Source organism: Vigna radiata, chromosome 11 (assembly GCF_000741045.1).
Source record: "Vigna radiata var. radiata cultivar VC1973A chromosome 11, Vradiata_ver6, whole genome shotgun sequence".
In the NCBI taxonomy this organism is placed as follows: Eukaryota; Viridiplantae; Streptophyta; class Magnoliopsida; order Fabales; family Fabaceae; genus Vigna; species Vigna radiata.
The window spans coordinates 218,317-284,711 of NC_028361.1; the positions used below are offsets into that span (position 1 = coordinate 218,317).

A 66,395-nucleotide genomic window follows, 5' to 3' on the forward strand; every position below is an offset into this window, starting at 1 on the left:
TGAAATATAAGGAAAGAAGTAATAGAATGATTTTTTCTTTTTAATAAAAGTTGAAGGAAGGTTATGTATGGAAAAGGATAACATCTATATTTGATTAGAGATACTTAAATACAAAATATAAACTTTATGTGAAAAAAATTGTCGATCAAAAAAAAGGATAACATCTATATATTTAGTTATTAATACTTAACTTGAGGATAATTTTGAAAAAGAAAAAGGATTGTTTGGTGATAAAGTTGGAAAAAAATGAAAAAGATAATGAATTCAACTCACAATACATAATATTAATAACTAATTTTGTCGATCAAAAAATAATCGAATAATAAAAAAAATATTAAAAAGGAAGAAAAGTATTAAAAACTAACTTGTTTGATTCTTAAAAGTTAGAATGGCAGCTTGATTCATTAGAGTGAGAATGAATAAAATCTAAGCGCGTAAAACTCATAACATTCTTGTGTTTAGAGAATTCATGTTTGAAAGGAAAACAAAACTGAACTGTAAATCGTGATTATTTTAGAGGGCAGAAAGGTAATAGCGTGTTTTGCCCATGGGACTTTGAGTGAGAAATAAAAACAAACACTTGGGTGGCATTGCATGGAAACATCAACTGCAGCATAACCCTTTTAGCTTATCCGCAACAGATTTATCAATGGAATACTGCCATGGAAATGAGTAGAGAAAATTAGATGCAGAATCAATGAAAACAGTATATATATTGCAGGAAAAGGGAATAAAGGAACCTTGTGAAGAACCCAGAGAGAGTGATCGTAGGTGCGTTGAAAGAGGTGAGAGACTTCAGAAGGATCGATTTCACGGTAATTGACAAAGTTCTCGCGGGCATACTTGGCGTAGTAAGCCCTGGTGTCCTTTGGCAAGAGCCTCACCAGCCTCAGAACCTCTGCGTACGCTCTCAAAGCTTTCTCCATCTTTTCACTCCTTTTCAACTACTCAGCTAATGTCTTATCTTATTGTATAAATACTTTTCACTTTATTATAAAATTAATTGTAAATGTAAGACGCAGAACAATACCTATATATAGGAAATGGAATTGCATTTATGTCTTTCTCTCACACACCGTTCTACTTTGCTTACTTTATCGGTGACTCTGGGTGGGAGTAACAGTTGAAGGGTGGCTGCGATGGAAGCGGAAGCGCGTAGAAGTTCGGACTTGAAGATTAGGTTCGGAGAAGAAGGTGGGAAGCACTGGACTGATGCGCTTCCCATTGGCAATGGACGCCTCGGAGCCATGATCTGCGGCCGCCTCCATTCCGAAACCATCCACCTCAACGGTAGTCTTCATCTTCATCCTCATCTTCACCGATTGCCATTCAGACTGCACAATCAATGCATGTTTGTATGCTTTATTGTTTTGCTTCAGAGGACACGCTCTGGACCGGAACACCCGCGGACTACACTAATTCTAAAGCTCCACAANCCCTTTCTCTGGTTAGAAACCTCGTTAACCGTCAACAATATCCACAAGCCACTGCTGCTGCTTCTGCCTTAACAGGATCAAATCCATCCGAGGTATGTAACACCCTTTTCTTTCCCATTTCCCTTTCAGATTCGCCCCTCATTCTCGTGTGAATTATGATGCCCAGGCCTACCAACTTCTCGCCGATATCAAATTGGACTTCGATTATTCACATCTCACCGGCGCTCAACAAACTTACCAGAGGGAGCTGGACTTGGATACTGCTACTGTCAAGGTCAGCTATTCCGTTGGAGATGTTCAGTTCAAAAGGGAGCATTTTGCCTCCTATCCAGATCAAGTCATTGTCACTAACATTTCCGCCACCCAAAAGGCCAGACTTTCATTCACACTTTCTCTGGACAGCAAAATGATTAATCAAACCTACGTAAATGGCACCAATCAGATTATAATGAAGGGAGCGTGTCGTGGTAAAAGGTTCCCACCTCAACTCCAACACAGCGCACAAGATACTCCGCAGGGAATTCAATTCTCGGCAATTCTTGACTTGAAGATTGGTGGTGCAAATGGCGTCATCAGTGTTTTGGATGACAACAAGTTGAAGGTTGAGGCTTCAGATTGGGCTGTTTTACTTCTGGTTGCTTCCTCCTCCTTCAGTGGCCCGTTCACATCACCTTCAGATTCTAAGAGGGATCCTACTTCTGAGTGTTTCAGTGTATTGAGCTCAATAAGCAATGTATCAAATTCTGACCTCTATGCACGCCATTTAAATGACTATCAAGAACTTTTTCACCGGGTATCGCTGAAGCTTATGAGAAGCACCCAGCCGAATATGCCAGAAGACAGCTCTTTGGAATTGAAGACGCTTGCGCCAACGGTAGCTAGTCTGTCTCTAGTGGACAGTCAAACTCAAGTTTCAACCTCTGACAGGGTGAAATCATTTCAGACGGACGAAGATCCATCGTTGGTGGAACTTCTATTTCAATATGGTCGGTATTTGCTTATTTCTTCTTCGCGCCCTGGAACTCAGGTGGCAAACCTACAGGGAATTTGGAACAAAGATCTTGAGCCTATTTGGGAGTACGTTCACATTCTGTTTAATTTCAATGGATATGGTTTTAAACAAGGCTTACTATCTGTCATTAGATGTCTGGATTAATCGGGTTTCTATTTTCACATTCTTTTTATTTACCACAGACATTTAGTTCCCTATTCACTTGCAAGGAAGCCTTGTATTAATTTTTTTAATCTGAGACTAATAATGGTTACTTTTCCTAGTGGAGCTCCCCACTTGAACATCAATCTTGAAATGAACTATTGGCATGCTCTTCCTTGCAATCTTAGCGAGTGTCAAGAACCCTTGTTTGATTATATTTCCTCTCTGTCTGTGAATGGCAGTAAAACAGCATATGTAAGTATTTGTATTCTCTTTACCTATTTTTGTTGAAGGCCATCTTAACTAAGCATGATGTTGACTTGTATATAGCTTAATTTTAAAATTCAGCAGCTAGTATTTTTATTAAACATGTGTACAAGTGTAGATCACGACGTAAAATTGGACCCATAGTAATGCTCTCAGGCTATGCTGATTGAAATACCTTACCACTTAGATTGACAAGACTGAACAACATAGAAGCATTTCTAAGTCTATTTAAGCCATTATAAGCTTTAGCATCAAACATTTCCAATATAGAACCAAGAATGTAATTCCTAGAAAGCCATTACCAAACATGTACCAAATTCATTTCCAATGATATAAGTCTCAATTTTATATATATGTTTCATAATTTAATGACATCGAACCAAAATAAAACTATTTGCTTATTTTAAATTTTACAAATATAATCATATTATTCAACAAAAATCCTTTACACAATAATTTTTCAGTGATTAAAATATAAAAGGTAATATAAAGGTTTGTTTCCATGAACAATGAATATTAGACAATGATATCATAACAAAATAACTGAAATAGTAATCATATGTTAAAACATAGTTACAACAATTGCAAGGGAGGTAGTAGCCCTAACACAAATTTATGGAGAAAGTAAAACAAGTACGTGAAAAAAATGAAGCAGAGAATTCTCAAATTAATTCTAGAAAAGCTAAACGGGTAATCATTTTGACTAATAATGATCTTGAAGATACTGAAAGTACTGCAAAATTGAATTGACTTTAAGATATTATTCCCGACAGTAGGATATTTTGGAGAGACATAATCTAAGGATCTATTCATGCTCAAAGACGTAAAAGAATTACCTGGAAATTTTAAGGCTTTAGAAGTATGTTTTAAGATAAAATGCTTAAATTTATATCAAGAGCTAAAATGCACCTTGAATACGAAAAAAAAAATAAAAAAAATGAAGAACTACTTTCTCAAGTTTTTGAGTTGTGGGCATCGTTCAAGAACCCTTGTTTACATCATATTTATAGCTATATATGTCACCTTATGAAAAATACAACCAGGGACAGAGGATTATGCTTCAGAACTGTATGCTGAGTCATTCAACTGATTAACATTTTGAACTAACAGAAAGAAACTAACTATAACTATTTTGTGTATTGGTTGGAGTGGTTAAATTAATTGTAGTTGCTACATTTTTTTCACGGCAAAGTGGAAGCCATGCCAAATTGCCTTGCACCACCTTGATGCCTGTTGTGTTTGCTTCCTTATTTGTGAATTTCTCACAAATTATTTCCCTTGAGTTTGACATACTTATGTTCTCAAGCTTGTCATTCAATTATTGAACTCTGAAGGTGAATTACCAAGCAAGTGGATGGGTAGCACATAGTAAATCAGATATATGGGCAAGAACATCAGCAGGTCATGGTGATGTTCTGTGGGCTTTATGGCCAATGGGTGGAGCATGGCTTTGTACCCATCTATGGGAGCACTATGCTTACACGATGGATAAGGTAACTGGTTTCTGAATTCTGAATCATTCAACGAAGCAAGCCAGAGCAGAACACAATAAATTATAACTAGAAAACATACAAAGCTAAGCTTTTAAGAAGTCAGTAGCCTTTGGAAGAGTCCTTCTAAATTTTAATCCATTTTAGAATGGTGTGCTTGTTTGGGTAATTAATGCATATAAACTTTTTAACAGTTATGGAAGGATTAATTTTGAAAGATACAAACACAGAAAAATGAGTTATATTTGAGAATGCTTATAAAACCTTTACGATTGAGATATATGATTGGATGGTGTTAAATAGAGTTGTTTTTTTTAATGAGAAAATATACAAATTTAATTTGAAATAATGTTTAAATACTGTAAGTGAGGAAAAAAATTGCAAAATCATGTGCAATGTGGTGGAATGCTTTTTGGCCAAACTAACATTCAGCTAGAACTAACAAAGGCAAATTTTGGTTGTTATTTCTACAGGGTTTCCTTGAATATAAAGCATATCCCATAATGGAAGGATGTGTCTCATTTCTGTTGAGCTGGCTGATAGAAGACAATGAAGGATATCTTGAAACTAATCCATCAACTTCCCCTGAACACAATTTTATTGCTCCAAACGGTGAGCCTGCATGTGTAAGCCAGTCATCCACAATGGATGTGGCAATCATACATGAAGTCTTCTCTACATTTCTTTCTGCTGCTGAGGTAAAATTGCTAACCTTTTAACTAACAAACTATAAGATGTTCTGTTTACTCAAATTTGTATGTATTTCCAAAACAGGTTATAGGGAGAACAAATGACAATATTGTCAGAAAAATTTGTAAAGCTCAACCACGGTTACGTCCACTCTATATTGCCCAAGATGGTTCCATTATGGAATGGGTATTTTCTTGAAAATAGAAAATGCATGCAACAATATTGAATAATTAACTTTGATATGATAAATTGCTAGATAAATAGTGGATTTTCTTGTGGAGGACAGGTGAAAGATTTCAAGGATCCAGAGGTACATCACCGGCACCTTTCACATCTATTTGGTCTATTTCCAGGGCATACAATTACTTTTGAGCAAACTCCAGCTCTGTTTGAAGCTGCTGAGAAAAGCCTCTATAAACGAGGTTTGCATAAGCTGAATAATTATAGTACTTATTTTTTTATCTTGCTAGAGTTCCAGCTAGAGTTTTCTTTATTGATTTCTACTAAACTGCATGGTTCACACCGCACTGTGTTCAATTTTGTGTACCCCTTTGACAATTAGAAATCTTATAATCTTATCCAATGTGAAGAGTAACATAGGGTCTGTTGGGGTAAACTTTTCTGAAAGTACTTTTAACAGAAAAAAATAAAAAGAGAAGATGATAAATATCTTTATAAATTAAAAGTAGTTTATGTACGAGTTAAAAATAACTTTTTAAAAAGGTAATATGAAAGAGTTTCAACAAATTAGTTTATGCATAAAGTAATATTAATTTTTTCAAAAAATCATTTAACCTTTTCTTCTTATTTTTCTTTTCTGGAAGTATTCATGCAGTAGGGATGACAATGGATCGGATACAGATAGTGCCTACCCACAATCCAATCTGACAAAAAAAATTCATTCGTTATCCGCACAAATATCTGCTTAAAAATTATCTGCGAGTATTTTAAAATCCGCGAATATCTATGGATTTCCGCAAATATTTAAAAAAAAAATATTTTTATAAATTATTAAAATAAAATTACAAAAAGTATAAAAAATATAATATAAATTAAAATTTATTTTTAATTAAATTTAACCTTATAAAATATAAATTAATATTAATTTTAATTAAATTTAACTTAATAAAATATAAATTAAATTTTTATTTTTATTTTTGGCAGATAGTGGATATATGTGAATACGGATAGTATTACCACCGCATCCGATCCATTTATAAGCGGGTATTAAAATATCCGCGGATAATAAATATTTACGGATACCAATTATCTATCACAGATTTTATCTGCAGATATCTGTGGGTGCGAATTCTTTTGTCATCCCTGTAGAAGTTTATCCAAACACATTCATAATCTAAATAAAACTTCATTCAACTGGAGTCTAATTTTTTTTGGGAGGGGTATCATGTAGAATTATACAAATGAAGGAAACACATTTACTTTATTTTAATACACAAGAGTTGTGGTACTGAAACTATTACAGCTGCCTGCTGCTGTTCTTAAACAATGGTTATCTGCCCTTAATCAAAACATTTATCTTTAACTTTGGAAACAGGAGAGGAAGGTCCTGGGTGGTCAACCACGTGGAAAACTGCTTGCTGGGCACGTCTACAGAACAGTTCGAATGCATATAAGATGATCAAGCGCTTGATAAACTTGGTGGATCCGGGTCACGAGATACCGTTTCAAGGTGGACTTTACAGCAACCTGTTTGCAGCGCATCCACCATTTCAGATCGATGCCAACTTCGGGTAACTTGCTTAGGTGTTTTCTAGTGTTGCATCCAGACTTAAATATCTTGCCCACGTAAGTGATACGTATGTGTCTTTATTTCACTCAAGTCATTGACGTTATCAATATCCGGCGAAAACAACTACTTGCAAGTGTAACAAGTTACTTTAGCAACCAAGCCTTTGTTTGTTTTACTTGGACTATAACTAATTACGCACCAAAACAAAGTACATGGAGTTGAATAGCTAATTTCAAATATACACTATTGTCTTTTCTTTACATAATTGTAAATGTGATTTGCTGAACCATTAGATTTCTGTTTTTGACCTCACATTTTTTTGTTATCCTCTCTCAGACTTGTTCAACTTGATTTTCTCTAATCCCAAAAAAAGGGTTTATATAGGCTTTGTAGCTCAACTGGAAGTGTCTGTGATAGATTGAGCATCAACTAAGGATTATTTTGTTGCCAGTTTTGCAGCGGCAGTTGCCGAAATGCTTGTGCAGAGTACATTGAGCGATCTTTTCTTACTTCCTGCTCTTCCATGGGAGAAATGGCCAAATGGCTCCTTGAAAGGCTTGAAGGCTCGTGGAGGAACAACAGTTAACATATGCTGGAGAGAAGGGGATCTTCAGGAGTTTAGTGTATGGTCCGAGGACCAAACAAGAACAACTCTGAGAAAAAGAATACACTATAAAGAAACTATGGTCACCGCAGACTTAATGACTGGCGTTTTTTACAGGTTCAACGGACAGTTGAAGTGTTTGAACTCATGCTCTCTTTCAGAAATGGCGTCTTCTTGAATTTGAGGATTTGAAATATCAATTCTCATGTTTCGTTGTCTTTTTTTCAATGGACAATAGGTATAGATTTCCATATGGAGTAATTCAAGAAAACTCCATATTAAAATATGCTTTTCTATGTAACAATTAGCGTGTAATTCACTTCGTATCAGTAGGAGACGGTGATTGTTTTGCCATGTTTCGGCAGTTTCCTCCTTGAGAGCTCATCTTTCTTAGAAAATTTTTACTTTATATAATTTAAAAATTATTTTTCTTTAAAATAGTTTTCAAGTAAAATGATTTTTGGATTATAAGATATGAAAGTCAAATAATAAACTGTTAAAAAATATACTTTTGAATTTATTTTCTTTCTAATAGCCAATTTTTTGTATCTATAACTATTAAGAGAAGAAATTCACTTTTTATCCATAATTATTGATAGAGAAAATATGCTTTTATAGCTGCCGTTTCATCGTGTACAATTATTTGCTAATTTTTTCCTTTACTAATATATCTTATTTAATTATTTTATCTTTTAAGTTTTATAAATATCTCTATTAAAAATTATGTGGTAAAATTATAAAATAATTTATTCTATAATTATTTTTAATAAATATTTTTCAGCTTTAATAATATTTTTAATGAAAGATTAATTTTAACAAATTAATATTTTATTTTATCACAAGACAAAAAGAAAAGGTTTAATACATCTTTTGGTCCCACCTTTTGGGGCTTTTGTTCAAAATGGTCCCACCTTTGGAAAAAATTCACTTTGGTCCCATATTTGATTAAATTTTGTTCAAAATGGTCCCTATGGCTGACGACGTTAAATTTCTAACTGTGCAGATGCTGGTGTGGCAAACTATTATCCATCTGTGTCCAATTTAAATGATGTGGCTGTTTGACAATATTTAAGGGTAATTAAAAAACTCCTAATTAAAAACAAATTAGGAAATTAGGGTAATTGAAAAACCCCAACCCTAATTGTTCGTCAATTGTCGCGATTGGAGAGAAGGCTCTGCTGTTCATTTGTCGCCATTGGAGATCACGTCAGTGGTGATTGCTTGAAGGTGGTAGTTCAACATTGCACGGGGATGAGGTAAGGGTTCACATTCTAAGGCAATTCTGTTGTTTATGTTTGTTTTTGGGGGTTAGGGTTTAATTTGATGTTCTGTTAGGGTAGTGCATTGATGTTCTAAGGTTACTCTGATTTTGGGTAGTATAAAAAGTTGTTTATTTGCTGTTGTAGTGCATTGTATTGTGTGTTAAATATCATTTTTTTGTTGTGGGGTTTTTGGTTGTGGAAGACAGGGGGCGAACAATTAGGGTTGGGGTTTTTCAATTAGTTTAAAATTTTTATGGAAACAGCGTACTCCTCCAAAGGTCTAAGCTTTTGTCTGAAAACCATTGCTGGACATAATCCTATCCCTTCAAAATTTTGGAAGCGAAACATCATTCAATAAGATGGAAAGGTTGTGTTACCAGGGAGAAAAACATCAAACATTTGTTCTTCGAATACTCCTTTGTATTTTGAAAGTGTGATATGATTGTCTTGGGTGGTGGGAGGTCAATCTGTGTTGCACAATGAGGTCGAAGCTCACTTTACATATAGTTGCTAATTACAAAATCAGTATGACTGTTTGAAACACCATTAATGGTTGTATTTTTGTAATCTGAGATTGTTTCAATGATGGATTATACAACACATTCTCAATTTTTCCAGTGATGGAAAGTTTGCCACGCCAATCGCGACAATTGACGAACAATTAGGGTTAGGGTTTTTCAATTACCCTAATTTCCTAATTTGTTTTTAATTAGGGGTTTTTTAATTATCCTTAAATATTGTCCACACATCCACATCATTTAAATTGGGCACAAATGGATAATAGTTTGTCACGCCAGCATCTGCACCTTTAGAAATTTAACGTTGTCTGCCATAGGGACCATTTTGAACAAAATTTAATCAAATATGGAACCAAAGTGAATTTTTTCTAAAGGTGAGACCATTTTGAACAAAAGCCCCAAAAGATGAGACCAAAAGATGTATTAAACCAAAAGAAAACACATACTTTGCTAGTTTATTAACAAAACCTTCAATATTTTTACCCTTCTTCCAACCGTTTTAATGTGTAATTAATGTTCAACTTTATCCTTATTAAAATATTCATTTTATTATTTCATTATTTAAGTTTCATAATTGTTTTCTTTTAACTCAATTAATCACCTATAATAAAAATTATAAAAATGAACAACACATTATAAAATTATAAAAAATATTTATTATGATTAGTTTTAACGAATACTTTTTTTATAACACTATTTTTATTTTAATAATTATAATAAGGATTTTTTTTTTTGGTGTTCGGTAAAAAATAATAGACACGCGTATATTTACACTAGCAATTAATTAAGGAGATTATTCTTAAATACTTTTTTTTAAATTCAAATAATTATTTTAAAATTTTAAAAAATAATTATTGAAAAGAGAAAATAATAAAATAATAATTTTAATTTATAAAAATAAATAATTTATATTAATGATTATTTAAAAAATAAAAATGAAAATATAATTATTTCTATTTAAAATAACAGTTAGTTAAAGATAAAATTATAAAAAATCAAGTACTGTTTTTATATATAGGTATAAATAAAAAAATATTTTAGTAAATTACTTTTTCTCATTTGAATAATTTTGATTTAATATTTATTTCTTATATTTGTTATTTTTGTTTAAAGTGGTCTTCGAGTTTTTTCAACATTCAAAATTATTATTTTTATTTTGTAAAATTTATTTAATTTAGTCATTTTCAGTGTCTAAATAGTTAACAACATAATTTCTACATCAGTAAATATTGGGTGAGCTGTCAGATTTTCATGTATGTGACAAATTAAACCAATACAACATGGAAACGGACCTATGTGAAAGTGGGAAAATTGACTTTACTTTCAAAGGGTGCGGCGGAAACCCTAGCAACCAAAATGGACCACCGATTGCAACAACTACGAGTCACCATTCTCGTTGCCAAAGCACCATGAATCTTTACGAAATCTACCAGGTTCGAAGCCACAACAAACCACCCCGAGCTTCCATCGTTGTCCACCGTTGAACCCAAACACCATTCACAAACTTTTATCTTCATGTCGCCATGACGAATCAACAACCACCATCATCTCTCTTAGGCCATCACCGCGAATTTAGTAGCGAGGGATAAACCCTTTGCTACAATCCCCAAGCTTCATTATACCTATAAATCAAAAATCCATAAACCTAAAAAACCTCAAATCTCTCGAGCAAACAAAACATCCTCTAAAAAAAGAATCCTAAATCCCAAAATCAACATTTTACACACCAAAAATAATATTTTACTTGTTTTCCCAAAACATATCACACAAAAATGGAAAACAAACAAAAGTCAAGACCTTGCAAAAAAAAAAACATCATGAAAAAAAAATGGAAACCGGAATAGTCCAAATTTTTTTTTCATAGAAACCACTTTCCTTTACCATGTACATTCAAAACTAACAACTCATTTAATATTAACTTAGGTGAACTTTATACCATTAGCGATTTAGATATCATTGAGAAAAATAATTAAATTACAATTTTTATAAAAAAGATGATTACTTTCAACGTTCAAATAAATCCAAAGATCACTTTGAATAAAAGTGATGAAGGATTACTTTGAATAAAAGTGATGAATATAAGACTGAAATAGATATTAAGCTAATAATTTTTTATTTTAATAATTATTATAATAATATCTTTTATTTTTTATTATTGAAAGAAAAGTAAACCCAAAGTATTTTCACTAGTATGTTATAAATAAGAAAAAATAATTATATATTTTTCTTTCTTTAGATGGTTTATTGCATAATTCTTAGATAATGTGTTATTGGGTTAAAAAAATATTCATTGGTTTTATATGGATTTTTTGTATTCAAAGCGGTTTTGATGGGTAAAAAATACCGACATGCATCAATTAACATAGTATTCGAATGAATACATTATTCTTTTTATCCATTATCAACTAAATAGTTTAATAATTTTTTGTTTTGTTTATGTCTTTAATTTTCTTTTCATTTGAGAAATGATATTCCTAATAATTCATTTTATTAGTTTTTGAAGAATATTTTTGAAAAATATTATGAAATACAACAAAGTTTTTCATTTTTTAATTCTTAATAACTATGCACCATTTTTTTTACAATATATAATCTTAGATAAAATGGTGATTAAAAGAAATGAGAGATTTATCAAGAAAAAAAGTATTATATTAAAGATAAAAATATAAAAAAATGTAGTTTTATTAAAAAGTAAAACGTAAGTATTTAATTGCTTCCAATCACAAAACATTGAATTAGAAAATATTCATTGGTTTTGTAACCTAAGGCTTTTTCTTTTTATTTAAAGTGTTGCTGAATTTGATAAAAAGAGCTTCATGCATGAACCAACATTAATAATATAATTCTAACATTAAATACATTAATTTTTTTATTTATGAATAATTTAATTAATTTATTCTATGTATGCATCTTCAATCCCCTCATCTTTAATGAAGGTGTTAAGATGATATACTTATTTGCACATTTATCACATAAGTATAGTTTTCTAAATCTTCTTTTACCCGTCTTTTAAGATTGTTTTAGAGAAATAAAAAAAAAAATACAATGAAAATGCTTGACTATAATAAAACAAATTTACAAATTTTTATGTCTTCATTTTCTCTCTTCACCTTCATAAGCGATAAATGTATAAATTACATAAAGATTTAAAAAAAAAATTAAAACATGATTGCTTATGAAAACAGTATTAAAACAATTTGTTCTTTTAAGAACACGAACAATCTTTTTATCCAAAAATTAATTATGTATATATAAAAATTAAAGACAATGATAATATAAGTTGAAAAAAATAGAAAAGACAAAATTATTAATTACATGATAAATTATATTGTAAAATCATGACAACAATTATATATATATATATATATATATATATATATATATATATATATATAATTGATATAGTTGAAGTGGTGTTCTGTGTTTTGTCTTCCTCTGTCCATAGTTGTGCATGGAGAAGTGTGTCAGTGCATCATCTTCTCCATATCCGTCACCACCACCACCACCACCGGAGATCAAACATGTGGTTGATTCAGCTGAGTCCACTCCAAAAGAGGGCTTCTTCTCCTCTTTGATTCAGAGTCACACCAATTTCGATTCTCTTTGGAAGAATTCCATTTCTGTTGATGCTCTCTCGTGTTCCATGGCCAGGCTCTGCTTCACCGCCACCCCTCCATCAATTCCACCCAATTGCTCCACTGCACTCTGCTGTCACTGTTCTGCACAATTCCTTCAGCATCACACTTCCTCTACGCTTCAAGATGTGAAGGCGCAGTTCATCTCAGTCGCACAAATGCCCCGTCAGCAGTTGGGGAAACCAGAGGTGATGGAGAAGATCTTCAGCCAACTCAAGGATCACATCTGTGACCTAATGATGGACCAACATTGCGATCTTTCCATTCTAGTTATTTTTCAAGCTAGCACTGTCCACCAAATGACCAGGATTCTTCACTTGGTCATTCAAAACCAGCACAAGCTTAAGGAAGTGTGCATGCATAATCATGGGTACCTCTGTTCTATAGATTATGCTTCTGTTTCAATTTCTTATTACATTAATTCTAACTTCAATGTTTTGAATCTGAATTCTTACACACTGCAGGAGTTTGGTCTTCCAGAAGTTGTTGGAGCATTTGAAGACTCCAGATCAGATATCTGCTGCTGTATTCGCTGTGAAGAGGATCTGTGTGAGATTGAGTAAGAATATCAATGGTGGTCATGTCATTCACCACTGCCTCAAACTTTTCTCCCCTGCGCTTACAACAGTAAGTCATCTCCATGCTTCTTCTTAATATCAAATTTCTATCACATTGTTTTTACTGTATAGTATAATCATATGATTTGTATTAAAGCGTCCTTCATTTCTCTTGTAATTTATTTAACAATTTCTAAATAAAAAGTTGATATGTTCATTATTAGGTACCAACTAAATGGTTCAATTACAATAGTGATGATGCTTTGTCATATGCCCACAAACATAAAGAACCGAAAATAAGAAACATAGTTTAAACGAGCAGCAACCACACAATACACAAAATAAATATTATACTCTATTGACAATATTTTTCACATTTAATAAACATTTTGTGTCTCTATCAGAAGATTAACTGTCATGAGATTAATGTAGTCTTTAGACACTCTGTCTTAAACTTGTTCATTCACCACAAAGTACTTTTACTAAATTCACTGTTCTTGAAATACCTTTTCTCAGGAAAGGAAAATAAAAGCATTTGGCAAGAGTCATGTTCAGTATTGAAGACTCATTTACAACTAGTTTTAATGCAACTTTCTGGAACATTTACAAGATTTCTTTAGTTTCGTGTATTTTAATTTTTCTTTCAAAACATTTAAGCTCCTATAAAAAATGATCACAATAAGACCTGTGAAAATCAAATTGGTCCATTATCGTCAATACTTAATTCGATTTCTATCTACTGAATCATTCAAAATATATTAACTTCTTTCTATTTAAGACCTTATCAGTGTTACTATTACTTAGCTTGTTTAGGGTTGTCTCGTATTACAATGTTTATGATCTTTCCCAGGTTGTGAATATGAATATATAAATATATTCTCATTTGAAAATCTTCCTCTCAGTTTATTATAGACGAAGTAGCAGAGAACTGTGTGGAAATTGCAACAGACAAAAGTGGATGTTCTACCCTTCAAAAATGCCTTCATCATGCAAAAGACAATACTATGAAGCGGCTGATTCAAGAAATAGTCTCACATGCTTCACTCCTTACTGAACATCCTTTTGGGTTTATTTCCAATTCTTTATCTTCCTTTTTTCTTTTTAGAAATATATTCTTTTAACGCTTCATTATTAGTTAAAATATATCAAGGCTCCTAGTTTTTTGTAAGTCTTACTTCACATTTAATATGAATCTCTTTTTGATTGTATTATTTTAAAAAAACAATATATTGTGCTGGAAAAAGTGAACTAAGGAGTATATTATGCATGAATTGCAATTTTAGAAGTGATGATAACACACTCTTTCTATAACACACTTCACTACTAATTAAGATGGAATGAAGTCTATAGAATCAAAGAGGAGATTTATCAAGTCAGAAGTGGAAAACGATATTTATAATACATTTTAGTCAAGAAAAAGTGTTAAAAATTGTAATTATTTTAGTCAAGAGAAAGTGTTAAAAATTGTAATTTTTTTTTTGTCGTACTTCATTCAGTTTAAACTTAACTATTTATTTTTTTACAGAAATTATGCTGTGCAGTACGTTGCTAAAATGAAGATACCTAGTGTAAATGCAGAGATCATGTTACAACTTCAAGGTAGGTATGCTCAATTATCTACGAACAAGCATGCTAGCAATGTGGTGGAACACCTCTTAGAATTCTCAGAAGAGAAGGATGCAGCTAATATTATTCAGGAGTTAATGTACACTCAAAATTTTTTGAGGATTATACAGGATCCTTATGGGAATTATGTTGTTCAAAGAGCGCTGCAAAATTGCAAGGTTACACAGAGCTTAACACTTACCTTTTTCGTATCAGTGGACCATTTCTTTAAAATATGGTTGAATGCATTAACTAAGGGTCTGTTATTTATTTGCAGGGCAGTGTTTATAAAATGCTTTCAACTATAATTTTGTTGAATTATCCATATCTGCACACCCATCCTTATGGGAAACGGGTTCTGACCTTTGTCCAAAGACGCAAGAACTATGAACAAAGGCATATATAAAAAGAGGATGGCTCTTCTGCTTGATGCATCGATGAAACTTTTGTTAGTGTTTTTTTGAACTCTTCATAGTTTGTTTCAGAAGCTTACTTATGCGAGCCAGACTATTATGAGAATTCCCCAAGGGAACAATCAATGAAGTGAGTTTTGTTTGTAGTTATAACTTTGGATATTGTTATTGATAGTTTCTATTTCGCCTATGAAACAAACTTTTGGTGGATGTTAACTTTTCGATCTTGAATGGTGTTTGGTTTTCTTGTTGATATATTCATAATGTGACGTATGTAGAGTGGGAATAGAATATGATAAAGTATGCAAAATAGGAGTACTATAGTTGATAAAAAAGAATGAAGAGATGGAAGAAGATAGTGAGCCACATAAACTAATAATAGTGGAATACAGAATAACTGCCCTCAAATACAAAACCTCCTCTGAAATCTCCCAAGAATGCAAGCAATGTATATAATTCAAATACAGTAATAGAGTCCCATATCACATACACGTACAAAATAATATATAGAAGGTAATTAATAGCAAAAAAACATGAATTGGGTCCGAAGACAGAGATCTCTAGAACATCATGGACAGCAAAGCGCATGCCAATACTATGCTCCTAATCATCTTCTTAAAGGACAACAACTTTTCCGCCCCACTCTGCAATGCCACAAATTAACATCATTCAAATATTTTAGACTGAATACATGTGTATTGCAAATGGACATAATGGAGTGAATTGATTCTGTTAATGAAAAACGAGAAAGATGTAATGAGATTGGAAAGAAAGAGAGGAGTGAAGAACTTACATCATCACCGGAGGGAGAGATGGTGGAGAGGCTGGGACCGGGAGCCAAGGAAGGAGAGAGAGACGGGGAAAGCAGACTGGCAGGAGCGGGAGCTGGAGATGTGGCTGGTGGAGAGGAGAGAGGTGCTGGGGTCAATGCCGGCGGAGGAACTGCTGGCGGAGGTGTTGCCGGTGGAGGGGTGGCTGGTGGGGGAGTGGCAGGAGGTGGTGAAAATGGAGGGGGAGAGGCCGGGGGTGGAGTTGCCGGGGGAGGGGATGCGGGTGGTGGAGAGGCCGGAGGAGGGGAGGCAGGCGGTGGAGAGGCCGGAGGAGGAGAACTGACAGGTGGGGGTGTGGCAGCCGGTGGTGGAGACTGAGCAGGAGGAGGCGAAGACTGAAGAGGCGGCGGAGAGGACTGAGCGGGAGGCGGAGAAGACTGGAGGGGAGGTGGGGAGGCCTGGGGAGTGGTGGGGGTGGGAGGCGCAGGAGAGGTGGTTGGGGAGGTGGATGGAGCCTGGCCAACAACGCCGGCAACTATGGTGCATATCAAGGCAACGAAAAAAACGAAATGTTGCTCCATGTTTTGTTCTTGTGTGGTGAACCGGCGGAAGTGGTGGCAGTTTGAGTATGAGAGCGAAGCAGAGGAGAGGTTATATAGGCAGAGTCTTCGGTAAGTTTGGATCTAAACGCAACCAAACGCACACATCTCAGCATGAGTAGCCAGACCCACCACCACTCATGATAGCACGGCTCTAACCACCAAAATCATAGTGCGATGTGCTACCTCAACTTAACTTATAACCCAACTGTTTATTCACCTAAGCATGTCAACATTTACATCTTCAACAAAACCAATCCTTTTTTTTCTTTTCGTTAGCTTTTCAAATCAACTTGGATTTCAATTTCAAATCAACACCGTCACTCAAACTCATTTACCACCTTTTTTACTTACTTACTTTACTACCTCCCAACAATATATCAGTAAATTAATGTGCTTGCATGTTGCTTACGTATTCCTCTAGTTAACACTCTGGTATTTGATGAATTCTCTTAAGACTTCTGTCATCAATAAAACCACATCGTATTCCACATATCAAATATCACCATTTAAAGCTTTCCTGTAACAAAATCTCGATGATCATTTATTAAATATCAGTAAAAGTGATATGCTTAATTTAAATCATAGAGTATATGCAAATCATTCTGGTCTGAAAAACACACAATGAAATCATACCAGAATGATTTATATGTATAGTATTCAGCACATGTGTCTATTAAATTGATAACCTGATTATTGTTAATTGTCACGGGCACAGTGGCATTGCCAATTCATATTTGGTTTCCTTTGTCTTTTTTCTTTCATTGAAATTCTAAGTTTGTCTCTAATCTGTGTATAGGGTGGTGCATGGGGTGGGAGAAGGAAGTATTAAGAAGGCAGATGATTGATGATGGTGGAAAAGCATGTGGAAGTATGCATGAGAAGAATATATGAATGGGGAAAAAAGGGCTAAGTGTGGGTCATGGGGGAGCATGTGTGATTTGTACTCCAAGTTCAGGGCTGTGGGAAAAGCCAAGGACTGGTTGGTAAGGTGGATCTCCCTCCCCACATACTCATCAATCATCATGTCTCTCTCCCATTAATCTATCTCCATCTATAATATTAATCTTTTCTTTAAGAGTATTTATGTCAAACATGTTACAGACAATTAATTTTTGAATGGTTTATGCAGGACAGCCTTGGTATACTTATTAACAGATCATAAGTTGTGATGATTAATTATATAGCTTAACATGGACCATAAGTTAACAAGCCCAAATTATGGTGGGGAGCAATAATAAACATGATTATTTGGATTCACATGTGGTGTTTGCTTTTCGTTGAATCAAAGCGGGTAAAGATATGAATAGGAACAGGAACAGGAACATGGAGAAAGTTAATTAACGATGAAAAGTGATTAGAAGTTTGCTTAGAAAACAATCGAATTGGATGTGACATTGAGGTGTCTTAATTATGTATATTTATAGAGATACAGAAATATAGAAGGAAGCAGTTTTTGTTTGTTGGAACTTTGATTTCAGAAAGGGAGTATCTACCAAAAGAACCAACTCATATTTGCTTAGTACAACCACCCTCTCTTTCTAGTGCAGAATAAGGTGGTCCTTTTGTTAGCTCCTATATTTTCCTACATCAATCATCCTCCTCGTTAAGCAACGCCCTTCAACTAACCAACCTTCACACTCTTCTGCTCTTTATTTATCCTATTTCCAGATTACCATGTCGCTTTTCGGAGATTGCTTCAATTTACAGACAATGATTGAGGAACTAATCATTGTGCATTCAAGCACTCACCTTCCACATCGCAAGTTAAGCTTCTAAACTCCTGTAACACTCTGGTACAAGAACTCAGAACTTTCGATAAATAATATGCATAAAGATGTCGTTTTTATAGTTATTGTTTCAAAGAAAAATTAAAACAATTCAAAATTATCTTTGCAGGCCAATTCGTTGCAACTCGGATTAAAATTGAACCCAGTCCCCTAAATATTCGCCTCGTCCAAATTAAATATGTAGTGAGTTAAGTTGATTAATTGATTCATTGGTAGATGAATAAATGATAATGATGATTTTATGTTAGATAATAATTTGTTTTGTATTTTTATATTTTTAGATAGTATTTAGAGTTTAACATTATTTTAAATTGTATTATATTTTTATTTTATACTTTAGATTGTATCTGAAATTTAATATTATTTTGAATTGTATTTAAATTGAATTTTATTAAATTTTAATTATAAATTTTTTTAAGATTTAATAAAAAAAATTATAATTAAATGAATTAATAAATCAATCCCTTTAATTGACAAACCCATAATAGATTAAATTATATTCGAATCTTTTAGATTTTTTTAAAAATAAATTGAATTGAATTACCTTATTAACTGAACACCCACGATAAATAACCTATGATAGCGTAATTGATATATATTTTTTCTCTGATGTTTATTTATTTGTAAAGAGTTTATTAATGTTCTATAAGTAATTATACTGTTTTGTTGTTTTATATATTTATTTATAAAGTGATTAAAGTATTGTAATTATAATTTTTTTTTTACCAAAATAGCAAGTGTGAGTACTTTTTCTTTTCTTGAATAGTTTTTTTAATTAAATATTTTCATAATGGTTTTCGTTTCTTAAGGATTTTGTTTTCAATTGTCGCTACATTTAATAAAATCAAAATTCTATTTTTCATATAGATTAATTCTGACTTGGTCTTTTCAATTATTATTGAAAATTTTAATTAAACTTTTAAATAATTAATATTAATTAAAAAATACTATGTCTTTTATTATTAATCAATTTATTCATATAGTTTGTAAATATTATTAATAAATTTACTAAACTATTCAACCACAATATAATGAATCCACAGTAGTATAAAATAAAAATTCAATGAAAAACTTATTTTCGTAAAACCAAAAGGTGAAAATAAAAATCAGCAGATTCTTTCTGCACCTCCGTATCTTTTTCTTTTCAGCATTTCATATAAGAGAATTTCGATTTATATAATTTAGAAGTTAAAAATAACTTTCGATTTTTTTTTAATTTTAAATTGTATAATCTAGAAGTCAAACTCATGTTTACTTTTTGAACTATAAAATTCGAAAAGCTTCCAGATAATCTGAATGTAATTTTTGTCTTTTAGATTATACAATTAAAAAAAATAAAATGTGAAATTTATTTTATGAACGTGGAAGAAAAAACATACGAAGTGCAGGAAGAAACTGCCTGGATACCGAAGCCCTCGAAAACCTGTTGGGCTTCTTCTCACTACCCAACCAATGCCCAGTTGGGAATTGGGTTGTGTACCTATAATTATTTCCTGCACTTCATTCAAAATGATCTTAAAAGATTTATTTCCTAAAGGAGGCAGTGCAGGAGAAATTTCGAAGGTGTGGTAAGTAAATTATCTACCAAGTTGTTGGACCAAAGTGGATTTCGTCTGGGCTGAGGCCATTTCTCTTGGGCGGGGTCTGTGAGGAAACAGAAGAAGCTATTTTTCTTAAAAAAGTTTAGGGTTTTCTATCTTCTTTTTCTAATTTGAAGTACAAAATTGTGAATTTTTCTAATTAATTTTTTTCATTACTTATTTAAAATATTGCAACGGTTTACCGTTGAATTCTGTATGTATTAATATATAAAATATAATAAATATATAAATTGTTTGTAAAAATTTGAAACGGGAGGGTATTTTGGTAAATCGAAGGAGATATTGGCGAAGGAGAAGAAGTATAGAAAGTGTGAGAGTGTATTATCTTGTTGGTTTCTGTGTTTGTGTGTGGGTAGATAGTGTGGCTATGGCTGTGGCTATGTCTCTGTCTTTCGGGCTCTTGTCTTCCTCCGTTCTCCTTCCAGAGGCCCACACGCTGAGCTTCACGAGGCCTTCGCGTTCTGCTTCTGCTTCTCCACTGCGCATGGTTCGAACCGTTATCTCTTGCAAGGTCTCTCAGTCCGACCAAGGAACCCGCAAAATCCGTGGCATCATGAAACCCCGTGATGTCACCCCTGAAATGGCAGCCCTCGTCGGCGCTCAACAGATTTCCAGAACCCAAGCCCTCAAACTCATTTGGGCTTATATCAAGGCCAACAATCTTCAGGTCCCCATCTTCCCTCCTTTTCCAAATACCTAATCTATTCTCTGCTATTCTTCACCGTCAATTTTTTTTCTCTTCTTTTAGGGTTTGCTTCATTCTTTTTTTAATGGGGATTTTGACTTTTCATTTCCATACCAATCTCTTTACTCGTTATGTTTTGCCTTTAATATATTTATTCTACATGGGCCTTCTCAATTTCTTCATACTTCTTTCTCATCCATGTATTTCCAAGTTTTACCTCGTGTTCTTTGGTTTGGTGCTGCGTTATTTTGATATATTATGTTATTCTGTTTCTATGTCGCATTCCAAAAATACATTAAGCAACACATAGTTTTAACTGAACCGTTTGTGTAATTCTGATAGGACCCTGAAGACAAGAGGACTATAATTTGTGATGAGAAGCTGAAGAAGATATTTGAAGAGAGAGATCGAGTTGGTATGCTAGAGGTTGCTCGCTTGATTAGCCCTCACTTCCTTAAAACTGAAGTTTAAGTTCTTGTATGAAGGTCGACCGTTGGTGTATTCAACAGTTATATTTGGGAGTATTTTGTCCTGCGACAAAGTAGCTTTTTTTTTTTTGCACTTGAAATGCAGAACCTGCATTGTTGAAGAGTTCGTTTTGATTGGTGTAGTCTCTTCAGCGAGCGTTAGTGGTTAACTATTAGGTTTCTATTTCACTATTAGGTTTCTATTTGATATCTTAAATGTTATGCTTCTAAGTTCTGCTTATTATTCTGCTATTCCCCTGTGCTTATTTAGAAGTGTTTAGCCACATTCACAGCGTTGAAAGATGAATGCACCGGAGAATTAATGGGATGATTAAATTGCTATTACCTTTTGGTTTAAGGTAGGATCGCCGATACGTTATGAACAGGGTGAGTAGAAGAAGGGTGGCAGTGTTAATCCCGAGTTCTGAACTAGTGCAATTTCATTGTTAGCAACCTTCCTTTTCTTTACCATGGTGCACTGTAACCTATTCTGGTGCTTATTTTATTATGATAACGATGTTAATGATGCAACAAACATAGAATGGTCAAAATGTGAGTTCGAGAAGGGTGACCCTTACGCTTTTTAAATTGGAATACTGAAAGACAGATAATTTCATTTTGAATGGTTCCTCCTGTGTCTCAATCTGTTGTTGGTAAGGTCTTCATATATTGCACAGATTTACATGATTAGTCACTCTCACTACTAATAAACACAGTTGCATCGGTGAACTTAAACCATAATTTTTATGTTCGGGGGTAACATTATCCACTTAATGGGCATGACAAGTTACAAATAGCTAAAGCGAAAACTCAAAGTGGTACATTTCACAATATGACTGCTCTTTCTGATATTCAAAACGGAAAATAAACGGCTATAACTATTTTTTGTCATTTTTAGATATACTAGCTCTGACATAGAAATCTAAACATGGTAGGCATATAGATTATTGCTATGAAGTTTTTCTTTTTTTTCCAACGGTAACATAAGGCATACAGATTAATTAATTCCGCACATAGTAGATCTCCGATTATTCCGATTAATATTCTAAAGTTTGTATAAGAAGGTTTAAAGAGGCTGCTTACGGGCTTGAAATGGGGGGGCATAAGGCCGAACTTCTTGTCTTACTTTGTCTTCTCTTCAACCCACGTTAAGACCTTAGTTAATTGCTAATCCAATGCAATTGTGGTCTGTTCTGTAAGGGTGCGGTCTTGTGTTTGTTTTCCTTTGTATCACCCAATGATGAAAAAAATAAGAGGTTGCTAACTTGAAATATCCTCTTATTAATTATGGTAAAAAATCATTTTAATATTATAATAGTGGTTAGAAATGTGGAAAACATCTTTTTTTCATTTGTTGTTTGGATTAAGGTTGGGAAATTAAGGTGTAATGTATGAGGTTGGAGTTGGGCCTGGTTGCATTACTAGGCGGGTAGATATGGTATGAGTTTGAATCCATTTTTGGATTTCACTGAAAATTGGTGAAGCTACGCGGGACACGTGTTGAGGAAAACTTTGGCATAAAATATCGGAGCTTCGAATGCCAATTCCACACACAGCATCACAAGAAGCAAGAGGATGGGGATGGTAGAAAAGGTGGCTCTTCCTCTGCTCCTCCCAAACCCACCGCCCCCGTCACAGTCACCGTCATCGTCACCGTCGCCCCTTTCTTCCAAACCCAATTCTGTTGGAGTGATGACCCCTGGCCCCAGCCCTACCCCTGCCCCTACTCCAACTGCTGCACCGCCAATGACCACCCTTATCCATGACCTGAATACCGGTTCCAGTTCTCGTCCCCGACACCGCGTCGCTCTGGGGAAGTCCTTCGACCCCAACCGCGGCAAGCCATGGTCTCCTCACGGCCTTTCTTCTTCAGGTCAGCAAATTCTCCGCACCTTAATTCGTTCCGATTCCAATACCAATTCCAATTCCGTTTCCACTCACTTAGATAATATTCTGCGTCCTCTTCTGGACCAACCAAATCCCGCTTCCGATATATTGGGGATAATCAAGGCTTTAGGCTTTAACAACAAATGCGAACTTGCCTTCGCCGTCTTCCAATGGGTTCGAACCACTCACCATTCCGTTCCGCTTTTTACCACTTCTGCAATCACTGTCATCTTCAAAATTCTCGGAAAAGCGGGGCGGGTCTCATCCGCGGCTTCCCTACTCCTGGCTCTTCAAAACGACGGCGTTCTCATTGATGTCTATGCCTACACCTGTTTGATAAATGCGTACTCCAGTAGTGGCAGGTACAGGGATGCCGTCAACCTCTTCAACAAGATGCAACAAGACGGCTGCAATCCCACTCTCATCACATACAACGTCGTTCTCAATGTGTACGGCAAAATGGGCATGCCTTGGTCTAACGTCACTGCCCTCGTTGACTCCATGAAGTCTCGCGGGATTGCCCCCGATCTCTACACTTACAATACGCTTATTAGTTGCTGTCGCCGCGGTTCTCTCTACGAAGAAGCTGTTCACCTCTTTGAGCAGATGAAGCTGGAGGGTTTCACCCCTGACAAGGTTACCTATAATGCCTTATTGGATGTTTTTGGCAAGTCCAGACGCCCCAAAGAGGCTATGCAGGTCCTCAGAGAGATGGAAGCCAATGCCTTTTCTCCCACTGTTGTTACTTACAATTCCCTGATATCTGCTTGTGCTAAAGGTGGTTTGTTGGAGGAGGCACTCCAGCTTAAAACCCAAATGCTGGACAAGGGGATTCAGCCTGACGTCTTTACCTACACCACCCTTTTGTCCGGATTTGAGAAGGCCGGAAAAGACGAGCTTGCCATCCAAGTTTTTGAAGAGATGGGATCCGTGGGATGCAAGCCTAATATTTGTACCTTCAATGCCCTTATTAAGATGCATGGCAACCGAGGAAAGTTTGCCGAAATGATGAAAGTTTTTGACGAGATCAAGGTGTACAATTGCTCCCCTGATATTGTTACTTGGAACACCCTTCTGGCCGTGTTTGGACAAAATGGAATGCACTCCCAGGTGTCTGGAATATTTAAAGAAATGAAGAGAGCTGGCTTTGTGCCCGAGAGGGATACTTTCAACACTCTGATTAGTGCCTACAGCAGGTGTGGTTCCTTTGACCAGGCAATGGCCGTTTACAAGAGCATGCTCGAAGCTGGAGTGGTGCCGGATCTTTCTACCTACAATGCTGTTTTAGCAGCATTGGCCCGAGGAGGGCTCTGGGAACAATCTGAGAAAGTCCTTGCTGAAATGAAGGACGGACGGTGTAAACCTAATGAGATGTCGTATTCTTCTTTGCTTCATGCTTATGCCAATGGTAAGGAGATTGACAGGATGAATGCTCTTGCGGAGGATATATACTCCGGCTCTATTGAAACACATCCGGTTCTTCTGAAGACCCTTGTTCTAGTAAACAGCAAGAGTGATCTCCTGATGGATACAGAACGTGCCTTTTTGGAATTAAGGAGAAGAGGAATTTCGCTTGACATTACTACTCTCAATGCAATGCTTTCGATATATGGGAGGAAGCAGATGGTGGCCAAAGCCAACGAGATTTTGAACTTCATGCATGACAGGGGATTTTCTCCGAGTTTGACTACATATAATAGTTTAATGTATATGTACAGCCGTTCTGAAAACTTTCAAAAATCAGAAGAAATCTTGAGGGAAGTTCTTGAGAAAGGTACGAAACCTGATAGAATTTCATACAATACTGTTATTTATGCATATTGCAGAAATGGTAGGATGAAGGAGGCTTCGCGAATATTTTCTGAAATGAAAGACTCTGCACTTATTCCTGACGTTGTAACTTACAACACATTTATTGCAACTTATGCGGGCGACTCGATGTTTGCTGAAGCTATTGATGTAGTTCGATACATGATCAAGCAGGGATGTAAACCAGACCAGAATACTTATAACTCCATTGTTGATTGGTATTGTAAGCTCGACCGTCGGGATGAGGCCAACAGTTTTGTTAAAAGCCTTCGTAATCTTGACCCACATGTTTCCAAGGAGGAGGAAAATAGGTTACTTGAGAGAATAGTTAAAATGTGGCCATAAGTTTTTTCATGATTCTGCTATACTGGAACTTGAGTGTTTCTTGACCTCTTGTTTTAAGATGCCCTTAGTCCCTTCTTCCTCCTTGTTTCATATGTTATATAATATCAAGTATGAGTTGGGATTCACCGCTTGTAGATCTAAATGACGGTGATCCTTTAATGGGGTTTATCTGCAGGAAAAGGAAGCAGTATGTCTCCGCATCGATGCTTGCAGGTGGGGTTGGTGTAGAAAGATGGAAATTTAGGAATAGTAAGAGGAGTGGTAGGGTTTTGAATGTCAATACCATGTAGAATTAACTAAATGGCAACCTCCATCGAGAAAAATAACTCGTGAAAGCAATGCTTTTGGTATATAGGTTCACTTTGTAACATTATTTCGTGTTTGATTTGTAGTGGAGTGCGTCCTTAGCCAAAAAAAAAAAAAAAACAACAGTATTATGTTTTCTGTTTTGGGAGCCCTGTCATGGACCATTCCTGCAGATACGAGTGCTGTCTGTCTGAAGTGCAAAACATATTAAAACCATAACTGTCTGTCTGGGTTTTGGCTTATATTTATGTTTTTCTCCCTCCGATTCCGGCAAGTTCTCGATCAGCAATGCTATTTCTGCACAGCTCTGAAATTGTTTCATTCAATCTTCTTCCAATCATCTCCCCCAAAAGCAACAGAGTAAATGATATGATACTGTACCTGTACAGTACCAGTAAAATGATACGTTGATACTTGTGACATTTTAAAAAGTACAAAAGAGCTTTCCTTTCATCTTCTGGTTATGAAAATAAGTTTGAAAAAATATTATTTGACATCAATAACTGCTATTTGCTAACTCATTAGAGGGATAAAATGATAGTAATAAAAGTGAATTTTTATATTTATAAAAAATAATGTTGATGAAACATATCGTTAAATAGGTGTAAAAAACATTTTATGTGTGAAATAACATATTATTGGTCCAGTAAGTTTTGTAACTCTGTAGTTTTCAAATTTCAATCAATTTTGAAACCAACTGCCACATTCTTTTCTCTACAACTAAGGAAATAAATAAATAATTTTCGTAAAAGTTAGTAATGCTAAAATAGTAAAGTTTTCAATCTATTTCTTTGTTTATTATTTTAACTTTCTACCCATTCCAACTTGTTTTATTTAACAAAATTCAATTTTTATATATTTATTATGTAAATAATAATTAATATTCAAAGAGTGTTCCTCTGTTCTCATTTAATAGCAGTGAAATTTATTTCTTTTTATCTGCACTTTTTAAATTAGGATAACAAAATTATTTTTCCAAATATGGCTTATTTATATTTTAGTATTTAATATTATTTGGAGAGAGAAAACTAAAAAAATATAATTTATAACTTATTTAAAATTAAATTAAAAATAGAAAAAGTTAACATTTTTTTTTATATTTGAGTCCAGAGAAAGAAAGAGGTATTATACTTCCTCTGTCTGTATACATAATAGTTATCTATTAAAGAAAAATTGTTCCTTTTCATTTATTGTTTTTTAAATTTTAAGACAGTGTAAACTTTTTTTTTTTCCAATTATACTCTTATTTCCATTTTTATTATGGATGGAAAATTATTTAAAGAGAGAAAAATGAAAAGTTATAACATATAACGTATTCAAGATTGTATTAAAAATAAAAATTAAATAGTTTCTTTGACTTTGGTGAAAGAAGTCAAACAGCTTTTATATTGAAACATAAACAAAACTATATCTGCATTAATGACCTTTAAAATATTTTATCAGTATTCATTAGTAAAAACAATAGTCTTATAATATTTAATGGAAGAAAAATATTGTAACTATAAGTACATAGAAAGTACTACATGAAAAAAAGTCTTATAATTAATTAGGACTTGATTATATTAAGTATAGTAGTCTTTTATTTACATGTTTTTAATTAATAACATACATATATAGCAGCAAATCATCTCTAAATATACATAGAAAGTGAATCATCGAGGTTATGCAGTCACACATAGGAAAAATGTCTGGTTTGGTTTTTCTATCTGTGTTATTTCTTCTTCTCCAGCTTCCTCTGTCATCGCTCTCAAACTCTGAAGGTAAAATATCTCTATTCATTAGTTCTTTTCGCAATTTTCGTTGGATAATTAAAACAAACATCACTTTCAGATTATGCTTTCGAGTATACTTTTATCTGCAGGTGACGCTCTCTATGCTTTCAGAAAAGGTCTTTCTGATCCCGACCACGTTTTGGGCAACCTTAGAAGTATTGATTTGTCTGATAACCAATTGGAAGGGAACATTCCAGTGTCATTTGGCAACTTGAAATCACTTAAATTTCTGTAATGTTTACGTTGGATGCTCAAAAACTTAACCTTAATTATCAAATCAAATGATGTCTGAATTGTGTTCTATTTTGCCCTTCATTCTGCTTTCATGTATATAAATGGCTACAAAACAACAAGTTGACAGGATCAGTCCCAAAAGAGGTCATTGATCTTCATCTCCAAGTTCTGTAAGATTCTCTTTCTGTGTGCTGGAAAATCCAAAATCAATTTCACTTTTTCATTTTATCATTGCTTTATCAACAAATTTCAAACCTCAATTTCGCAGTAACGTATCTGGAAATCACATCCGTGGTGTAGATGGCAACATTCCCAAAACATTACGGTATAGTAACCATTACAATTCTTAACAAGGATCATAAGCATGCCTAACATAATAATTACTATATTAATTTGATTGTAATGAATTTTTAAAGATAAATTTTATCATGATATAATTACCATACTAAATTAGTCTTTGGTAATGATACATTTCTTCCTACAGTCAGGTTTACTATATACATTTATCTTTCTTTGTTTTCAGTTTTGAGACAGCTGAGACGAACACTGCCGTGTAAACTTCAGCAATAAGCTTTATTTAGGCAACAATTAGTACCAGAAATGTATGATAGCACAAATTTAAATATGTCGCATCATACTCGAATGTGTTAAACATATACTAATAAAAAAGTTCATATAAAGAAAAAATCTTTTTAATAACTTTTTTACAAAAAAAAAAGCTTATAATTAATCTATTTTAAATATACGAATTAATTAAATAATAGTATAATGATATTTTTTTTGTCATCTTTTCATCACATTATTTTTTTTTTAATTGTCAAATTTATTCTACAAATGTTCTAATTTAGGAATAACATTAAATGAAATATATTTAGGAGTAACATCAGACTCTATAAATACATCGTTTAAAGACTGAAACACTTCTTACATTATTCATTCATATATAATATATAATTGTGTAAAATGTTTTTTATTACTGTTCCTCCATGAAGAAAAAAAATGTTTATTACTATATCTATCATTGTTAAACTAATAAGATTATCAACAACAATATCATAAATATGATTAATGATTTCTTTTTAAATATTTTCAATGAATAATCTCAAACATTTAATATCTTAAATTAATAAGATAATCAACAACAATATCTTAAATTATTAGTCAATTTTTAGTGAATTAGATTACAAAATTTCTAACTCACAATACAGTAATTAGGTTAACTTGTTATAATACACAATGAAAATTGCAAAGAAAACTAATTTGACAATAAATTGAGAAATAAAAAAAAGGATAGATTCATAAATTAACTTTAATCAATACTCATTATATTAACTTATTTAAATAATGACTTATTCAAATAATGACTTATTCAAATAAAAACTGTATAATTTTTTTTTTAAAATAAATGAAACTAGTAAACGTCTGCTTCTGCAAATGTAACGTGTGAGACCTCCACCACTTCTTCGAGATGATTAAGGTACAAACTCAAGCTCTGAACATGTGGTAATGAATAATTGAGACATTGAGTAGATCCATTGGAAACAAGTTCTGGTAAAACTGAATCCAAATCAAATCCCTCAGTATAACTAAGTATTTTCAACGGTTGAAAATAGCTATAATTCTGTGTATAGTTGATGGCTATCCTAACTGATAAATAAGATACAACACAAAGATTCAGCTATCCCTTATTCCTACCTCTGCTCTTTAATGTTCGTTTTTCTCAGCTTATTGGAATTAACAAGCCATGGTATAACAGAAAACCACGCCCCTGTTCTTGCTACCTCGGCAGTGTCCAAGGCTGCGAGACACATCGTATGCTTAAGTTTCCAGCCATGTTGGTTTAGACTTTCGAATCGCTTTGCACTAAACACAACTCTTCTTCCCCACTAGCAAATGGTGAGGTGACAAGCTCAACACCCTTATTTTCTTGGTCGAGGTCAGTCTGTTCTGAAACAACTGAGTGGCATTGCTGCCAGCCAGAGGAATGCAAGGTAGCTGAGTCTTCTTCAAACAGAATCCAGTTTTTATTTTTGGATTGAACTAAGATAGGGTACAGGATGAACCCCAGAAGAATTACAGCTCCACCCACAAAGAAAGTTCTCGAAGAAGCCAAACACATTACAAGAATAAGCAATAAAGCTGGAGGCAAACATAACATAGCCGCCCAAAATGTTGGCAACGGAACTCTGTAAGGTCTGTAAAGATTTGGCTTGTTCAATCTCAAAGTAATAAAAGCTGCAAACTCGAGAAGCATTCCTACGGCATATAAGAAATTGAGGGACTCTATGATTTCCTGAAAGCTCATCCACGACAGGAAGATAACTCCAGTGGCAGAGAACAAAATGCTAACCGTGGGCGTTCCATACTTAGACCTAGAAGGTAGATAGTACAATATCAATGTTATTTTTCACAATTCATGTGAATGTTGAAAGTTTTAGTCTAGCTTTCAATTAAGTGCACAATGGGGTGAGTAAATTGGTGTACTACTATTAGGGGAAGGCATGAGAAGAAGAAAAAATCTGACCTTGAAGCAAATACAGCTGGAAGCATTCCCATTTTGCTCATCCCTTGAAGTTGAAAAGCATCACTGCTCATTTCTGCTTCAAACAAGCCGAGGTTAGACATAGCAGCAGCCAGTTGAATCCAGAGTTTGAGCCAAGAACCACCAATGAACATCCCCACCTGTGCAAAATAGCCATCTGCCCACTCACTAGGCGAGGACTCCAAAGCACCTGTTCCCGCAAGGAGTGGGATCAAATATGAGGAAACCACCAAGACTAGTCCTCCAAAAAGTGCTTTTGGGAACGTTTTGCTTGGATTTTCAACCTCCCCTGCAAGGGTACTTGCCTTATCCCAGTAGTTTAAATTCCAGAACATACTATTGAAGTATCTTCCCCACTCCACCTTGCCAAAATCTACAGCAAGCCACCGCCGTGGTCTTATTAATGGAATGGAAAGAAGGGCCATTATGAGAAATGGGGAAAGTGAGAACAGCGCAAGCAAAACAGCAGAAAAGCCAACAATGTGAAGGCCACGGTAATTGAAGTAAGTTAGTGAAAATGTGATGACTAAGAGAGCAGGGATTCGGGCAGTGAATCGGTCAAAGAGAGGCAAAGATTGCTTTATGTAATCGAGGAACAAAACAGGGTAAAGAGCATTGTCCATGACCCCGCTGAACCATTTCCAAAAGCCTTCCTGAAAGCCCCAAAATGGTCCAAAGGCTGAGGAAATCCAGATAACATATCCACCGTTTTGAGGGAAGGTGGTGGCAAGTTCAGCCGTAACAAGAGCTTCTGGTATACTCCAGATTAAAGGGAAAACGAAGAATCCGATTAACGCGAAAAGAGGACCACCCCCTCCCCTCACGGAATCTTCTACTCCAAAAGGACCACCTGATACTTCATAGAATATCAGAGCTATGAGAGGCAACAGGGTTAGCTTCGGATTCGATTTGGTGGCCTCTTCACCCATCACCAACCACACAAACACTCACCAGAGATTCATGCTTGCCAATTCAGATCTCTTCACCTTCATCCTCATCCTACTTTGACCAAAACCTATTCTGTTTACATACACTTTATTTCTTTCCAACTTGGTCAATGACATTTAATTATTATTTCTTATGATAATTCTTTTAATTTTCTTTTCTTTTATATCTTTTAATTTATTTAAAATTAAGCTAATTACCATTTTAGTAGGCAAAATATATTATAAATATATAGTTTATACTATTATACTCATGGTAAATAAATATTTTTAAATATACAAATCATATTTTAATTAAAGTTTATACTGCAATACATAAATACATATTTTAACATATCAGTCTGTAATTATTAATTTAAATTATAATGTAAGATTATTTATAAAATTTAATTATCGAAACCAATGGTGAAAAAACTTCTCCGCTCCTACTCTTGTTTATCCTGACTTACTGAATCAAGTTGCATTGGTTGAGTTTTACCAATAATTAACTAAACTACTCTTCACTTGTGAGAGATAAACATGTGATTGTAAAGCCTCCAATTTGATCTGTCTTCAATTTTCATAAAAGTCATAAATCCCAATTAACTCATTATAAGTAGGAAGATTTTATTTACTTCAATTTTCATAAAATCATAAATCACAATTAACTCTTTATTTACTTTAAATCTCAAAGACAAAAGTTATATTTTATAAAATTAACTTAATACCTTCATTTTCATCTAAATTTAATTACTAATACCTTCATTTTAGTTATTTCAAATTGTTTTATGAATGATTGTTTTCCTACAAATTTTAAACAATTTTCTAATTTATTTGGATTGATCATACATGTTCCTTGAAACTTTAAGTAATTTTAATTTATATTTTAAAATATTAACTAAATTAAAAAAAAATTTTAAAAGAGTGGGTAACAAACTCAATTACGTTTTGTTTGCATGTTCCCAAAAAGTGTTTTACACTGTAATTGAATTTATCCGCATTGATTGAAATAGACTAATATTATAATAATCGATGTATATAGAAGTTTCAAAGTTTAATTCTTATAAAACATTTTAAATTTATTTATCTCCACAATTTTCATCTTAACCTTTTTACCTGTTTTAATCTTCAACGACATCAAGCATAACCCGCACGTGATCATAAGTCATATCTTATATTTCACAAGAAATTAAAATGAAGTCAGACTATGTAAACAAATGCTTCTTTTTTTACTAGGTTTCGTTTAACCATGAACCGGCTCTTGTTAAACATCCAAGGATAGGTGTCCCTCTTAATGATTTTGGAAATATCGATTAAACCATCACTCAACTAAATCCATGTGGTTAGAACTATAGGACCAATCAAGCTTGACAATAATAGACTCAAGATTAAATTCATAAAATAATTCATTCCTCATGCGTAATTTAAAAGGCTAAATATAGAAGCTACATCTAGTTCATATAATCCTTCTTCAATTCATCTGCATCCCATTGTCCCTAGTTGTAAAAAAAAAAAAAAAACTGTCAATTGGCGTCAGTCCAGTGATATTTTGATGTATCTTATCTTATTATTAATTACTGCATTACTCCAGTCCAATCACATGATAAATGGTGTCATGCAGGTAAATCAATTCCAAATGCATGCCATTCTGGAAGAAAAAGAAAGTTCAACTTTTTATCTTTTTTATTTCGCAGAATGAAATGCATAGCTCTGTCATTACAATAGGCAATACCTCTCTATTTGTGTGTGGGGAAAACAAAAAAAATAAGAACATACTTACTCCACCAGAGTTAGTTAAAATCAATTTAGAGGAAAAAGTGAAAAACATTCCATGGCATGTTTAGCACTCCGAAAATTGTACCTTGGCTTGACACAAAAGATGCAGAACTGAATTACCTATGAGACTAATATCACCACCTAAACTAATGCAATAAAAAGTAAAGTAAACACAAGAGACAAGCATTGGGATTGATTTAGTGAAATTTTACAATTGCTTAGCTGTAATGAAAAATCCCTTAATTACCACATACTGTATTGGCAGAAGGAAACTAGAGAGTGCAAATGAAATAACTATGAAATAAAGCGACAAAAGTGATTTAGAAGAATTAAGATGAAAATTGAGGGCAGAGAAAATATACATACTATCCAACAGCAAAAGCAGTGGTATAAGTTAACAGGAGATTTACTAATCCGAGGTGGCAGAGGAAGGTTGATGTTGAATAAGAGGGAGTGGTGGAGGCTCGCCGAATTTGATAATGTAAGCTAGTTGATGAACAGGGCGCAGTTGCGGAATGAGTTGGGCATCCAAGTAAGCGTCGCAGGAGAAACACCAGAAGGAGAGATCACTGATTGAGAAAGTGGAGGAATGCATGAAGGAAAAAGGGAGTGCATGAAGGGAAAAGGGAATGCATGAGAGATCGCTAATAATGCGTACCTGAAACTGAGGGCGACAGAGTGATTAGTGTGGTGGAAGTGGTGGAGCATGTGCTTGTTGACGAAACGGCCACAGAGGACCTGCTTGCAGGAGAGGCAGAGCCAGTTTTCGGAGGGGTGTTGGCAGGTGTGGCAGGGTGTGCCGGGAGGCGGAATGTGGCTGAGATCGGCGGATAAGGAGGCCAGATGATCGCACGAAGATCGAGCCTCCACCCATCCGGATTCAGACCCATACATCAGGTCGTAGTCTTCTTGCGATAACCCTAAACCTTCCTGATCACACTCATCAAACTAAATTCACATGAATAAATATAAATTGCCTATCAAATTCATAAGTTCTGGGAAATTACCGGAGCAGAAGAAGACGAAGCCATAATCCTTCAAATTTGAACCACTATCTGTCCCCTGCTTATGCTACTTCACACAGGGAGAGTTTCCAAAACTAGGTATTTATACACTCCACCCCAGCCCGGCCCAGCCAGGCCCACTAGGCAGCGTCTTCCGTGTTCCTATTCTCGTGTCTTCCTTATCTAAAAATGATTTACTGTTTAATGAAAATGTTAGATTTTAAGAGATAAATTTTAAATAAAAAAATTAACTTACTTTTGCAATTCTTTCTCAATTTTTTTTTCACAATGCACAAAAACTCACAAATACAAGTATTTTTCAATAACTTTTCTTCTAACTGAATTTGGTCGATATATTTCTGAAATGAATTATAGATTTTGAAGAATTGAGTTATTATTTCTTGATAAAAGAAACTCTCAACAGAAACATTTAACTATAAAAGATTTTCAATACTTAAACTAAATAAATGTGTTAAACAAATTATAATATTCGAAAATAATCAAATATTATATTTTTAAAAATAAATTATTATATATTAAGATATTAACAATAAGTATTTTGTAAATATTTCATAATATCATCTTCATGTGATTATAAGTTATTTTATGATAACATGGTTAACTTTAAATATTTTAAAGATATTTTGCAATATTTTGAAAATACATACAAGTTTGAAAGGAAAGAATATAAGAAAAGTAATGTTATTATACTATCAGATTATTTTGACAAAAGATATTGATACAATCCAATTTTAACCAAATTACTCAGAATTTTGGGGACAAAATATTAAATTTAGTGCTTACAATAAAAGATTTCTAAATTTGAAAATAAAAAGCTTTTCAGTTATTATTTATTAACTAGTATTAATTTATTTTATATATTTTAAACTGGTTTTGAAAAAAATATTCATTTAAACGATTATTTTTTTCATTTTTTTTCTTTCCTTTTTAAACTACAATTTTATAACATTTAAATATTAAATAAAAGAAAGAGCAATTGATTATGGAGAGTGACCAAACACGCTCTAGGGTTTTGACTCTACTATATATGTCAGAATTTCGGTTCCTTATTTTCATATTTCTGTGAGTTGGAGGCTAGGGTTTTGGGATTCTTGCGTTTTCATCTTTGCAAATCAGAACCATGGGGCACTCCAACGTGTGGAACTCTCATCCCAAGAACTATGGGCCTGGTTCTCGCACCTGGTACTAATTCATCTCCCCGTATTGGTTATCCAGGATGACAAAGTTGATCCTTTTCCCTGCGTGTTCCTAGTCCATTTGATTACTATTATTATTATGGTTTTTCTTTTAGTTTGAAGAATTTCTTGTGATCCCCATTTGAAAGCCGTGAGTCGTTGCCTCGTTTTTGTGGTAACGAGTCTTTTCCTGATCGGTTGGGTTTGAATTGAGTTTTTGTACCAGTTCTATTTTATTTTGTTTAGGTTTTAGCGTGTCTGTAATATTTATTTTAAATGTACTTAATTTTGCGGAACTGATTTTCTTTAAAAATGAATTTTGAAAAATTCTATTCAGAAACGCTTAGCAGGAGAACTCAGTAAACGTTAAAAGCTACCCAACTTGACATGTGACTATTTATCTGAACTTATATTATGCATCAGTGCATAGATGGGGTTTTGTGGTTCTATGTATATTCTTTGAGGATATCCTTTTTGTGTAAAGATTAGGGATTGAGCATTCTTTTTGGATTTTGGTATTTAATTGTTGATGGACAGATACATTTGTAAGCTGTCTCGAGTGTTGATCTTGACCAATATGACTGGAGATCATCATAGTGATTTTGTATAATAATTGTTCATGAAATTGGCTATTTGTTTGCTTTGTAAAATCTTTGTCTTACTTGAAAACTTTGTTGGGCATACATATGCTACCTCTAGTTTCACTATGTTGCATAAGCTTGTCAATAATGGGTTATTTGTTTTCCTCTGTTTTAAATTTTGGATTTTAGAACTATAGAGATCTTGTTTGTCTATGATTGTTATACAGTTTATGAAGTGGTGGTGCTTGATATGGTTTGTCTTTATTCTGATGAGATTTGTTGATTTATTGAGAATGCGTCCTCCTATTTTGCAGCCGCGTGTGTGGGAATCCTCATGGATTGATTAGGAAGTATGGGCTCATGTGCTGCAGGCAGTGTTTCCGTAGCAATGCCAAGGAAATTGGCTTCATTAAGGTAAACATTTTTTATTTATCTGTATGCATTTCAAATTTTCCGAATTATTCCTGCACAGGTTTTCATAACCACTTTTTTCTGTTTGCGTTGCAGTACCGCTGAATGCACGATCAGTGTCTATCTTTCCCTACCGTTTTGGATTATGGCATCAGTGAAGATAATGTGGGGATGGTTTCGTTGTTTGAAGAATTTTAAGAATTTCTATTGCATTTAGTCAAGTTAATTATCACACTCAAGTTGTTGAACTGAGAATATTTTTGTTTTATATAATTGTTTCTCGGGCCATTTATCGCTCTGCAATTTTCTATATCTACTTGTTTAGTAGTTCCATGTGGTTGCTTTTATTTGACCAGGATGGTAAACATATCGTCATCATGTCCTTCCAACGCTAATACTTCTACTTTTGTAACTTAGGTCCGGTTGGGTTTTATCCTAACCCCGTCTGGAAAATGCAGTTAAGTTTTGCAGCTGTTAAAATACTTTTTAAAAATATTTTCGCATGATTGTAATTTGTAATAGCGTTTTCATTGAAAAAATATTTTTATTTAAAGAGAATAATTGAAATTTATAATGTAGATAAGTGTTTCATGTTTAATATTAAAATTAGTTGTCAGTATTTTAGTGGCATACGATTGACTTGATACAGTGCCTCGTCAAAGAACTCAAGGGCCAGTATAAAAGATGCATCTGGACCTGTGTGCGTTACGCCCTGCATCTATATTCAGATAGTAATTCTATTTGTTGATGCTTTTCTATATCAGTGCTTATGGCCACGAGTTCAATGAATGATCATTTCAGTTTTAAAAACATGACAAATATTGTAGTTTTCACACGACAATTATCGTAACTGCAAACAGCCTTGATTCTAACATTGAATTATTCTCTCAATTGTAATGCACGCTTAATTTTAAAAGAAATATAAACCAATATTAGAAGGAAAAGTGTTTGAAAAAAGGTTATTAGCATAATTTAGCAGGACTTGCCCAGTTTACCACTTCCTAAATAAAAGTGGAGTGAAACAACGTAAACTCAAACTGATTGATACTATTCTTTGAGGTACTTTGAGATGATTGATTCCATATGTTAATTACACAGAATTGTTCCAAACATTTTGAATAGAATTTTTAAGTCCATTTTTACCGTATGAACCTTACATAAATAGTTTTACACTATATATATGTTGAAAGCGTATTTTCTCATGAATGTTTGAGGAACCATGTTTGGAGGAACCGTATTTTGACAACTTAACATGCACAGTATGGCATTTACAATTTCCTTAGATCAGCTAACAAAAGTTCTTATAGCCGAATTATCTGACATGAACTGCAATCATTCACAATCACAGACTGTTATCAGCAAATAGGATGCATGCATGTAAACTGTCATCAGCAACCATGGATCGATCGATATTAAGAATATATTGTGGTCCAGACCCCCTCATATACATTGTAGAGAATACAACCCGTAGACACAACACCAACTTTGATCAGTTTTTATTTCTTTATTAACAGATAAAAATGAACTATGAAGAGAAATGCATACAAAAAATGGTTGTAGGAATAATGCATTTCCTTCTCTAAAAGTGAGTCTGGTATCACATCTGTCCACGTAATGTTATATAGTGTCAACTCAAATCTACTATGGAACTAGAGTTGAAGTCCGTGGAAAATGTGATGGATTTTTAACAACTGTAGAGGGGACAAAAATCCAGTTACAGATAATGCTGTCTGGTTAAATAACAGTTTAGAACTCAGACTCATCACCACGATCTCAAGCTGCCAGCCATTCTAAGTTAATTTTCAACGCATACATACCCCACGTCTCCCAATTACAGGTGTAATTCTCTTTCTTTATCTCCTTTAATTTCCTACCTTCCAAACTTCCTCACTGCATGCCTCACACTACTCATTCTCCAATCTTTAATTTAATATAAGATAGAGTGGAATATTTTCATACCTATGTCTCTCAAGACGTACTTTCAGACTTAGTCAGATGCTACATAATTATTGGCATATGTGATGATTCAGTTCAGATGTTTTCCTATGGATAGTGATACAGCCATTCCCTCTATTAGCATTACTATAAATAGAGTGTTTCTCCAACTTTTCCGTTCAAGCATTTTAAACAAACAGTAGAGCTTCTTATTCTACATTAGACTCTCTCTCTCTCTCTCTTATAGTTACTGGCATCCAAAGAAAAAGCAAATGGAGCCTATTGAGGAGATCTCCCAAGAATGGATGAGTTGTCTCAGTGAAGTGTACACAGATGAGGAAGCTGACTTCATGAACCAGCTGCTTGGTAACTGCTCAATCCCAGAACAGTTATATGAAAGTTTGGACATGGAAACAAAAGCTCCAAATGCAGATTCTATCTTGTTTTTACAAGGGAGTGGGCCCTGTGCTCATGCTACCAAATATATCTTTCCCACAACAAATGCTGCCAACTGCTCCAACAATTTGGGCCACGTGTCCGTTGGTTTTTCCTTCCAAGAGTTGGGTCTTGACTCAGGGAGAGAGAATCTTGCTGACATGGATTTGCAGGATCACAATGCAGAAAAGGATAATACCAGAAGCATGGAGAAATCAGAAAAAAGGTTCAGGAGCTCATTTGAGGTAGAATACCACCAAGTTTAATTCCTTTTCACATTTACTAGTATTATTACTCTCTTTTCGCATTTCCTTCTCATGCAGAATTCATGATACGTGTTTGTCTTCATGAACTGTGATTTTCAAATAGGGCACAGAGAACAAGAGGAATGTGAAATCTAAGAAGAATCCAAAACCAGCTTCTTTAAGGAACACTGAAGAGGAAGCAAGTCCTGACCCTCAGAGTCAGACCTCAAACAGTAGCTGTTCAGATGATGACTCCAAAGATTCTAGAGCGCTTAAGTTAAGTAGAAAATCAAGATCTAATAGAGACCCTGCAACTGATCCACAGAGCGCGTATGCAAGAGTAAGTCCTTTTGCTGATTGCTGACACTTCATGATACTGTTTTTTGCATGCTGTCCATTTAATTCGAGGGATTGGCTCTTATATTTTGCATTGTGCAGAAGAGAAGAGAAAGAATAAACGAAAGACTGAGAATTCTACAGAGCCTAGTTCCAAATGGAACTAAGGTGGATATCAGCACAATGCTTGAGGAAGCTGTTCAATATGTGAAGTTTTTACAGCTTCAAATTAAGGTAACAACTTGATTATCCTTCTTACTTTGGCTGCATCTAAAATTTATCTTTGAAAAGACACAACAACTGATACTATTTCCCACATTTGAATTTGAACAGCTTCTGAGCTCTGATGATCTGTGGATGTACGCTCCTATTGCTTACAATGGAATGAACATTGGCCTGGAACTTAACATCAACATCACAAAACAAGAAAAAAAATGCATATCGTAGCAGTAAAAGAATATTGAGAGCAGGCAGAATCATTCTGTGATGATGTTTATATAAGCTCTGTTCACAACTAGTGCATATCAGCGACAATGGATCATGAAATTAGTCAAAATTACTGAACCATATGTCTTTCTGAACAAACGATACATCAGTTCATTTTTTTATTCTTTATTTGAGCATTTTCGAACATACTTCAATGGAATTGTACTGGAAAAATAAAATATAAACAATCAATAGTGCTATTTTTAAAGCCTGTTACCAGATTATATCATATATAACTTTTTCTGTTTTCTGAATTTTACCAACCGTTTATCAAATGCGTGCTCAGATTAATTTATTTTGTATTTGAAACAGTTTATAACTGAAATCTCATTGCTAATGCCTTTTTTTCCTCAGAAATGTTTTTCTAAAAATTAAATTAATCAGGGTACGACACAATATAATATTTTAATAATTATAGTAATTAACAATGATCCTATATTTTTTTTTCTAAATAATTGTTTATATTATCTTTTTTACTTAATTTGGTTAGTTTATTATGTATCTAAAGTTTTTATATTTTTCAATTAAGTTTCTAATGTTTTATTTACTTAATTTTTATTTTACTTACACATCTTTCTTATTTATATTTAACTGTTAAGAAATATGAGATCATATTCTTAAATATTATGTTTAATGTAATTAATCATAATATGTATGAAGGATTTAACTCTCGTAACTAATAGATTGTTAAATTATATCACTGAGTTAAAAAAAAAATTAAGTGACAAATTCAATTGAAAAATATTATTTTATGAAGGATTTAAAATTTAATTAATTTATTTTGTTAATTTCCTAATAAAATAATTATTGCATTTCCAATAACTAAAAGTGACTTATAATTATACATCAATGACATTTTATTGTGTCACAAATATTCAACTTTCTCCTTTTAGAACTTTTGGCATCAGTTACATTTTTCATATCCGAAAAAGGTGAGAATCTTGTAAATTATGATTGGTATATTAAAAATGATTAGGTTTCGTTTAGTTAGTGAAAAATACTGTTAGAAACATTTATATAGATTTTCTAGAATCAAATGTCCCATTGTAGTTATCTTATTTTTCTTTTATCCATAAACAGTAGCTTTGATTAGTGAAGAAATTATCAATGAACTGTCGGCATTCAGAATGTGGAAGGAAATTTTCAGGTAGCCTCCAGAAGGGTTGTAAAACTAAAAAAGAACATCAGTAGTAACTCAATTGGTAACAACTAACGACATTCGGTGAGTGACAGGATCCAATCTTCGTCAATGAAAAGGAAGATCATTCTACACACTACAGAGCAAAGGAACAAGATTACCAAGTTAACTTGCATGTATTACAGCACGATGAGTTACAATCTTGCGCGTGGAACAACGTGTCTGGTAAAGCAGAAATCCTAGAATCCAGAGAAATAGCACCCCACTTTGACCTCTAAGTATACAGAATGCTACATTTCCATATCGTACATACAGTCTGCCGAATTCAATGTGAAAATTCAAAATGACTCAAACATGATGGTACAGGAAAAACCCACACCCATGCTGCCTGCCGTCAAACCCCAGTAGTTTTCCTTTCATTCATGTTCTTTCATCGTTCACATGATTTGGAACTTCTGCTTGGCTGTCCAGGGGCATATATTGTGCCATGATTGCTCTGATTTCAGAATCCATGTATTGCTGCAAAACCACAAAAAAAGAACACCATTAAATGTGTATCCTATAAAACTGAGTTCCACCATCATGCAAACAGCAAAATGAAAGAAAGTAGCAGAGCTTACCCTTATTCTATACTTGTACACTAGGAATGCCCCACCAGAAATCATAACCACGCCAAGTAGAATCAGCCAAAAAGCAGCCCAAGTAGATCTTCCCTGACTTCCAATTTTACCTGTAGGTAATCCATTAGAGGGCATGAAACAAGGTTTATAACAAGCATAAGAAAATGAAGGATCGAGTAAAATGTCGTGTATATTTAACTCACTTATGCAGGTATCGTGGTCCCTCATATATAGGAGATCTCCACTACAACTGCAGTCATAGCTGCCCCAAGTATTCTTGCAGCTACATTCAGGGCACTGACAAGCCTTCTTCTCTCTGCATTCGTCAATATCTGTAAAGATGAAACATATATTCAATTTCAGGTAGTCATTTTTCTCCAGTTACCTCGAAAACATTCACTAGGTATACGCAGAAACAAACTCAGAGGACAATACATCTCAGCAAGAAAAGATGCAGGAAGATAATTTTGACAAAGGTGGTAAACCATTGTATACACAACATTTCTCCACGTGTTTATAGAAAACATAAAGAGTATTAAAGACATGTTTGGATGAGCTTCTCCATAAGCTCCTTCTAAGAAATAAAAATAAGAAGAAAAATTGAAATTAGCTTCTTCATAAACTAAAATTAACTTATGTATAAACTAATATGTAGAAGTTCTCCAATTTAGAAGTTCCTAAATATTTATTTTAAACTTGTGCACAGGTTAATATTAGCTTATAGAGAAGATAATTTCAATTTTTCATTTTATTTTTCTCTCTTAAAATGAGCTTTTCAAACAGGCTCTACAAACCGAATTCAGGATTCTGTTTGGGATATGTTATGTATATAGTATTTACATGCTGATACATATAACTCAAAAAGGATTTGGTAAAAATATTAAGAGAAAAGATAATACAAGCATCCCTCACCTTCACAACTTTTGACACCATCACCTTTAAATCCTGTGGGACACTGGCATTTTACCCCTCCGTTATCCTGCTCCAATAACAATTCATGAAATAATTCAGTTTCCAATACGAGGTATAAAATACAGTAGAACTTCAACCATTAAAACAAAATTTATTGGAGATTAAATAAGTTCATTGGAGTTGGGTCCAGCAACTTGATATTTACTAACCAAACAAGCAGAAAATGCATGTCCATTTCGGGCATCATGCCAACATCCTCCATTGTTTATCTTGCAACGTCCAAGTCCTCTTGCTGAAAATGCAGAAGACACTGGTTATAATTAAAATGCTCGACGGGAATAAAAGAATAGCAGACTCACACAACAACAAAAGAATCATCGCATCCTGCTCCACACAGCACAGAACGGAAGGAAATAAACATGGAACGCTAGCAGAGCACTCTTGGAAGTAAATTATACAGACAGAAATCTGAAGTTTAAAGCCTTTTAACCTTCACAAGATGTATAACCATCTCCCTTGAATTGAACACCGTCAACCAGGGGGCATTCACATACTCTACCACGGAATGTATCCTGACCAGATACACACATGTAAGAAAATAAAAAACTATAACTCGACATTGCTCTTTCTTTAGTTAGTAATATTCATAGATAAATTACCTTGCACGCAGTGATGTTAGCTGCTGTATCCTGCCAACAACCACCATTGTTTGTCAAACACTCATTTGTCTCCACATCTGCCCCAAAAAGTTATACCAGTTGGAAAGAATCAGGTTTGCACCAAAACAATTCCACAGTACATTTTCTGTGAAGCAGAAAAAAGGTAAAAATTTACCAGTGCTCAGGCAAACAGCTGGTTCAGTAGTTTCCTCAAACCCAGAACATATAGCCTTTAGAACAGCCCCTTTCTCCAATTTTCCTGGAAAGATTCTGTTTAGCATTGGAAATTCAGATCACTAACCACCACAGTAGCATATAATACAAACCTCGATATTGTCGGTTATTGACCACGAGAGTAGGCAAGATGGTAACATCACCTCGTGATCCCTTTCCAATCTAAAAAGAAAAACCAGTTCTGTAAGATATCAATATATATTACTGCACTGATTTATGAATTAATAGCGATTACAAAAGAAAATACTTGGGCATCTTGCTCTTCTTTCAAGACAGGATTATCAGCATCAGCTTCTGGATCGCCCATGCATTTTCCAATCTTTTCAATATTAAGACCTGCATATATTGAATAAAGATTATTGTAAAGTCAAGACAACAAATGTAAGAAAAAAAAAAAAAACAATGCATGATGCTTTATTTACCCAGTGATTTAATAACAGTATCTGCACATTCCTTATTGTACTTTTTCTCCTTCATTGGGCATCTAATTTGAAAATCAGTGACATAGTCCCACCAGACCCAAGGCTTTCCAGTTTCATTTGCCACCTTGAAAACACATAGCTGCCTTAAATTTTCAACAACCACATCTTTCCCGTCATAACCTGTGCTGAAGTCCTGCTCAGGGTCTGGAGCACAATATCTTCCATGATTTATGCATTGAGACTTGCACTGTTTGCTCAATGTGAAAGCATGAGGACAGTACCAAGTTATATAATGGGGTGTAAACTGAGTGTAACCGCCTTTCTCTAGTATCTGTGCTGCGCCCTTGAAATCCTTCACAAATTCCATCAACATGTCACACTTAACTCCACACTCATCATTGCTGTTGCTCCACAACTCATACTCCACACGATCATCTGGGTGAGGGACAGACTCTCTCCAATCAAGATTTACGTTGACCATGTCCCCACCACTTATGGCATCCTTTAACTTTTCACCAAAATTTTTTCCAACAAGAGCAGATGGTATAGTTATGTTCTCCACATATTTGGCAGACGAGCCATCCTCCTCAGGTGTGTCCATAGTTATCAAGGGCTCCTCAACATCATCTGCAACAAGAACCGCAGAAGCTCCAGCCTTCTGAGCATTCCAGACCTTCAATGCAAAGAAGCAACCTGAAAAAGGACACAAAAAGTACTCCTACCCATGAGATAAATAACCTTTTAGTGCTAGGTCATACATATAGTGGCACAAAAAGCCAAACCAAGCATGCAAATTTCTATCCTTTTACGGCGATAAAACAAAAGCACGACACAAAAATATCATCATCCAACTTTCAAGTAAACAAATTGGGGCAACAGGTTCCCCTTAAAATAGAACTTCATCAAAGTTCAATTAGAAATTGTTTGTGAAGAAGAAGAAGAAGGTGAATTAAGTAAGGAAGCAAGAGAAAAAGAAACTTACTTCCGCGATCGAGCAGAACAATGGTGGGAAGAGCACCGGGACTTGATTTGAAGGAAATCCCAGACTCGTCAAACTCTTTACAACCTTTCTTGTTATCCTTTGGGTAAACGACGTTCCCCGCCATGCTACCACCGTATTGAGGGATGCCGAAGTTCCCAATGGCACTGTCGTGAGTGCCTCTTATTTTCTCCGGCGACGCCACTCTCAGGCTGTTCTTCTCCACCACGAATCGACCCATTATCGACACAGGCAACAATAACCCCACAAACAAACTCAGCAACCATCTCCAAACCTTCATTTTTTTCTTTTCTCTTTTCAAGACCAACCACTCTCTCGCACAATCACACACAAACACACATCAACTTTTTGATGCAACTACTGTTTTGTGGTTTCACAAAAACAAAAACCATTGATCATCCCTATCATCAACTGTGTTGTGTTTTTGTGTTGTTTATCTAGCAGCCTATTCCACTCTTCATCTCAATGCTTGCTCAACAGATAATCCATATCTCTCTCTCTGCTTCTTTATTTCACTGTTATTATCACTCCTACAAATACTGAACCCATGTTTTTTTCGTGTGCTGCAAAAATTAATAAAATATTCATTAATTTGTAAAATTTTACCACCACACGGAAGAATAAAATTCTCTCCTGTTCATATTAACACCAGACTATATGATCCATAAAAAAACAAGTGATTATTTGCAAATTAATAATATTAGTAAAGTTATATTTCTTTTTAATTGAAACATAAAGAGATTCCTAAAGTAATACCCAAGCACAAAAATATGCTCTGAAACGAAGATAATTGCATATATACTTTTATTGGATAAACTATTTATATCATCACTACTATATTCTTCAACAAATAATAACATTAAATGCTTATTTATTTAAATCTTATAGTATATTTCTTAAATGATTTATCACCAAATCTTATTTTTATTTTTAATTAGTAACTGTATCACTAATGCCCAAAAGTGTAGTACCCACTCCCACTCTAGCTCTTATAAATGGTGATAACAAATCTTCAACTAAGATTCAAGATTTTGTCTCTTCTGAAACATTAAGACAGTTCATTATCAATATAATATCTTACTAAGAAGTTAAAGTTAAAGTTAGTTTAAAAACAATGGAGAATATATTTCTAAGAAGTTACTTTAAATATATTTCTTAAAATAATTATTATAAAACTTACAAATGAATTACATATACTAATTTAAAATTAAAGGAGAAAGAGAAAATCTTTACTTATTTACTAATTATAATCAAAATTTAGTGTTTTACATTCCATTCTATTCTATTAATGTCAAATTATTGGTGCCCAACATATTTAAATGTTGTTAAAATGTTTTAGAAAAGCTCTGAAAGTATTTTTTTTTCACAGTAAAGAATATATTTTAAATTCTTAAAAAATTAAAATTATTTAACATTTTGTATGAAATGTCAACTAATCATTATTAAAAAATAATTTGACAGAAAATAAAGAAAAAAAAAATTGAAGTGGGTGAAGAAATTGAAACCACATTGAAGTGACAAGTAATAGCCAATAGGAATTTGACAAGTGCACTCAATGACTCACTCCCACCAATAGTAACCGGACACAAGTCTTTCTTGGTCATTCTGTATATATAAACATTAATCACGTGCTTTTAACTAAAAATCTATCTGAGTGTCCCAAGTGGTCCCAAATGAATTTATTAACTAATATTTTGAGGACATTATTGGAGAAAAAAAAAACATATAAAATATTTAAACTAAATTGAGTTATTATTGGCTATAGTTCATAGCTTAATTTACATTTAAAATAAAAGTTTACCTTTTTATTTTGTTTTAAAGCTTATCAAAATAATTTCACATTGAACAAGTTAAATAACTCGTGGATTGCAACTACATTAATTATCTTTTGTCACTTTTTTTTTTTTAAATATATGTAACTAACTAATGTTTGTATTTAACAAAAAAAATTATAATTAAAGAATTATATTCGTATAAATCATGTAATAAATTGCATAACAATACTTTTTATTTTTCTTATTACGGTTATTTATATTATAGTAGTAGAGGGATTTAAAAAATATATATATGAATGGTTATATTTATGATCTATACTAAGATTAACATCTTAGTGAATATCAATATCTTTGTTTATTGGGATATATATTACTAATATTTTAATCCATTCAAACTTTGGTTAATGTAAGGATTAAATGTAATTTTGTTCCTTTAATTTCGATTTGTGTGTATATTTTATAGTTAATTAATTCCATCTATGTTTTAAATGAAGTAAATTTAGTATTTTATGTACTTTCTTTACTGAAAATCTCAATTACTAATTTTATTTATTCAAATGTTTGGGAGCATATGATATAGACAGATACAAAAATAGTTTAAAATTATAAAGTAAAAAAAAAATAGTGAAAACTTCATAAAATTTAAAGCATTTTATAAGATACGATAGTGTGGTTAAAAAAAACAGGAAATTTTGATTTTTTAGAATTTAATTTTGGTACCTCGTTAATATAAAGTCCTTCATATTTGAATTAATTAAAAATCAGACAAATATAACCTTAAAGTGATTTTTAATTATATAATAATGTAATGATTTATAATTAAATGATATTATATAAAACTTATATATTATTGATGTGTCTATGTATAATCTTAATGTGTAATTTATGAAGGGAAAAATGATATTTTAACACAATTTTGACACTGCACACGTGTCAAAATATGGTTGAACGATTTCAAATTAAAAAAAAAAAAACTTTGATTTTTTCTTTCAAATATATTTTTGTTTCAGCTTTTTTAATTTGAAATCGTCCAAACATGTTTTCACGTGTGTATAATGTTAAAATAGTTTCAAAATGTTATTTTTAGATAAGTGTAATAGGGTTAAAGGAAAGGCTTCAACTTGGACTTTTGGTTTAGAGGCGCTCATTGCTACTGAAGCTTCTACAGTTAATTGATATCCAAGAATTGTTTCAACTACCAACATGTCATTATGATTTTATCTGTATCTGTTTCTCACCTATAAAATCATTACCATGTTTAGGCTATTGAAAACTACCATCAGTTTTAATTTAAATACCAAATTGGTTTGTATATTTTCTTTCCTTCTAGTTATCATGGTATTGAAGTAAAACATGTGGTTTCACCTGAATGATGCATCCCCCAGTAATTCTGCTAAGCTGTAAGGTGATGTATTCTGAGCGAGCATTTGACTGAGCATGTGATTGAGTGTAGAATTGAATGAAAATAGCATGAGTAACAGGGAGAAGTCAGAATGTGAAATATGCATGGGTGATGACTGTGAGAGTGATTCTGTGTGGAGATATAGAATGATGACAGTGTCACACATGTGGGGGGCCATCTTGACCATTTCCTTTCACACATATTTTTCAACTGCTCCCCACCTGTTTGTATATATTACCAAACCAAAACTAGGAATGCTAAATATTCACATGTAACTCAAACACCAACCAAAACCATCTCTTAAGAGACATGGAACTACCAGCAAAGCCTAGAGCATTCATTGCCCTCCACATCCTCCTCATCCTCCTAAACCATGTTTGCCTACTGCATTCCCGAAACCTCCCAACTTCTCCTTCACCTGCACCCGTGAGTTCATCTCTCATTTCTGTCTCTTTTTCTACCCTTTTAATTCACTACTTTTCACCACTGTGCCCTTCTATGTTTCAATATTCTTTTTCAGGCAGGTATTGCCCCAGCAAGGAGCTTGAACCCACATGAAGGAAGGAAAGCAAATCCTAGGTTAGGTTCATTTCCAGCTACATGTGAAACAAAGTGCAACCAGTGCAAGCCCTGTGTGCCAGTTGAGGTCACAATCAAAACAACGGCTGAGGAAGAGAATCAGTACTATCCCATAGCCTGGAAGTGTATGTGCCAGAGTAACATATTTTCACCCTAGGCAACACTTGCATTTTACTTTTGCACTTCTATGGTTGGCTGGCTAGTTAGTTCACTTGTGATTATGTTACCAAAGTTATATATCTAATATCTAAACTATTTTTCCTTCAACAAACACATTCCAAACAATAAGATAAGACCGCACTTCCATTACCAGTAAAAGGGTTTCTATTGCATCAAAAACAAACATTCCTCAGAACAGTGATCCAAGGAACTTGTGGGTGGACGTATATAACACAAGGCTCCTCTAATGTGGAACCATTCTTCTGCTATAAACATGCAAATTCATTGATTTATGTTGCAGAATAGTCGACCTCCAAACCCAACACAAACGCTGGACAAGCACACAGTATATCTTGTTAATATAATTAAGATGAGGAGGTGAAGGATTAGAGAGGAAAGTTGGCTGCTGTACTGTGCTTGCATGATAGTCAAACATTTGGTTTTGGAAAGCTTAATTTACCATGGCATAGCAGCCTGATTAAAATTGCATATTATACTCTTAAGCTTAAAATAGCACAGGTGCTTTTTAATTTGAAGATTTGAAAAGTCAAAGTCGGCATTCTCACCATATCCAATTGTCAATAAACTTTAGTTTTGGCATAATGATTTATTAAAATAGTAATACAGTGGGCAGTCATTATTTGGATATAAATACGCACTTAGTTGAAACCTTATGGTATTACAAAAGAAAAGTTTGAGTTGAAGGGGTTTGAGATTTGTGAGAGAAAGAAGAGATCGAGTAATGGAAGGTCTGATTCCATATATTATCGATGCCATGAGGAAGAAGCAGAAGGCCGACCACAGCAACACCAACACTTTAACCCATTCATATTCAAATAGCTCACAACGCAGCTACCATATGCTATTGGGATCCGATTCCTTCAATGGATCCCATCACAATCATACAATCATGAATCTCACTGCTCCTACCACTTCCTCTTATGCAGCCACCAACCTTCGTCATCGCAAATCCTGATTCATGCATCAAACCACAATCATTTCGTACATTCTTTCTTTAATGTTTAATTCCTTTTTGGATTTCTAATTTCTGTCACTCAATTCCCAACTTTGGTGTCCTGTGCTTCAATAATTGCTTTGGACTTACGTTTCAAAACTCTATACACAACATAAATTGTATATCATTTCCACACATATAATACTAATAATTCTCCATTTTCAAATTCATTTTTATCATTTCAAAATTAATGTTTCAAATACAACATTAATAGCTAGGGTTGTAACCTACTTAAAGTTATTTTTGTCCATTAGATATTTAACTTCATTCAAAGTTTTGTTGTTGAGTAATGGCTATAGTATTTGTATCTATTTATAAAATTTTCATCACAATATGTCATTTTAAACAAATTTGTCAAATAATAGAGCAAATCTTAGTACTTATATATAAGATAAAGTAAAGATCAAATAAGGAAATGAAAAATTAAGAACATAAATATTAATTATACCGTAAAAATTATAAGCATAGAAGAATACTTGACTATAAAATGAAGTAATGATAATAAAATAAGAACAACAAATACTCAATATTGTAATAAAGAGATCATCGTCTCTCTTGATTAGAAGAGTATCATTAAATTTTATTGTTCTACAAGATATATTTTAAATAAATTGCACACTAAGTATAAGTTTAAATAAAATTAATTTCTTTCAAAAAAAAAATTAATTTTATAAATGTAAATAAAAAAATAAACTAATAAAATCAAATTCTTTACTACTAATAGCTTTGTTTTTAAGATTTGAGTATAAAACTCACTACTAATGGATATAAGTATCTTATTGTTAAAATCAGAATTAAATATTAAAAAAAATACCATTTTAATATTAATACACAAATATGAATATTGATATAACTGCCCAACTTAAGTTTAATATATATATATATATATATATATATATATATATATTATAATTTATACATTAGTTATATTAAAAATTAAATTATGTTAAGTAAGTTATTCTTCTATTTATAAAAGAATAATAAATTATACACTCAATAAAATAAATTTTAATTTATAATATACTTAAAAATAATTAAATCAACCCATTATAAATAATAAAATGTGAATAATCTAAATTAAAAGAAATAAATTTTAGCAAAAATAAAGTGAAAATTTTAAATAGCCCAGGTTTGGAACGAAAAGCGAAAAAAGTTATTTAGAAGTTTTAAAATAGTTAGAGTAAAATTTGATAAGAAAAAAAATAACGAAATATAAAATCAAGAGAGACGAATTACAATAAAAATAAATGTTTATGGGTAATACCATGTAAGTACAAATGAAAAAAAAAAAAAAAGTGGTTATAATCATGTTATTGAATTTATTTTCAGTTAAATTAACAAATTCTAAAATTTTGAATTAGGTTTTAGAATCTAAGAATTAAAAAAAATGAATATTGATGAGGATGGAATAAGATAGAAGGGAGGTGAGAGAAGATTGAGAAGGCGGAGGATGGGTATCCGATCGGTGTTTGACGGCGGCGAGCTGAGAAGAGAATTTGAGAAGAACGGAATTGACGGAAAATTCGTTGGGATAATATGGAAGCATGTGATCGGAAATAATGCGAAGGGAGAAAGTGGAGAATGGGATTGGGAGAAACAAGTGCCATCGCTGCCATCTTCAGCGTACTCTGTCCTTCGTTCCAACTTCGGAGGAACGAACCCTCTCTCTTCTTCTCTTCACTCCGTTTTCCACTCTTCCGACAACCTCACTTCCAAGCTCCTCATCAAGCTCCACGTCCTCTACTCTCAACCATTTTTTCAATCAATTGCAACTCATTCTGAATCGATTCATTATCTAATTTTTTTGTTTTGCAGAACGGGGAATTCGTGGAGGCTGTGATAATGAGATACGATACTCGTTTGGGAAAATACGCCGGCAAACCGCGTCCCGGTGGGCTACGAGCAACTTTGTGTATTTCATCTCAGGTTAGGTTACCTTTCAATTCTTTTATATTTCTTCCTATTTTTTGCTGTTACTGACTCCTCCTTTTCTTTTGTGCAGGTAGGATGCAAAATGGGTTGCAAATTCTGTGCCACTGGATCCATGGGATTCAAAAATAACCTCTCTTCCGGGGAAATTGTGGAACAGCTCGTCCATGCTTCTGCTTTCTCACAAATCCGTAATGTTGTCTTCATGGTATTTATTTTTACCTCTATTTCTGCACGAGCCATGCTTTTCTTGTTTGCAGATTAATCTATTATTTTCTTGCAACAGGGGATGGGAGAGCCTCTCAACAACTATTCTGCTGTGGTAGAAGCGGTTCGCATCATGACTGGATTGCCATTTCAGTTGTCCTTGAAAAGGATTACCGTATCAACGGTAAAATATGCATTATGCCATTGCATTTTCTTCTAGTTTTTCTGACATCCCTTCCTATAACCTGATTGGTTTTATTCCATTATTGGGCGGGTATTGTATCTCGTGCCCGAAACTTTACAACCATGTGGCTTACCGTTTGAGTAAAATCTTAGAATTTCACGAGGCCCTAAAAGCAGACTATGTTTATAGACTTTGCCCTTGCTATGTATTGTTTGTTCTTCTGTTAAATAATTTCTTTTACAAACATTGTTGAATACTGGAAATTTCTAGCTTATGAAATGCGTGGTTGCATCCTGAATAGGTTGGTATCATCCATGCTATCAACAAGCTTCACAATGACCTGCCTGGTTTGAACTTGGCAGTCTCTCTGCATGCACCAGCCCAAGACATCCGTTGTCAGATAATGCCTGCTGCTCGTGCTTTCCCTTTGGAAAAACTTATGAATTCACTGCAAGAATATCAAAGAAAAAGGTGATTACTGATCATTCATAATAATTGAGGGTATTATTATGTAAACTTTTGTGAACGATTTCAGTGATTTTGGAGGCTTTAATATTTCGTCATTGACTAGTCTGCAGAAAATACTGATTGAATACATAATGCTTGACGGGGTGAATGATGAAGAACAGCATGCCCACCAATTGGGAAAACTATTAGAGACATTTCAAGTGGTAAGCACTCAATATTTACTTAAAAGCACACGGGAAATTTCTGAATATTTACTCCGAATTGAATTTATAGATTTTTAAATTGCTTGTTCCTTTCTCTATTCAAAGTCTCTGACAAACATTTATGCTCTGCCACTATAATTTCCATGCCACCCTTCTGCTCTAAAATGCAGACACTGATGAATAGTGGTGTTTATTTCTCAGAATAAGAGTTCCTAAACATGACATTCATCCTCTGCTCCGTTACGCAATGCTAAGTACTAACCTTTTGCATACGGTCTGAATTATGAAACAGGTAGTGAACTTAATACCTTTCAACCCTATCGGTACCTTGAGTCAATTCAAACCTACCAGTGAGCAGAAAGTCTCAAATTTTCAGAAAATTCTCAGAGGTACATATAATATTCGAACAACAGTTAGGAAGCAGATGGGTCAAGACATAAGTGGTGCTTGTGGACAATTGGTGGTTAACATACCAGACAAGTCTCTTGCCCGTGCAGAACCCCTCACAGACATAGAAGATCTTGTTATTTGATATCATATAACCTCAATTTAATTCTTGCCCACAATTTTAAGTGTCTCCTAGTTCATGTATTCCTTTTAGTTTAATCTTACAGAAACTAGAATTAGAAGTGTAGAACTATAGAGGTCAAGGTGCACTGGCTGAAGTGCGACCAAGATGATATGAATGTGTAAGAATCTTAGATTGACAAAATTGGAGAAGGAAAATTGTTTGTGAGAATAATTACTAATATCGATTTGGTTTAATTTCTAGTGCTTAAAAATTTATAAAATTACAATACTTAGTTCTTTCTTTCAGTCTAATTCTAAAATTATGTCTTATTATTTTAATGTATTTTATCAGTTTATTCATTCAAATTAATAAACTACTTGTCGTGCTTATTTAAAAAGTTGTTTTATAGAAGGAAAAGGAATGAAATGACAAGATGAAAAAATGCCTTGGAAAACAAGGCTCGCCCTTTTGGTTGCAAACTGCTTCACAGCTTTCTTAAATTTTGGATTTGCGAGAAGATTCGCCTGCGAATTAATTACTCACTTCCTATTCCTATTGCACTTGCATGACTAGAGTCCATATACAAATCAGCCGTATACGGGACTCCTCATCACGACTCATGACTGAAAAGATAACAGAAAATACGAAGATAATACAACCAAAAAAAAAAAAATGGAAACTCATGACCTGCTTTCCTTTGACCTGAGCTTTGGCCAACCTGCACAGTGCTACCTCCTTTCTCGTGCTGTTATAAAACATGCATAGGCAAGCCTAAGGTGGTTATATATATATACAGAGGCACTTGAAGGCATGGTGCTGAACACGAACCCCTACATCACCCCCAAAAAATAGAATGCTGAATAAAAATCAAGCACACAATTTAAAATCTCTAGTTGAATTAAGACATTTTGTTTCATATGGAAACACGAGAAACTGTAAATATTCTAGGCGCTTACAAATTTGAAGCCGGAAGTATAACACCCAAGTTCACGAGTTGTAATAAAATTGAAATATTCTAAATTCTAATAATGCGAGAAATGATATATTTAAAAAAACATCATTACTCAAACGAACAGAAATAAAAACAAAGTCATAAATGTTCACACTATTATCCAATTACATAGTTATGAAAATTTATAAAGAAATAAACAACTTAAACGAAAAAGTCCCAAGTCCTTCCCATCCTCTTTCGTCTCTATTCAGCATCAAGAATATCTGTAACAATGTCCTCTGCTCCTGTATAAACGAAGGTCATTGGACCATTAACACAAATGAAAATAAAGTAAACTTAAATTTAAAACAACTGATAACAAAATATAAGAATATCATATAAGCACAACATATTAACAAGACATTCATCTTCATCATTATCATTATCAATATCATCATCATCATCCTTATCAACTCGAAGGGAATTGATCCAACTCCTGTACCCAGTCTCACACACCTGCTCTACTAAGCAGGTTGGTTTGAGTTGTTCCGCTCTTACCACTAAATGACTATTCCTCAAAGACTTACGAATAAAAACATTGATGCATCACACATCACCAAGCACTATACTTAGAGTCGGAATCAAGGCAAAACACCATTCCTTTCTTCTCACATTGCACAGCCAAAAAGAGTGCAACACTCGAACTCCGATGCATCACACACCACCAAACACTATACTTAGAGTCGGAATCAAGGCAAAACACCATTCCTTTCTTCTCACATCGCACAGCCAAAAAGAGTGCAACACTTGAACTCCATCCTCTTCCGGAATCGCATGGCTGAAGAAGAGCTCTTTCCCGCATCCATAACCGAAACATCCAACCTCAAGATATACTAGGTATGGTGGTAGACACCATAAACAACCCGTCATCATTCACAGATCACATGAGAAACCTTACATAGCCCCGTCATCATTTTCGAACCCAACATCTAGTAACCTTGTTCACAAATTCATTCTCTTATAGAAACATTTCCAAACAACTCAAAGTCAGCACAAGCAAAAGTCAACTAATACATAAGCATTTTTTTCTTCTAAGTGCCACCCCCTGTTTTCTTCTCAATTCACCTCAAGAAAACACCAACATCCCTTTCCAATCCAAGTGGTCCCACATAAGCCATGAAGAAAATTGTCTCTCTCTCTTTCTAGCAATTAATGTTGCGGGTCTCACCCCATATATAACTCATCAACATAAAGCTCATGCACAAACCTTTTACCATGTAGAACATAAATGGTACTAAGAAAAAATGAACCCATGCACTCTCTCTCATGGACATGCAAACGTGAAAACAAATGAGGTTCTGCACTTCTTTTGCAATTAAAAAAAATATAAAGCACATAAGGAAAGCTATAACCTTTAAACACCGTGGACCCTACCCCAAGCACAACCACACAAACACAACACTCATGAAATATCCCTATCCATGCAACACGAAAAAAAAAAACAACTCTGCAGCAACTCTCACTAAGCTGCCCGAAAGGCCACTCCTGCAGCAACCACAACCAAATTTGGACTTGCACCTATTGTTAAAACAGAATAAAAGTGGCAGCACCTAGCCACACTAGCCACCACAGTTCAGCACGCAAAAGTTTATGGAAGCAAGGTTCATTTACGAGACAACCCTGCACCAACTAAAATAAAACTAAAGTCTACTTCAGTTCACGTTCCAGCCATGAAACAATGCATTCAAACTGCTTTATGTGTGAACTCCACCAACCAAAACTGCTCCAGCTACACCAAGTCTTAATGTTCCAACATTGAACTCCATCCCAAGAAAAAAATTGAAGCACAAAGCTCACTGGACCAGCCATACAACACTTAGACAAGGCTTAAATTATCCTCTAGCGCTGCACCAAGAAGAAGCATTTGCGAGACAACTCAAGAAGATGCAAAGCAATAACCTATTCTGTCTTAAGGGAAAACACCAGATTTTTAGTACAGTTAAAGTTCTGACTTGTAACCAGCTAAAGCAATACCAAACTGCAGTGAGTCATACCAAAGAATAAGGGTAGAAGAGTTGTTTTTTATGCAAGGTAGTCTGAATGGACAAGGAAAGGAAAAAGTATCACGTATTATGGACCAGCCACCAGACTTTCAGCGCTGTGCCACCTACAAACGAGTCAGAACCAGGCTTGGTGTAGCCACGAGTGAGGCTCAAGCAGAAACAAAACGTTTAAGGCAGCAACACATGATCAAAGAAAGTGGATGCAACTCAAGCAATTCATCACTATCCGCATAGACCAAGACAGCCATGGAGTATGGTGTAGCATGTGTTGGAATAGCAACAATCATTCACCTTAAGTGAATTTGCTCTCCCTATTTCTCTCTCTTTTATTTCTCTCCCTCAAAAACCTTCTCACGTGCACCACTCTCTCTGCCACTAATTAACAGCTTTTAATATTTGAAAACCACCAACTATGTTTCCCTATTTTCATGTAACAGATTTAAAAAAAAAAAAAAAAAACTGATGTGGTTTCTGTTTTCTTCAACATTCAACTCTTTATTTTTTAGTTTATATCACTTAAGGTGCATGCCTTTAATTTCTGAACCTATCTTTTATGTTTTGCACCTAGACTTAAAAGGGAAAGACATTTTAGCCCCTTAGAAAAATAAAATAAAAAGGTTTCCCTAAAGCTTCTCCCCTAAGATTTGAACTCACATCTTAACAAACCATCACACATCATTGATAATAACTTACACCAATAGACATTCCATAACATGTGATGTACTTGTTAAAACAAAAATAAATAAAAACATAGAATTTATGCTGTAGATAAAACTTGAACACATGACCAATTAGTCCGTGAAAGAGCTCTCACCAACTCACCTACACAACACCTTAGGAAAACATTTTATTTCCATTAAAACATACTTAAGTCTCAATTCAAAATCACTTCTAAATTCTACATTTTCTTGGGTCTTACATTCACTCCTCCTCAAAAGAATTTTCGTCCATGAAAATTGATCTACTAATAAACAAGATAGGACTACTCTCTTCATAAACTCTTCTAACTCCTAAGTCATCTCCTGTGTAGCTTCATCCCAAAGCACCTTCACTGCACAAATGTCCTTTCCTCACAATATCTTAGTTTACACATCTAACACTCATACCGGTCTTGCATCTATAGTTAAATCCTCCTTGACTTGAATGTTATCAGCCTCCAATACATGAACAGGATCTGGAACATACTTCCTCAACTGAGATACATGAAAAACATTATGCAAGTTGCCCAATTGAGGTGGTAGTGCTATCTCATAAGCTACTGGACCAATCCTCCTTAGCACTTGATATGGTCCTAGAAACTTTGGCAAGAACTTTCTTGACTTGATAGCCCTCCCAACTCCTGCCGTTGGGGTCACTCGCAAAAACACATGATCCCCCACCTCAAACTCTAGTGGCTTTCTCCTTTTGTCTGCATAAGACTTTTGCCTGCTCCGAGTTGCCCTCATTCGCTCTTGAATCAACTTCACCTTATCAGTAGTCTGCTGCAATAGCTCAGGACCTATTGTCATTGATTCTCCATCCTGAAACCAACACAACGGCGTTCGACATCTCCTTCCGTACAAAGCTTCAAAAGGTGTCATCCTGATGTTAGAATGGTAACTATTGTTGTAAGTGAACTCAACCAACGGTAGAACCTCGTTCCAGTTCCCAAGATGGTCCAAAACACATGCCCTCAATAGATCTTCCAAGGACTGAATGGTTCTTTCGAACTGTTCATTAGTCTGAGGATGATATGTTGAATTCATCTTCAACTGCGTACCCAATGCTCTCTGCAAAGTTTGTGAAAAACTTAATGTGAACTTTGGATCTCGATCTGAAACAATACTGGTAGGCACTCCATGCAACCTCACTATCTCACAGATATACAACTCTGTCAACTTCTCCAACGACATCCACTGATTGATTGGCAAAAAATGAACACACTTCGTCAGTCTGTCGACAATTACCCAGATGGAATCATGACCCTTTGATGATCTAGGTAAGTGAGTTACGAAATCCATTGATATACTATCCCACTTCCACTGAGGAATCTCCAATTGATGCAACGTTCCTCCTGGTCTTTGGTTCTCCACCTTAACCTTCTGACATACCAGACAAGACGATACGAACTCAGCCACATCTCTCTTCATCCCGCTCCACCAGAATGAATCCTTCAAATCTTTATACATCTTAGTCATACCAGGGTGTATGCTAAGACGACTCTTGTGACCCTCTTCTAGAATCATCCTCTTTAACTCAGGCTTTGCTGGAACACACACTCTATTCTTGAACCGTAAAATACCATCGACACCTAGAACAAAATCTTTGGCCTGATCAGTACCCAACAATCCAACTATTTGTTGCAACCCCTGATCTGCCAATTGTTCTGCCTTAATCTGCTTTAAGAAGTCACTTGTGATAGCCAAATGACTACACAAGATATGATCTTGATTCACGTGTAAACCCAAGTTCATATCTCGCAACTTCTCAATCAATTCCATCTCTTTCACCATCAAGGCAGCCATCTGAACTTTCTTTCTGCTCAAAGCATCTGCAACGACATTTGCTTTACCCGGATGGTATTGCAACTTAAAGTCATAGTCCTTTAGGTAGTCTATCCACCTCCTCTGACGCATGTTCAACTCCTTCTGGTCAAACAAGTACATCAAACTCTTATGGTCGCTAAAGACTTGAAAACGTGTCCCATACAGATAATGCCTCCATGTCTTTAAAGCAAACACCACCGCAGCCAACTCGATGTCATGTGTAGGATAATTTTTCTCATGTACCTTCAATTGACGAGATGCATACGCTACTGGATTCCCACCCTGCATCAACACACATCCCAGCCCATTATATGATGCATCACAGTACACCTTAAAAGCTTTTTCGGTGTCTGGGATCACCAAAACTGGAGTAGACGTCAACCTCCGCTTCATCTCCTCGAAACTTGCCTCACATTTGTCTGTCCATACAAACGGTTGATTCTTACGGGTCAACTGTGTCAATGGTTCAACTATCTTGGAAAACCCTTCTACAAACCTCCGGTAATAATTTGCCAACCCCATGAAGCTTCTCACTTCCATAACTGTTGTCGGTCGTTCCCATTTCAACACAGCATCTACCTTTGATGGGTCCACCGAGATTCCTTGAGCAGAGATCACATGCCCCAAGAAGTGGATTTCTTCCATCCAGAACTCGCACTTAGACAGATTACCATACAATTGGTGCCCTCTTAAGATCTCCAATGCTATTCTTAGATGTTCAGCATGCTCTTCACGATCCTTAGAATAGATGAGAATGTCATCAATAAACACGATAACAAATTTATCGAGACAAGACCGAAAAATTCGATTCATGTAATCCATAAAGATTGGTGGAGCATTTGTCACACCAAAAGGCATCACCACATACTCATAATGCCCATAGCGTGATCTGAAAGCTGTCTTTTGCACATCCTCTGGCTTGACTAAGATCTGATGATAGCCAGACCTCAAGTCAACCTTTGAGAACACACTAGCACCACTCAACTGGTCCAGCAAGTCGTCAATCCTTGGTAAAGGGTACTTATTCTTTATAGTAACCTTGTTCAATTGACGGTAGTCAACACACAACCTCGAGCTCCCATCCTTCTTCTTTACCAACAACACTGGAGCTCCCCACGGTGATACACTTGGACGGATAAACTTCTTCTCCATCAGATCTTCTATCTGCTTCTTCAGCTCCGCCAACTCAGGTGGAGCCATCCTATAAGGAGCTATGGACACCGGCGCCGCTCCCGGCACTAAGTCAATTGCGAAATCAACTTCCCGACTAGGTGGCAAACCTGAAACTTCATCTGGGAACACATCTGCAAACTCTTCCACTACAGGTATGCCAACAATCTGCTCTTTTGCACTCTTTTTCTTCTCTGTTGCAATTACGACAAAACAAACAGCCCCTTCTCTGATATCCTGCAAAACTTCTCGAGATGTACCTATCTTCATACCTTCTTCCTCTGGAAACACAACCTTATGATTACCACAATCAATGAGAACACCATTGGTAGTGAGCCAGTCCATCCCCAAGATTACATCTAAGCCTTCAAGCGGTAGACACACTAGATTGACCTTGAATCTACGTCCGACCACTTCTAAAGAACATCCAACACAAACTGAACTGGTTGAGACTTGCCCTGATGCTGGGGTAGAAACCACCAACTCACACCCTAGATCATACATAGGTAATCCAAGCTCCTCCAAACAAGCATGGGATATAAAGGAGTGTGTTGCACCCGAGTCAAACAAAACATGAACACATCTACCATTCAAGAAACAAGTGTCCTGGATTAAGTTACCTGATTGAGACACCTCGGCTCCTGACATGGCGAAGACTCGTCCTGCTGCCTTCGGCTTCCCTCCAAAAGGCTTATGTGTCTGTGGAGCTCCCTCTGATGTCCTTTTCTCTGGACATGAAGCTGCAAAATGTCCAGGCTTATTACAGGAATAACATTTCTTCTCTTCAAGCTTTGAAGTTGTCAATCTCGGACAATTCTTCATGATGTGAGGACCTCCACACTCATAGCACTTCACGCCTCTAAAAACTCCCTTATGCGGCTTCGCATATGGCTTCTTTTGATGTTTGTCTTTAAAGAAACTGCCTTTTTGAGTTCTCACCACCCGATTTTGACTTTCTTCCATCAGCTCTGCCATCTTGGCATGTTCCACCATCTCAGGAAATGTCTTGATCTTCATATGAATTATGAATCTCAACAGGTTGTGACGCAAGCCTCTCTCGAATTTTCTGCACTTCAACTCCTCACTTATGGTGTGAGTGTAGAACCTAGCGAGGTACTCAAAGCGTGCCACATATTCCTGCACAGTTCTCCCTCCTTGTTGTAGGGTCAAAAACTCTGCTTCTCTCTCATACTTGGCACTCTCAGGAAAATACCTCTCCAAGAATCTCGTCTTGAAGTTCACCCAGTTGATCTTCTCTCCTTCTGCGTTCATCAATTGCCTCATGCCTCTCCACCAATACTCCGCCTCCCCAGCTAACATGAAGGTGGAGAACACAAGCTTCTGCTCTTCTGAACTGTCTATCACTTCAAAAATCTTCTCGTTATTGCAGATCCAATCGTCTGCCTCATCAGGAGTCTCCCTCCCATTGAACTTTGAAGGATTATGACGTAAATAGTCATTCATACTTGCACGATTTCTTAGGATAGGTCCTGCATGTTGTCCTTCCAGTGCGTACACCAATTGCTCGAGAGCGCAAGCAATAATCTCAGCAGTGTTGGTAGAAGTTTCTGGTCTACGAGACATTTCCTAGCACAAACAAAAATAACATGCATTTAAACACATCAATCAATACAATCATACTCCAAAGTTACACAACAAAAAACTAGGCAAGCTCACTCTGCAAGACTCCAAAGTTTTTTCAAAAACCCAACTCTGATACCAAAAATGTAACATCCCAATTCAAGATGTCATGAGTTGAGATAAAATCGAAATATTCTAAATTCTAATAGCACAGCAAACGGTATATATAAAAAAACTTCATTCCTAAAGCTTCTTTCCCGAGATTTGAACTCACATTCAACCAATCCTAGACAACTACCTCTACTAACAAGCAAGCCATCACACATCATTGATAATAACTTACACCATAAATTTAATTAACATATCATAGCATGTGCTGCACACCTCTACTAACAAGCCATTACACGTCATTAATACACATACTATAACATGTGTTGCCCTGGTTAAAACAAAAATAAATAAAAACATAGGATTTAAGTTCTAGTCAAGACATGAACACATGACTACTTACACAAAACATTCGATTTCTATTATAACATAATTAAGTCTCGTTATAAAATCACTTATAAGTTCAACATTTTCTCGGGTAAGAATAATTTGCAATCTCAATAACTTCGATAGTAGTTCCGACAGTGTGAAAAACAAATCAAAAGCGTAAGAAAATAATAATGAAAATAAGGGAGATGTGGATACTTGAGTGGGATGAGGTGCATGCTGATCGTTTGGTTTATTGTGAAGAAAGGCAGATAGTTGCTTAGGCGAAGGAGGATCATGTTCATTCAGTCGCTGGTGGTCTCCATTTTGTACGTTAGCGCCATTTGCCGGACTATATCTCTCCGGGCTACAATTCAATAGAATACAACGCATCTATTACAACATGCACACATCTTTCCAAACTCAAGTTCCAGTAGCAGATTTAGAATATTGATTGGCTTGAACACATTAGAGAGCGATAGGCATTACAGCTAAACATCGCACTACCCAAAATTAGAGAAATAGACCAAACAAAAGTTGAGAAGAGAAGAAAGATGAACCTGGGTTGTGGACGAGGAGACATAGAAGTCGTGTGAGTGAGTGAGTGAGTCTTATGTCTTAGGGTTCTTTGTCCCCTTTATTTCCTTAAATATAAGCCCTTTCCTTACAAAATGCAGCACGCTTCTTTTCAATATTTTTTTATTGAATATTTAATTTTAATAATTTAATCAATATATTTGAAATTTCAATTAAAATAATTTCTATAATTTTAAAATAGTTGATTGATTGTTAATTGATTTATTTAAATGTTAGTATGTTGTTAAAATATAACAAGGTAACTGTAGGATTAGACTAACGAGACATTTGTACAGTTTAGATTTTTTTTTTTCACAATATATTCATGTTTTGAAAAATAATCTCATTTATAAATTATACTCATACATAGATATTAATTATCATCTTTCTGAACATAGTTGAGATATTGGAATAAGTTATTCTCGTGAAAATCAATGGAGACTTTGGTAGTATGAAGTGAGGAGATTTTTTTTTGTGTTAAATATATTTTTTTTATCAAAATATTTTTTTTTTTAATCTGTCAAACACAAAATAGGTAGACTTAAAAACTATAAGTTTAATTATTTAGTTTGTCCATACTTTCGTGATCTTATAGAATCACAGTTGGAGATTGAGGGTTTTCAACAGATAAAAAAGAGAATTGCATTTGGAGATTTCGAAAATCGTAGTGGATTCCATTCAAGGTCTAGATCAGTTTTTGTTAAATGTTTCTATATTTGCTTTTTACTACGTAGGTTAACACCTAATTTTGTTTGGATGATATATATATATATATGAAAAAATTAATTAGATTTCAAAAAAAAAAAATCATCTCACGCCAATGAAATACTTCCTCATTTCTCCTCTCAAAATTTTCACCAATCTAATCACTATTAAAATATGTTTTTTTTTAACTTCTTCCATTTGTTCTGATCAAATGGACATCATCATCCTCATACCACCTTCAATTTTGTACTCCACCCATCATCTCCTAATTTTTTCATCATTTATACATGACCCACTAAGCCATTCTTCATTTTCAATTATCATTTTAAAAAGCATTACATTTTGTCTTATCGTGAAAAGTTTTCTCACCACTTGCGAATAATGTTAACCCACTCAATGTTTTCTTTTTCTCGAATACCAGGGAATCCAATGGCAAAAAGCCAGCACCTTTGTCATTCTGAAGAGAGGGTCTCGTACATTTTAGGGGAGAGGTTCTTTAATTTTCACGGGGTATTCTTCTAAAAGAGAACTTCCCATAATCCCTACATTTTGGGGCCAGCACAGAAACCATCCAATTCCCTTCATATGTACTTCCATTCCTTAATTCTAATCCAATCTGGAAACAATATTGATTCACATGTAATTATTCATGTCCTGGTTCTATCCCAAAGCCAAAGCTAACACCAACAACCATTCGAATTAAATCTTTACTTTCGGGCTTCATCTTTTACCCATCCTCCATTCACACATCAAGACCTTCATCCTTCATCTGCTCTGCACAGAAACCACAAAATCCCCTTACCATCATAGACCTGTTCTTCCCCAAACAACAATATCAAATCAAATCCGAAACTAATCTTCAAAGAATAATTTGGAAGAGAGTGATTCACAGAGACTAAATTTTATTGAGTAAGTCTATTCCTTTCAGAATTACAAGAGAGTAAGTCTATTCACAGAGAAGAAGTCAAATACATCAGATCAATGCCCATAACAACTTTGGTGACAGTAAGGAGTGGAGGTGCCAGATGTTGCTGCTGATGGTGCTACGATGCACAACGACAAGAACAGTGGTGGATGCACAACGACAAGAACAGTGGTGGTCGGCATTTCGGGCACGGTGTCCCAATCTTGCTCCGGTGGTAGCTCGCGCGAGGCGTGAGTGTTGAGGGTACACATAAATAGACCAAAATACAAATCTTAGGCATTGACAAACCTGCAAACTACCTAAAACAAGCAAAAAGGTAGTTGAGGAAAACTCGAGCATTTCAAAATAGCAATTTTCTCTTCGTAAAGCCAATGTAATTTCACTTTCAAAGCTTGTCTGTCTCAGACATCGAGGATTGAATCCAGATAGATTCTAAAAACTGGCAGTTGTTGTGCTTAACATCCCTGGCATCTTGAAGATGGCAATAACTTGATACGGAGACAGACTCAGCAGCTTACAGCAACACATGCTAACAAATTACACACCTAAAGCGTATGTGGGAATTGTCCCATAATCTATAAGTTGATAGGCACAATTTAAGATCTCAGAAATATTACCTGCTGGTTGCTATTATGATGCCAAGAGTGCTTCCAGCTTTGCAATCTGGTCATCCTCATTCTGCGGAATGGGATCCTTACTTACCTCTTGATACAAATCATGCTTCCACTTCTCAGTTTGAATCTTATCTTGTCTTCCATTAAATTTATCTCTTCCCCTGTAACTGTCATTGCCCCCATACCTTCTTCCTCTTGATGGAAACCCATCTCTCCTAGCTCCAACCTTGTTAGGTGCTCTGTCATCCGCAAAAGGCTTCTCAGGTCTACCCAAATGGTGTGGGTTGTTGCTTCTTTCCTCCTTCTTCCTGTCATTCCTTCCTGCAGGGTGGTCAATTTCACTCGAATTTATCGCCACTGCTGCAACCAGATTAGGATCTCCTGATTCCACTGGAATCCTCTTCTCCCTAAATGCAGGTCTTTTCCTTGAGGTAGGAAGTGGATCATCTTTCCTTTCAGAAAAATCATCTCTTCTCTGGAAAGTATTATTATCTAGTTTAGCCTGTGATTTACCATCTCTCTGTTCTCTACGGTGACTTGTCTCTGCCCTTTCATTAAGTTGCTTTCTTGCGTCCTTCCACCATCCACGCTCTAAAATAAAAGAAACCAATTAGATTATATTTATTTCGTGTTTGTAAGTCATATTTCTACTTCATGCAAAAGAAGGCTCGGGTGGCTCAAAATTACAAAAACTTCTTTAATCTCAACCAAATTTTACAACAAAAAGAATAGAACACATTATAACTGAAAAAAAAAGAAGCATTTTTTAGCATAAAATGAAAGAAATATTGCGCTTGCATGACTAGAGTCAATATACAAATCATCCATATACGGGACTCCCCATCACAACTCATGACTGAAAAGATAACAGAAAATACGAAGATAATACAAAACCTAAATAAATACAAAATGGAAACTCACCACCTGCTTTACTTTGACCCGAGCTTTGGCCAACCTGCCCAGTGCTACCTCGTTTCTCGTGCTGTAATAAGACATGCATAGGCAAGCCTAAGGTGGTTATATATATATATATATATATATATATACAGAGGCATTATCAGGTATGGTGCTGAACACGAACCCCACTACATCACCCCCAAAAACATAGAATGCGTACACTGAACAAAAATCAAGCACACAAAATTTAAAATCTCTAGTTGAATGAAGACATTTTTATTTCATATGGAAACACAAGTAACTAAATTCTCTAAGCGCTTCCAAATTTGAAGCCTTAAGAATAATTTCCGATGGCAAGAATTTTGATAGTAGTTCCGACAGTGTGAAAAACAAATTAAAAGCGAAAGAAAGTAATAATGAAAATAAGGGAGATGTGGATACTTGAGTGGGATGAGGTGCTTGCTGATCATTTGGTTTACTGTGAAGAGAGGCACATCTTTGCTTAGCCGAAGGAGGTTCATCTTGATTCAGCCGCCGGTGGTCTCCATTTCGAACATTAGCGCCGTTTGCCACTCTCTCTTTCTCTTCTTTTCCATATGCATCCCTCCTATATCTCTTCGGGCTACAATTCAATACAATACAATGCATCTATTACAACACCCGCACATCTTTCCAAACTCAAATTGCAAATTTAGAATTATTGATTGGCTTAAACGCATTAAAGAGCGATAGGCATTACTGCTAAACACTGCACAGCACAAAATTAGAGAAATAGACCAAACAATTTAAGCATTAAAAGAGTGAAGAGGAAGAAAGAGAAATAGAAAAGTTGAGAAGAAAAGAGAGAGGAACCTGGGTTGTGGATCGAATCTGGAATGGCGTCGCTTGGAATCGGAGTGACGACGAGACATTCTCAGAAGCGAGTGAGTGAACGAGTCTTATGTCTTAGGTTTCTTTGAGCGACTCTTCTTTTCAATCTTTTTTTTTATGAATATTTAATTT

General features: G+C 34.7%; 14 protein-coding genes across 29 annotated transcripts; 7 read left to right on the plus strand and 7 right to left on the minus strand.

The window, feature by feature from the left end:
* Positions 1–416: 416 nt before the first annotated feature.
* Positions 417–992, minus strand: LOC106777854 (LYR motif-containing protein At3g19508). Its single transcript, XM_014665657.2, has 2 exons — positions 741–992; positions 417–657 (listed from the first exon to the last, which is right to left on the minus strand). Exons 1-2 carry the CDS (start codon positions 924–926, stop codon positions 604–606), a joined length of 240 nt encoding a protein of 79 aa, XP_014521143.1. The 5' UTR covers positions 927–992; the 3' UTR covers positions 417–603.
* Positions 763–7,764, plus strand: LOC106777853 (alpha-L-fucosidase 2-like). Of its 3 annotated transcripts, none has more exons than XR_002670081.1 (11): positions 763–902; positions 1,124–1,290; positions 1,380–1,528; positions 1,603–2,513; positions 2,712–2,844; positions 4,191–4,349; positions 4,820–5,044; positions 5,121–5,222; positions 5,323–5,458; positions 6,592–6,842; positions 7,238–7,368. XR_002670081.1 is itself a non-coding variant. In XM_014665654.2 (11 exons), the coding sequence occupies exons 2-11, from the start codon at positions 1,140–1,142 to the stop codon at positions 7,566–7,568; spliced, it is 2,493 nt and encodes an 830-aa protein (XP_014521140.1). In that variant the 5' UTR covers positions 763–902; positions 1,124–1,139; the 3' UTR covers positions 7,569–7,764. The 3 variants fall into 3 exon arrangements, 2 of the variants coding, with proteins under 2 accessions (XP_014521140.1, XP_022643207.1); XM_014665654.2 differs by having other exon boundaries at positions 6,592–6,787; positions 7,238–7,764; XM_022787486.1 differs by having other exon boundaries at positions 788–902; positions 1,041–1,290; positions 6,592–6,787; positions 7,238–7,764.
* Positions 7,765–12,586: 4,822 nt separating this feature from the next.
* LOC106776554 (pumilio homolog 12) lies at positions 12,587–18,769 on the plus strand. 3 transcript variants are annotated; one of them, XR_002665954.1, is made up of 8 exons: positions 12,587–13,175; positions 13,270–13,432; positions 14,265–14,428; positions 14,888–15,146; positions 15,245–15,510; positions 17,549–17,740; positions 18,421–18,545; positions 18,649–18,769. XR_002665954.1 is itself a non-coding variant. In XM_014664035.2 (5 exons), the coding sequence occupies exons 1-5, from the start codon at positions 12,622–12,624 to the stop codon at positions 15,371–15,373; spliced, it is 1,269 nt and encodes a 422-aa protein (XP_014519521.1). In that variant the 5' UTR covers positions 12,587–12,621; the 3' UTR covers positions 15,374–15,635. The 3 variants fall into 3 exon arrangements, 1 of the variants encoding a protein (XP_014519521.1); XR_002665953.1 differs by lacking the exons at positions 18,421–18,545; positions 18,649–18,769 and having other exon boundaries at positions 17,549–17,827; XM_014664035.2 differs by lacking the exons at positions 17,549–17,740; positions 18,421–18,545; positions 18,649–18,769 and having other exon boundaries at positions 15,245–15,635.
* Positions 15,727–16,905, minus strand: LOC106777127 (classical arabinogalactan protein 9). The gene is made up of 2 exons (XM_014664654.2): positions 16,174–16,905; positions 15,727–16,024 (listed from the first exon to the last, which is right to left on the minus strand). The coding sequence occupies exons 1-2, from the start codon at positions 16,729–16,731 to the stop codon at positions 15,941–15,943; spliced, it is 642 nt and encodes a 213-aa protein (XP_014520140.1). The 5' UTR covers positions 16,732–16,905; the 3' UTR covers positions 15,727–15,940.
* Positions 18,770–20,462: 1,693 nt separating the features above from the next.
* Positions 20,463–21,544, plus strand: LOC106777012 (upstream activation factor subunit UAF30). Its single transcript, XM_014664510.2, has 2 exons — positions 20,463–20,807; positions 21,168–21,544. Exons 1-2 carry the CDS (start codon positions 20,508–20,510, stop codon positions 21,294–21,296), a joined length of 429 nt encoding a protein of 142 aa, XP_014519996.1. The 5' UTR covers positions 20,463–20,507; the 3' UTR covers positions 21,297–21,544.
* Positions 21,545–22,705: 1,161 nt separating this feature from the next.
* On the plus strand, positions 22,706–26,004 carry LOC106777842 (pentatricopeptide repeat-containing protein At5g02860-like). 3 transcript variants are annotated; one of them, XM_022775869.1, is made up of 2 exons: positions 22,706–24,953; positions 25,509–26,004. In XM_022775869.1, the coding sequence occupies exons 1-2, from the start codon at positions 22,868–22,870 to the stop codon at positions 25,559–25,561; spliced, it is 2,139 nt and encodes a 712-aa protein (XP_022631590.1). In that variant the 5' UTR covers positions 22,706–22,867; the 3' UTR covers positions 25,562–26,004. The 3 variants fall into 3 exon arrangements, with proteins under 3 accessions (XP_022631590.1, XP_022631589.1, XP_014521125.1); XM_022775868.1 differs by having other exon boundaries at positions 22,708–23,165; positions 23,238–26,004; XM_014665639.2 differs by having other exon boundaries at positions 22,709–26,004.
* A 2,982-nt stretch (positions 26,005–28,986) lies between these two features.
* LOC106776493 (probable polyamine transporter At3g19553) lies at positions 28,987–31,240 on the minus strand. Its single transcript, XM_014663969.2, has 2 exons — positions 30,170–31,240; positions 28,987–30,017 (listed from the first exon to the last, which is right to left on the minus strand). Exons 1-2 carry the CDS (start codon positions 31,114–31,116, stop codon positions 29,486–29,488), a joined length of 1,479 nt encoding a protein of 492 aa, XP_014519455.1. The 5' UTR covers positions 31,117–31,240; the 3' UTR covers positions 28,987–29,485.
* Positions 31,241–32,477: 1,237 nt separating this feature from the next.
* On the minus strand, positions 32,478–34,015 carry LOC106777286 (histone deacetylase 6). 6 transcript variants are annotated; one of them, XM_014664860.2, is made up of 4 exons: positions 33,894–34,015; positions 33,545–33,816; positions 33,253–33,455; positions 32,478–32,606 (listed from the first exon to the last, which is right to left on the minus strand). In XM_014664860.2, exons 1-3 carry the CDS (start codon positions 33,915–33,917, stop codon positions 33,296–33,298), a joined length of 456 nt encoding a protein of 151 aa, XP_014520346.1. In that variant the 5' UTR covers positions 33,918–34,015; the 3' UTR covers positions 32,478–32,606; positions 33,253–33,295. The 6 variants fall into 6 exon arrangements, with proteins under 6 accessions (XP_014520346.1, XP_022631672.1, XP_014520345.1 ...); XM_022775951.1 differs by having other exon boundaries at positions 33,297–33,372; positions 33,545–33,834; positions 33,894–33,984; XM_014664859.2 differs by having other exon boundaries at positions 33,297–33,455; positions 33,545–33,834; positions 33,894–33,982.
* A 919-nt stretch (positions 34,016–34,934) lies between these two features.
* Positions 34,935–36,366, plus strand: LOC106777187 (40S ribosomal protein S29). The gene is made up of 3 exons (XM_014664728.2): positions 34,935–35,093; positions 35,982–36,081; positions 36,175–36,366. Exons 1-3 carry the CDS (start codon positions 35,032–35,034, stop codon positions 36,181–36,183), a joined length of 171 nt encoding a protein of 56 aa, XP_014520214.1. The 5' UTR covers positions 34,935–35,031; the 3' UTR covers positions 36,184–36,366.
* A 151-nt stretch (positions 36,367–36,517) lies between these two features.
* Positions 36,518–39,695, plus strand: LOC106776555 (transcription factor bHLH84-like). The gene is made up of 5 exons (XM_014664036.2): positions 36,518–37,915; positions 38,261–38,693; positions 38,818–39,033; positions 39,132–39,263; positions 39,363–39,695. Exons 2-5 carry the CDS (start codon positions 38,286–38,288, stop codon positions 39,474–39,476), a joined length of 870 nt encoding a protein of 289 aa, XP_014519522.1. The 5' UTR covers positions 36,518–37,915; positions 38,261–38,285; the 3' UTR covers positions 39,477–39,695.
* Positions 39,696–40,742: 1,047 nt separating this feature from the next.
* Positions 40,743–45,024, minus strand: LOC106777817 (vacuolar-sorting receptor 1). The gene is made up of 12 exons (XM_014665588.2): positions 44,483–45,024; positions 43,501–44,193; positions 43,326–43,414; positions 43,171–43,240; positions 43,020–43,103; positions 42,845–42,921; positions 42,676–42,757; positions 42,395–42,477; positions 42,186–42,252; positions 41,477–41,605; positions 41,274–41,383; positions 40,743–41,172 (listed from the first exon to the last, which is right to left on the minus strand). The coding sequence occupies exons 1-12, from the start codon at positions 44,778–44,780 to the stop codon at positions 41,074–41,076; spliced, it is 1,881 nt and encodes a 626-aa protein (XP_014521074.1). The 5' UTR covers positions 44,781–45,024; the 3' UTR covers positions 40,743–41,073.
* A 5,770-nt stretch (positions 45,025–50,794) lies between these two features.
* Positions 50,795–53,186, plus strand: LOC106776933 (dual-specificity RNA methyltransferase RlmN). Its single transcript, XM_014664411.2, has 7 exons — positions 50,795–51,165; positions 51,246–51,356; positions 51,433–51,567; positions 51,646–51,750; positions 52,052–52,221; positions 52,322–52,421; positions 52,714–53,186. Exons 1-7 carry the CDS (start codon positions 50,881–50,883, stop codon positions 52,951–52,953), a joined length of 1,146 nt encoding a protein of 381 aa, XP_014519897.1. The 5' UTR covers positions 50,795–50,880; the 3' UTR covers positions 52,954–53,186.
* A 6,997-nt stretch (positions 53,187–60,183) lies between these two features.
* On the minus strand, positions 60,184–61,205 carry LOC111240541. The gene is made up of 2 exons (XM_022775617.1): positions 60,255–61,205; positions 60,184–60,204 (listed from the first exon to the last, which is right to left on the minus strand). Exons 1-2 carry the CDS (start codon positions 61,203–61,205, stop codon positions 60,184–60,186), a joined length of 972 nt encoding a protein of 323 aa, XP_022631338.1.
* Positions 61,206–63,839: 2,634 nt separating this feature from the next.
* Positions 63,840–66,357, minus strand: LOC106777554. Of its 5 annotated transcripts, none has more exons than XM_014665165.2 (5): positions 66,246–66,357; positions 65,835–66,015; positions 65,418–65,478; positions 64,500–65,087; positions 63,840–64,181 (listed from the first exon to the last, which is right to left on the minus strand). In XM_014665165.2, exons 1-4 carry the CDS (start codon positions 66,302–66,304, stop codon positions 64,513–64,515), a joined length of 876 nt encoding a protein of 291 aa, XP_014520651.1. In that variant the 5' UTR covers positions 66,305–66,357; the 3' UTR covers positions 63,840–64,181; positions 64,500–64,512. The 5 variants fall into 5 exon arrangements, with proteins under 5 accessions (XP_014520651.1, XP_014520650.1, XP_014520649.1 ...); XM_014665164.2 differs by having other exon boundaries at positions 63,840–64,395; XM_014665163.2 differs by having other exon boundaries at positions 63,840–64,411.
* Positions 66,358–66,395: the final 38 nt, after the last annotated feature.

What these genes read in the sequence shown, in the direction of transcription:
- LOC106777854 (XM_014665657.2), bottom strand. Translation starts at nt 926, where the DNA reads ATGGAGAAAGCTTTGAGAGCGTACGCAGAGGTTCTGAGGCTGGTGAGG. An exon ending in CTCTCTGGGTTCTTCACAAG is followed by an intron (nt 658 to 740) that starts GTTCCTTTATTC and finishes TTTCCATGGCAG; the next exon opens with TATTCCATTGATAAATCTGT.
- LOC106776554 (XM_014664035.2), top strand. Translation starts at nt 12,622, where the DNA reads ATGGAGAAGTGTGTCAGTGCATCATCTTCTCCATATCCGTCACCACCA. An exon ending in GTGTGCATGCATAATCATGG is followed by an intron (nt 13,176 to 13,269) that starts GTACCTCTGTTC and finishes TACACACTGCAG; the next exon opens with GAGTTTGGTCTTCCAGAAGT. An exon ending in TCTCCCCTGCGCTTACAACA is followed by an intron (nt 13,433 to 14,264) that starts GTAAGTCATCTC and finishes TCTTCCTCTCAG; the next exon opens with TTTATTATAGACGAAGTAGC.
- LOC106777127 (XM_014664654.2), bottom strand. Translation starts at nt 16,731, where the DNA reads ATGGAGCAACATTTCGTTTTTTTCGTTGCCTTGATATGCACCATAGTT. An exon ending in TCTCTCCCTCCGGTGATGAT is followed by an intron (nt 16,025 to 16,173) that starts GTAAGTTCTTCA and finishes GTGGCATTGCAG; the next exon opens with AGTGGGGCGGAAAAGTTGTT.
- LOC106777012 (XM_014664510.2), top strand. Translation starts at nt 20,508, where the DNA reads ATGGCTGTGGCTATGTCTCTGTCTTTCGGGCTCTTGTCTTCCTCCGTT. An exon ending in TCAAGGCCAACAATCTTCAG is followed by an intron (nt 20,808 to 21,167) that starts GTCCCCATCTTC and finishes TAATTCTGATAG; the next exon opens with GACCCTGAAGACAAGAGGAC.
- LOC106777842 (XM_014665639.2), top strand. Translation starts at nt 22,868, where the DNA reads ATGGGGATGGTAGAAAAGGTGGCTCTTCCTCTGCTCCTCCCAAACCCA.
- LOC106776493 (XM_014663969.2), bottom strand. Translation starts at nt 31,116, where the DNA reads ATGGGTGAAGAGGCCACCAAATCGAATCCGAAGCTAACCCTGTTGCCT. An exon ending in CCAGCTGTATTTGCTTCAAG is followed by an intron (nt 30,018 to 30,169) that starts GTCAGATTTTTT and finishes TCTACCTTCTAG; the next exon opens with GTCTAAGTATGGAACGCCCA.
- LOC106777286 (XM_014664859.2), bottom strand. Translation starts at nt 33,917, where the DNA reads ATGGCTTCGTCTTCTTCTGCTCCG. An exon ending in CTTCGTCTTCTTCTGCTCCG is followed by an intron (nt 33,835 to 33,893) that starts GTAATTTCCCAG and finishes ATGTGAATTTAG; the next exon opens with TTTGATGAGTGTGATCAGGA. An exon ending in TCTGTCGCCCTCAGTTTCAG is followed by an intron (nt 33,456 to 33,544) that starts GTACGCATTATT and finishes TTTCTCAATCAG; the next exon opens with TGATCTCTCCTTCTGGTGTT.
- LOC106777187 (XM_014664728.2), top strand. Translation starts at nt 35,032, where the DNA reads ATGGGGCACTCCAACGTGTGGAACTCTCATCCCAAGAACTATGGGCCT. An exon ending in GGGCCTGGTTCTCGCACCTG is followed by an intron (nt 35,094 to 35,981) that starts GTACTAATTCAT and finishes CCTATTTTGCAG; the next exon opens with CCGCGTGTGTGGGAATCCTC.
- LOC106776555 (XM_014664036.2), top strand. Translation starts at nt 38,286, where the DNA reads ATGGAGCCTATTGAGGAGATCTCCCAAGAATGGATGAGTTGTCTCAGT. An exon ending in GGTTCAGGAGCTCATTTGAG is followed by an intron (nt 38,694 to 38,817) that starts GTAGAATACCAC and finishes ATTTTCAAATAG; the next exon opens with GGCACAGAGAACAAGAGGAA. An exon ending in CACAGAGCGCGTATGCAAGA is followed by an intron (nt 39,034 to 39,131) that starts GTAAGTCCTTTT and finishes TGCATTGTGCAG; the next exon opens with AAGAGAAGAGAAAGAATAAA.
- LOC106777817 (XM_014665588.2), bottom strand. Translation starts at nt 44,780, where the DNA reads ATGAAGGTTTGGAGATGGTTGCTGAGTTTGTTTGTGGGGTTATTGTTG. An exon ending in AGCTGTTTGCCTGAGCACTG is followed by an intron (nt 42,922 to 43,019) that starts GTAAATTTTTAC and finishes TTTTTGGGGCAG; the next exon opens with ATGTGGAGACAAATGAGTGT. An exon ending in TGGTTATACATCTTGTGAAG is followed by an intron (nt 42,478 to 42,675) that starts GTTAAAAGGCTT and finishes CTGCATTTTCAG; the next exon opens with CAAGAGGACTTGGACGTTGC.
- LOC106776933 (XM_014664411.2), top strand. Translation starts at nt 50,881, where the DNA reads ATGGGTATCCGATCGGTGTTTGACGGCGGCGAGCTGAGAAGAGAATTT. An exon ending in AGCTCCTCATCAAGCTCCAC is followed by an intron (nt 51,166 to 51,245) that starts GTCCTCTACTCT and finishes TTTGTTTTGCAG; the next exon opens with AACGGGGAATTCGTGGAGGC. An exon ending in TATTAGAGACATTTCAAGTG is followed by an intron (nt 52,422 to 52,713) that starts GTAAGCACTCAA and finishes ATTATGAAACAG; the next exon opens with GTAGTGAACTTAATACCTTT.
- LOC111240541 (XM_022775617.1), bottom strand. Translation starts at nt 61,205, where the DNA reads ATGTCTCGTAGACCAGAAACTTCTACCAACACTGCTGAGATTATTGCT. An exon ending in TCGCCATGTCAGGAGCCGAG is followed by an intron (nt 60,205 to 60,254) that starts GTGTCTCAATCA and finishes CTTGAATGGTAG; the next exon opens with ATGTGTTCATGTTTTGTTTG.
- LOC106777554 (XM_014665165.2), bottom strand. Translation starts at nt 66,304, where the DNA reads ATGTCTCGTCGTCACTCCGATTCCAAGCGACGCCATTCCAGATTCGAT. An exon ending in AGATTCGATCCACAACCCAG is followed by an intron (nt 66,016 to 66,245) that starts GTTCCTCTCTCT and finishes ATTGAATTGTAG; the next exon opens with CCCGAAGAGATATAGGAGGG. An exon ending in AAGCACCTCATCCCACTCAA is followed by an intron (nt 65,479 to 65,834) that starts GTATCCACATCT and finishes GTCTTATTACAG; the next exon opens with CACGAGAAACGAGGTAGCAC.